At 34.4% G+C, this 64038-nt stretch overlaps 9 protein-coding genes and 1 non-coding gene across 10 annotated transcripts; 3 read left to right on the forward strand and 7 right to left on the reverse strand.

Annotated features, from left to right (window-relative positions):
• Nucleotides 1-3464: 3464 nt before the first annotated feature.
• LOC18035587 (pentatricopeptide repeat-containing protein At2g15980) lies at nucleotides 3465-6200 on the forward strand. The gene is made up of 3 exons (XM_006423091.2): nucleotides 3465-5060; nucleotides 5185-5251; nucleotides 5790-6200. Exon 1 carries the CDS (start codon nucleotides 3509-3511, stop codon nucleotides 4991-4993), a length of 1485 nt encoding a protein of 494 aa, XP_006423154.1. The 5' UTR covers nucleotides 3465-3508; the 3' UTR covers nucleotides 4994-5060; nucleotides 5185-5251; nucleotides 5790-6200.
• Nucleotides 6201-6223: 23 nt separating this feature from the next.
• Nucleotides 6224-8541, reverse strand: LOC18035588 (CASP-like protein 5C1). The gene is made up of 3 exons (XM_006423093.2): nucleotides 7948-8541; nucleotides 6916-7048; nucleotides 6224-6831 (listed from the first exon to the last, which is right to left on the reverse strand). Exons 1-3 carry the CDS (start codon nucleotides 8085-8087, stop codon nucleotides 6637-6639), a joined length of 468 nt encoding a protein of 155 aa, XP_006423156.1. The 5' UTR covers nucleotides 8088-8541; the 3' UTR covers nucleotides 6224-6636.
• Nucleotides 8542-10088: 1547 nt separating this feature from the next.
• LOC18035574 (mitochondrial import receptor subunit TOM6 homolog) lies at nucleotides 10089-12073 on the reverse strand. The gene is made up of 2 exons (XM_006423094.2): nucleotides 11748-12073; nucleotides 10089-10394 (listed from the first exon to the last, which is right to left on the reverse strand). The coding sequence occupies exon 1, from the start codon at nucleotides 11930-11932 to the stop codon at nucleotides 11768-11770; it is 165 nt and encodes a 54-aa protein (XP_006423157.1). The 5' UTR covers nucleotides 11933-12073; the 3' UTR covers nucleotides 10089-10394; nucleotides 11748-11767.
• A 5201-nt stretch (nucleotides 12074-17274) lies between these two features.
• Nucleotides 17275-19861, forward strand: LOC18034626 (RING-H2 finger protein ATL65). The gene has a single exon (XM_006423096.2). The coding sequence runs from the start codon at nucleotides 17976-17978 to the stop codon at nucleotides 19227-19229; it is 1254 nt and encodes a 417-aa protein (XP_006423159.1). The 5' UTR covers nucleotides 17275-17975; the 3' UTR covers nucleotides 19230-19861.
• A 2830-nt stretch (nucleotides 19862-22691) lies between these two features.
• On the forward strand, nucleotides 22692-27604 carry LOC18035469 (long chain acyl-CoA synthetase 2). Its single transcript, XM_006423098.2, has 19 exons — nucleotides 22692-22986; nucleotides 23303-23366; nucleotides 23531-23620; nucleotides 23701-23757; nucleotides 23924-23972; nucleotides 24098-24174; nucleotides 24265-24304; nucleotides 24394-24488; nucleotides 24612-24776; nucleotides 24978-25088; nucleotides 25180-25267; nucleotides 25369-25435; nucleotides 25508-25583; nucleotides 25659-25776; nucleotides 26138-26383; nucleotides 26513-26652; nucleotides 26814-26999; nucleotides 27089-27208; nucleotides 27290-27604. Exons 1-19 carry the CDS (start codon nucleotides 22838-22840, stop codon nucleotides 27335-27337), a joined length of 1986 nt encoding a protein of 661 aa, XP_006423161.1. The 5' UTR covers nucleotides 22692-22837; the 3' UTR covers nucleotides 27338-27604.
• On the reverse strand, nucleotides 23108-23181 carry TRNAI-AAU. The gene has a single exon. It is a non-coding gene; the product is annotated as a tRNA-Ile (tRNA).
• A 187-nt stretch (nucleotides 27605-27791) lies between the features above and the next one.
• On the reverse strand, nucleotides 27792-30006 carry LOC18035610 (cold-regulated 413 plasma membrane protein 1). The gene is made up of 4 exons (XM_006423100.2): nucleotides 29689-30006; nucleotides 28791-28898; nucleotides 28637-28707; nucleotides 27792-28294 (listed from the first exon to the last, which is right to left on the reverse strand). The coding sequence occupies exons 1-4, from the start codon at nucleotides 29874-29876 to the stop codon at nucleotides 28041-28043; spliced, it is 621 nt and encodes a 206-aa protein (XP_006423163.1). The 5' UTR covers nucleotides 29877-30006; the 3' UTR covers nucleotides 27792-28040.
• Nucleotides 30007-32085: 2079 nt separating this feature from the next.
• Nucleotides 32086-33684, reverse strand: LOC18034674 (allene oxide synthase 3). The gene has a single exon (XM_006423101.2). The coding sequence runs from the start codon at nucleotides 33665-33667 to the stop codon at nucleotides 32222-32224; it is 1446 nt and encodes a 481-aa protein (XP_006423164.1). The 5' UTR covers nucleotides 33668-33684; the 3' UTR covers nucleotides 32086-32221.
• Nucleotides 33685-44589: 10905 nt separating this feature from the next.
• Nucleotides 44590-45588, reverse strand: LOC18034341 (calmodulin-like protein 1). Its single transcript, XM_006423102.2, has 2 exons — nucleotides 45575-45588; nucleotides 44590-45439 (listed from the first exon to the last, which is right to left on the reverse strand). The coding sequence occupies exon 2, from the start codon at nucleotides 45358-45360 to the stop codon at nucleotides 44797-44799; it is 564 nt and encodes a 187-aa protein (XP_006423165.1). The 5' UTR covers nucleotides 45361-45439; nucleotides 45575-45588; the 3' UTR covers nucleotides 44590-44796.
• A 2988-nt stretch (nucleotides 45589-48576) lies between these two features.
• Nucleotides 48577-55279, reverse strand: LOC18034342 (proteasome assembly chaperone 2). Its single transcript, XM_006423103.2, has 7 exons — nucleotides 55143-55279; nucleotides 54872-55037; nucleotides 54688-54746; nucleotides 54210-54328; nucleotides 53225-53462; nucleotides 52498-52621; nucleotides 48577-48969 (listed from the first exon to the last, which is right to left on the reverse strand). Exons 1-7 carry the CDS (start codon nucleotides 55200-55202, stop codon nucleotides 48890-48892), a joined length of 846 nt encoding a protein of 281 aa, XP_006423166.1. The 5' UTR covers nucleotides 55203-55279; the 3' UTR covers nucleotides 48577-48889.
• Between the last annotated feature and the right edge of the window lie 8759 nt (nucleotides 55280-64038).

Genomic DNA, 64038 nt, shown 5'->3' on the forward strand with positions numbered 1-64038 from the left:
TCCACGATGACATGGCTCTAAATATTTACCAAACACCTTATAATTGTAGATTAAATTAAAAACTACGGCGATTAGACATCAATTTCATTTAATTAACTAATTAAGCAGTAATCAAAACTACCTAGGACATAAAGAACAAAATCGATGGCCGTAATTGACACACAATCTGTTTATTATATCCAATCTTCTTGTAATGGATAGAGAATAACTTCTGCTGATGTATATCAACATATCATTTTCTTGAGCGAACATATACCTATTAATTATATATATACGTTGGAATTTTTTTGTGATAGTTGACCTTTCAAGTACATGCAAATGCAATCCTTATCACACAAATTAAGACTATCCATTTGTATGATCGTATCTTCAACTTGAGTTCTTGAATTCTATATTTGGCATCTTTGCTTCCATGCCCTTGTGACATAACATTGGGGGAATTGATTCCTTTTAATTGAAATTAATAAGTAATTAATACTACTAGAAATGGGACTAAAAGTGTTTCTTGGCAACGAAATCACAATCTGTATAAGCATAAATAATGATCTCACTTATTCGAGGTCTGCAAAGTAATTGGTGTCACTTTTTAATTTATTATCTATTTATGTAATTATTTTTTTACAATAACTGCACGGTAGTTAAACGTGTGAGGGACTGAGTGGAGAATATATGCTTTGCTTTTTCCAGTCAACAGTAGCAAAGAGACAAGTTTACAATTTTACAAGATTCTCAAACAATTCTTGTGAGCAATAGTGGCAATGTAGTTTCATTTTCTTTTGGTACAAAGAAACATCTGGAATATTCCAATTTTATTAGATATTGCAACTGATGAGTTTTGTGGCAAGTGCTCACATCCAGTCGTCTGTAGCCACCAATTTTTGTACTTGCAATACTGGGATATCATTCTTTTAATTTCTTCTCTCAGTAACATCTCTTTATTTTTTTTTTCTTTTTTTTTTCCCTCTCTTGGGTATAATTTGTTTTCTTTTTCCTACGGTCCTTGTCTTGAAGAACTTTCTCTCTTTTCTCTGGCTGATCTGGCTGTACTTGAAAGCTGTTGATCATGAGTCTTCAATCTGAATCAATTGGATGTGTGATCCTTGCACATAACGTAATTTACATAAAATGTTACAAATCTAAAAGAAATGAATTGTGCGGTAAACAATTTAAACACAAAATGAATTATATCATTAAACCTTATTCCTTAATAATTAAAGAGGTGACAACCCACCACCAAGTCCTTAACAAACATGTCAAGGTCTAAAATAACCCTTTTACTTTATATAAGTCAAAATAATTATAACTATACTTCTATTAAATTATAATTTTCCTAAAGTAATAATATTATTTAATTTCAATATTATGGCTATATATATATATGATAAAATTATTTATTTAGTTGTAATTTAGTAATATAATTTACTAAATACATGCATTATGTTTTTGTAACTCACAACCAATTTATATAATTTATTAAATTCCAAGTTGTATTATTATATAGGATGGGGTCTTTGAACCCACCAAATTACTCGATTAACTTATTTACTAAATAAACCCACCCTTAAATTTTGAAATTTTAAATTTTACTCAGTATACCCACTTAAATACCTAATATACCCTTATTAAACCCAATTTTTATAATAATAGTGATTTTACTCATTAAATTCATTTATAAACCCATTAAATTTTTCTAAAAAAATTGGTTGAATATAAGTCAACAAGCTTCTTTTGAAAAAATAAAAAAAGAAGCAAAAGGAAAAGAAACGAATTTATTGCTTTTAACATTTTAGAATACATTCATGAAATAGTTGTTTGAAGGAATTTGAAGTAGATTTATAAAGAACACCAAAAGAAAAATTCCAAGGACAAGAAACTGCTTTCTTGGAGTGAAAAGAAAATTCTTCGACGAAGGACACCAAATATTTGTCTGTCTGTTTCTATTGACGAAGTCTCACATACATGTGGAGTTTACTTGCAGGTTTGAATGCATCTCTCTATCAATTTAGATTGGAAAAGGGAAAAAAACAAAAATCAAATGTAAATAAAAAAAATTCATACGTGTTCATGATTCAAATTATTGTTAATATTGTTTTGTTATTCCATAAAATTAATATATATCAAATCAATAACAACCAACTTTATTACTCTGAATCGAATTACACGTGCCTATTTAACAAAAACATATGGCTTGACAGAAGAATCACACATTTTGATTGATTAGGGTTTAATAAAAATATGATTAGAGTTCTATTAAACTATGTTGAATATAAAGATGAGTTTAAAGAGTAAAAATTCTAGTTTTTTCCTTTTTTATTATAATCTAATGTCAATAACTGTAATTTAATTTAGGAGTATTTTAATCATAAAAAATTATTTTTAAAAGTTAATTTACTGAGTAGTTTGGTGGATTCAAATAATCTCACCCATTATATTATTCACTCGATATTATCTTTTGAGCTGATCAAGTAAACTTTTTATAATGTTTTAAATAGTAAAAATTGGACAAGAAATAACATGTAATTAAATTTAAAGAATTCTTGTGAAAAAATCGGTTGAATATAAGTCAACAAGCTTCTTCTGAAAGAATAAAAAAAGAAGCAAAAGGAAAAGAAACGAATTTATTACTTTTAACATTTTAGAATACATTCATGAAATAGTTGTTTGAAGGTATTTCAAGTTGATTTATAAAGGACACCAAAAGCAAAGCTCCAAGGACAAGAAACTGCTTTCTTGGAGTGAAAAGAAAAATCTTTGACGAAGGACACCAAATATTTGTCTGTCTGTTACTATTGACGAAGTCTCACATGCATGTGGAGTTTAAGGTTTTGAATGTATCTCTCTATCAATTTCAAATGGAAAAGGGGAAAAAAATAAAAATCAAAAGTAAATAAAAAAAAATTCATACCCATTTAAATTATTGTCAATATTGTTTTGTTATTCCGTAAAATCAATATCCATCAAATCAATAACAACCAATTTTGTTATTTTGAATCGAATCACATGTGCTCATTTAGTAAAAATATATGACTTGACAAAAGAATCACACGTATTGATTGATTAGGGTTTAATGAAAATCTGATTAGGGTTCTATAAAATTATGTTGAATATAAAGATGAGTTCAAAGAGTAAAATTTTTAATTTTTTTAATATATTTTAATGTCCATAACTATAATTTAATTTAAGGATATTCTAATCATAAAAAGTTATTTTTAAAAATTAATTTACTGAGTAGTTTGGTATATTCAAATAATTTCACCCATTATATAATTTACTCATATTATCTTTTGAGCTGATAAGTAAACTTCTTATAATGTTTTAAATAGCGAATATTGGACAAGAAATATCATGTAATTAAATTTAAAAAATTATAAGCGGAGCACTATGTCCCAATTCCCCATGGAGTTGGAAAAAAAAACTACGTAAACTTGTGTTTTCTATAAAAAAAAAATAATAATAATAAATAAATAAACTTTTGTGTTTCAAAGGACAGAAACAGAATCCAAGTAAAATGGCGGTCCAAATCCTTAAACACATCATCTTCTCAGTTTCAAAGCCCAAGCCAAAACCCCAGCTACTGTCCCAATTCTCCACCTCATCATCAACTCCACCGTCTGATCAATCCCACAACCTAATCGCCACCGTCGTTTCACTCCTCACTCACCACCGCTCCAAATCACGATGGAACCACCTCCTCTCCCTCTGCCGCTCCGGTTTAACCCCCACCCAGTTTTCCCAAATTGCCCTCGGCCTTAAAAATAATCCCCATCTTGCCCTCCACTTCTTCTCCTTCACACAACACAAGTCTCTCTGCAAACACAGCCTCAGCTCTTATGCTACAATCATTCACATCCTCTCTCGGGCCAGGCTTATCGGCCCGGCACGAGATGTCATCCGGGTCGCCCTCAGATCACCAGAAAATGATCCAAAATTGAAACTTTTTGAGGTTCTTGTGAAAACTTACAGGGAGTGTGGCTCAGCTCCGTTTGTGTTTGATTTGTTGATAAAGTGTTGCTTAGAAGTGAAAAATATTGAAAAGATTGAAACTTGTGTTGATATTGTTAGAATGTTAATGTCCCGTGGGCTTAGTGTTAAAGTCAGCACATGTAATGCTTTGATATGGGAGGTTTCTAGGGGTAAAGGTGTAATTTCGGGGTATGAGATTTATAGGGAGGTGTTTGGGTTAGATAGTGATGCGACTGCAGGAATTGGTAAAGATGTGAAAAGGGTTGTTAGAGTTAGGCCTAACGTGCACACATTCAATGCTTTGATGGTGGGTTTTTATAGAGAAGGTGCTTTTGAGAAAGTGGAGGACGTATGGGTTGAAATGGCGAGATTGGGATGTGAACCTGATTGTTATAGTTATAGTGTTTTGATGGCTGTGTTTTGTGAGGAAAGGAGGATGAGAGAAGCTGAGAAGCTATGGGAAGAAATGAGGGATAAGAATGTAGAGCATGATGTTGTCGCTTACAACACTATTATTGGTGGATTTTGTGAGATTGGAGAAATGCCAAGGGCGGAGGAGTTTTTTAGGGAGATGGGGTTGAGTGGGGTTGAGAGTAGTAGTGTGACTTTTGAGCATCTTGTTAATGGATATTGTAGAGCTGGGGATGTTGATTCAGCAATTTTGGTGTATAACGATATGTGTAGGAAGGGTTTTGAGCCGGAGGGTTCTACGATTGAGGTGTTGATTGGAGAGCTTTGTGATAAGAGAAGAGTATTCGAAGCACTGGATATATTGAAGGCTCGAGTTGTAAAGTTTGGTTTGTTTCCGACAGAGAAAAGTTATATGTTCTTGATTAAGGGGTTGTGTGAGGAGGGGAAGATGGAAGAAGCATTGAAGGTTCAGGCAGAGATGGTAGGGAAAGGATTTGAGCCAAGTTTGGAGATTTATAGTTCTTTTATAGATGGTTATATGAAAGAAGGAAATGTGGAAATGGCAACAATGCTGAGGAAGGAGATGTTTGAAAATCAAGTGAGGCAGGCAGATGGTTAGTTTGGAGTTTTTGGATGAGTATTAGCCAACCCTATAAGTCATGACATCATCCAATCACCATTATAAGGTTGAATGGCTTCAACTATGTGGTGCTTCCGACTTGATATTATGAATAGCTTACTTATTTTGTGCTTTTGCTGCAACTTCAATGTGTAATATTTTCTGGCTGTTGTCTCATTGTGAACTTGTAGGTGCTTGTTTGGTATAGGGGAATTCTTTTCTGTTGTTCTGGGTGAAGCAAATCTTGACATGTTCAAGGTATGGCACTCAATAATGACTTCTTTAACAGATTGCTTCTTGTGATTATAGAAACACAAATGTTCTGGAGGTAGACTTGACTGCTGAATTATCGATGTTAATTTGGTATTAAAAGGAAAAGATATGAGTCCTACATAGTTCATATCATTCTGAATTTAGTTTTGTTCTTCAGAAGAACCTGTGACTTTTCATTTGAAGCTAGAAGCAAAAGCTGTATCAGTCATTGGTTAAAGGGACGTATCAAGTTAGCTATCTCTGGATTACTTACATAATTTTAAGTATATGATGAGAATCATGCACTTAAAGATCTTTTTGGTGTTTTATGGTCTTAAATCACCCTAGAGTTGGATGCATTTCTCTATCTGGGTCATGAATATAGTACTCTTTAGTTTAGCATTGAAAAAGAATTCATATTTTGCTGTCCAAATTAGAAAAGGTTGATTACGTTTCTTGTAAATTGATCTGATTTTTTCGAATGGAAAAGAGGAGTAAAAGCAATAGTCCCATTTTTTATTCGCACTAAATATTTTCTTTACAGATTCGTGTCAGATGTTGCTCTTAGGCAGGCACAATTTGCTCAATGGCCATCCACATGATCAATTTTCTGAATGCATTGTGATGGAGGAAATCAAATGCTTCTGCTATTAGGCTGTGAAGTAGAAAAGAAGCAACTGGGAGATAGGAGCACCTGCCGAGAAGCAGACGGTGAATCTTTCCTACTTGGTCACATTGACCATCATATTTGATGTAACATTTTATATCCTTAAATAGGTTAATTCTTATGTGAAATTCAATGTTAAGGGCAAAATCGCCTTGTGTAAATAAAATCAAAATCAGTTAAGTTACTAAACTGATGATGTAATTTGACCTCAATTCATCTATTTTCTGCCGTGCTTGTTCAGGGCAACCATTCAATCTTATTGCAACTATATTAAGATCACAAGAGAAATTCATAGCTGGGGATAGAAAAAGTTAGAGCAACCGGGGCAGGAGTTTCTTGAATATTTCTAAAAAAATCCAATGTTGTTTTATATTCTGGATCTGCTTTCTCTGGGCAGTTAGGCCACAAATGGAATGATTTTTCATCATATTTTTGCACTCTTGAGCAATCAATAGATGGAAAGATTAAAAGTAATTCAAATCTCAGAACTTCATACTTGATTGTTTCTCCCACGCTGCCCATGGATTCAGTGTAATAGATTATTTATCATGCCTGCATCTACATTTTTGAAGGGAATAAGGCGAATATAATCTGTCTGCTATTAGTACTGCCTGTGTACAACTGCCCAGATCATTTACAATTTTGAAAAATGGAGTGCTACTACTATACGAATTTCTGATGTAGGAAAATCGTAAACAAAGATTGTGATGGATCGAGTTGAGAATCACAAGGAAGGGAGTAGCCAAAGATTGAAAAGCGAGGAAGCCATTGAAAGAAACCAGGTCAAGAAAGCCATTGCTGCTGATATTTGATATCGACTACAAAACTTAGGAGGGCAGTAAGGATTTTCTGCGCGGAGCAAAAGATCGACAACACTCGCCGTTGAACATGCTGCTGCTAGTGTAAGAATAGACAAGACCTGTCGTGAAACATTACGAATTCATCAAATTTTACTTGTTATGGACGTAGTATGGAGTTGTGAACGAATCAAAATGGGGCATACCCAATCTCCAACGACAATTATAAGTAGAACTCCAGGTTGGCGAATGGGGCATTTGACTAGAACAGAGTATCCATCCACAATTGCCATCGTGAAACTCCAGGGAATGACCAAACCCATTATTGTTACCAAGTAGCTGAAAGTTTAATACCAATCCAATGAAAATCAGAACATTTCAGTCTAGTTTGAAACAGAAGAAATCCAATCTAATATCAATATGACTCTCATCACATTACAGGCAGATAAAAAAAAGTACCCAGTTGCTTTTTGCAACTTAAGAGAGTAAATAATGGAGTTCTTGAAATGAGCTGACATTTCAGAGCAACAAGGTATATTGAGCAGATGCTGCATGAGAAACTTAATTCAGCTAATGAACATTAAAATGCAGGGGATTTATGGATATATAAAATGATTCTGATGGTAGTCAACTCAATATGGAGAGAATCGCTGCACCATAAACCAAATTTCAATACTTTAATGTCACTCCTTGCTGACTAAGCCGGCGCATCAGACTTTTTAAGGGCTTTCAGAGCCGGCGCTGACCGGCTCAAATTTCTGTAGGCTGCCATGGGTAAAGTACTCTGGTGAGTGATGACTAAATAAATTCATATGGGAAGATGCAAATTTCTCAAATCTCTAAAACATTACTTAGAGATGCAACAATCATATTGCAGGTAGCAGTCTGATAAAGGACAACTGAAATGTCAAAACCAATTCAACAATAAAGGTTGACTGATTCTTCTTATTCCAAAGAGGAAAAAAGAAAAAAAAAATTAATTAGCAGCATAAAAACATAAGCAATTCCCCTGTAAAGCTTCCAAAAATATAATCGATCATCAACCAAATGTTAGCAAACATAATCTTTAGATAAACTGATTCACTAACTAATTCATCAAGATCAACCACATGAATCTGTCGCTTCATTTTACAGAATTAGAATGCCAAAAATGAAACTGAAACAAAATGATCATCCAAGAAAATCAGAAACATTCAGACATGAAATGAAAGAATATAAAAGAGAATGAAAAGATTTACCAAAAAGAAGTGTAGCTGTAAAACTCAACACCTAAAGACATGAAGAGAAGAGAAGCAGAAGAGAAAATGGTCTGTCCCAATCTCAAAGACAAACTAGCACTGGTTCCGACAGAGCCAGGCACTTGATTATCCGTTGCCATGTTGCATCAAGATATCTTCTCTCTTTCTTTCTGAAGCTCATGATCGTCTTACTTCTTCTTCAATTCCCCACCATAGCCACCGCCTCCCCCAACAAAACTTATCATCTATATATCAACCCAGAAGCTATAAAATACTATCAAATATGATCCTTCAGTATCCAAGATTTTCGTGAAAAACATTCTTGGCCATTTTCTTTTTTTTTTTTCCACCTTTTGCAAAAGAAAGAGAGAAGAAAGTTGGTGTGATGCAAAACCGGCTAGTCTTGAGGTGAGAGTTTGAACTTGTTAAAAACTAGTTTATTGCTCGATTGAATAATAATGAGAATAATAATGATGATAAAAGGTTTCTTTAATTATGACACTAGTGTTAAATTCTTTGTTTATGTGGGTGACATGGTCTTATTGCCTTTGATTGATGTGGCTATATTGGATTAAGGAGATTTTGGAACGTTGCTTTTATTTTTGGTATTTTTCAATTATATATATATCAAATAATTTTTTTTTATTTGTCAGGCAGCAACCACCAAAAATATCTGCTTGTTAATTGACAACCAACTGGAGTCGGTATATTATTTTCTCAAAAAAAAAATCATTTTTCCAATACTATTCGGCTGAAATTTCTCATGTAGATCATGAAAAACAACACTGGAGATATTAATAAATTTAAAAGAAGAATTAAAAAATTAACAACCCCTTTATTCGAAATCTTATATGGTTGTTAACAAAATGGGAGAAAAGGGTAGCTTTTATGAATGTCAAGCACTCCTGTTTTGGCTTAATAATAAATAATAACAATAAACAAACCTCAATACTCATCAAAATAATATGCAAATGGCCAGAAGAAGAAGGTGAGCCAGTGCTTCAAAGGAGGGTCATCGATTTCCCACGTGTCTTCCTATAATGGAATTCCCTTATTAGCGGGAGTGTGGTATCTACTTTTACCAGGGGATGAATCTTTATTAGCCTTTTTGAACTGTAGTATTCCCTGATTACCAATACAAATCACAGGCAAAATAAAAGTGAGTTGCTCAAAAACTAATAAATTCATACCCTTTTTTTGTTGGTTACCGAGCATAGTTCAGAAATAAGTGTTCGTAAAATCTACCTCATTTGTCATTAATGGAGAATTGAACCCAAGTGAAAAAGCCCATTTAATCTTGAGTTTATCATTCTCTATGATCAATCTGTAACTTTGGATAAATTTTGATGTTGGAGCACAGCGTGGAGAAAAATAAATTAGCAACATGCATGTTTTCAAACGCACTAAAAGCAGTTGAATATTTTTATGAGTGACTTTTAAAGTCTAGTTTGTGTCGGCAAAGACTCATTGGTAGCCAGCCACCCACTTGGTGTCTCTCGAGACTTTTTCTTCATAACAATCTTGTAAATCAAAATTTCTAATCTCCAACAAAGCATGTGGATTTTCTGGCAAGAGCATGGAAGGTTCAAGTCCTCTTCAAGGCATAATATTGAGAATGCTCATCATCGAACAAACAGAATGGTAACGCAGCACGAAGACTAAAACACAGCAACCCAAGTGAAATAATTTCGTAATTTTCTGTTCATACCTAGTCCTGGATGGCCGGATTGCTCGCAATTGATTTGCTACAGAAATTTCCACAGCTATCACAATCAAAATTTATGTAGCTGATAAAGACGAAAGAAAGAGCGACCCTACAAGCCACAGCAAAAAAGTCTAAGCAGAAGCTTGTGAATCAAATGCATGTGACGTGCTTTATAAGCAGGCGACCGAAGCATTTGCAATAATCAAAGCCCACCTAATTGTTTATACATGTATAGCTCATAGGTTTGGACCAATTTCTAATTTCATCACTGACTGTAGAAACTGTGCTAGAAAGAATATGGATGCTAAAATCTTGGCCAAATCACCATTCATCGAGGATTTTCATTCAAAAGAAAAAATTCAATTGAGTGAGAAAGAAAATTTGAATATCCAAACCTCAGTCTCTGGAATGGATGAAGAAAATGTTAATGGTTTACTTAGGGAAGGTCTCTAGCATGTGAAAAAACGCGATAGAACAATGTATAACGACAATGGAGAAATTAATTAGTAGATACTACTACCAAAAGTAAATTCAACAAGAATAATCATAGACCAGTTATTGCATTTTACGAAAGTACCCACCCACGCTTCAAACTCAATAACAAGTTACAGGTATGTTACCCCTGCCAAATCCAGGGCATACATTAAAAACAATTATGACACTTCTAAACAGCGCGCCACTTTCTCTTCATCTTCATCTTACAGCTGCCGCACCACCAAACACAGAGAAAAAGACGGTTCAGCTGCTTAGAGAAACCAAAATTATTTGGCCAAGTTAAATAAAAACTACAAAACTTAACAAGTAATCAAGTATATTAAAAGAAGAACTGATGAAATAATGAGACAATTAAACCATTTTATTCAAGCAATGACTTCTCTCCTGCCCCCTAACCCGCCAACCAATTAAAAACTACCATGATCCTTCATGTTGACAAACTAACAAACTAAAATATTTCAATGATAGGGCACAACATTCCACAAAAGCAAATTTCTGAATATATGCACAGCTCATTGTTGAACCACCAGCACCATATTGTGCAAATCTGTTACCTGATCACAGGATCCAGATCACAAGACATCCAAAAAAAAAGGTTCTTTAGAAAGAAATAACAGAGTAAGGAAGGCTTGAATCATGAAGATCAGATTAAATCGGTGATATTAGCGGGGTATAAGTTACAAATTTGTACAGTTTAGGTTAGGTGGGATAACAGTCACCAAGTTGTATTGCTTCTATTTTGTTCTCTGTTCCCAATTCAAATAAAAATATACAACTTCGAGGTAAAGAATGTAAACGATTTGGGAAATCACAGAGCAACAAAGCATAAAGATTCTCCTTATGCTGACCAAAGATCAAATAATCAGACCATAAAATATTAGATCTTCAACAATTTTAACTACCAACCAAGACAAGGCCAGAAGCCAATCATGGTTTGTTTCTAACAATACAGACGAGGGAGACATTTATGACACGCTTATCCAGCAAACTATTTCCCTTGTAAAGAAGTAATGGCAAATGCAACAGACTTGTTGATCAGGAGTGTATGGAGAAGAAAATAGGCAATCTAAGTATCTCGATGCCCCCGTTGGTATAGTCAGCGACATTATATAACATATATCTTTAGCTGTGCATAAATCACATTAATTGTTTTGCGCCATATATTTGACATTGGGAATAATCATCCCAACAACGAATTTAGTGTTCCACTGCTTAACCACTCCTTGCAATCCTCCTCTTCATCAAGCTCAGTAATAATACTAATTCAAAGGGGCAGCAAAGTAACCATTGACCAGCAATCTCCTATACCTTGTCGACATTTCTGAATTCCTGCTACTTACTAACTAATTGAAATAATGCGTCTCATAGATTAAAAACATCTTAGTTGTATTTGGACTATTCACAAAAACAACCTAAATAAAACAAAAAATCATCACACAACCTAAATTAAATACTCATGCAAACCACAAAAAGAATCAAAACAAAGAAGAAACCGACGAATGCCCACTTCACAACAAAATCAATAATCGAACTTTACCACATCGATCAATCCCTAATCACATCAAACTCGTAACTATTTAAAACAATTGATAAACAATACCTAGAGAGAGAAAGAGAGAGTTAGAATTCGAGCTTGAGCTCTTCTTTTTCTCTGGAGAAATAGTGAAGAAGGTAGGGGGTGACGCGAATCACAACGACCCAGGTCCCGAACATGGCCACGTGGCTCCGCAGCTGCTTCAAGGCCGCCGCCTTGTCTGGCTTCTTCATGAACATTCCCGGAAACATCCTTGCTTCGGCTTAAACCCTAGCTTTGTGTTACTCTGTTGATCAGACGCTTCAATATGTTTTGTTGCTGTATCGAGCGAAGATTTATTATCGGGGGTTCGGGGTTTTGGGTTCTAGTTTTAGGGCGTCAAGGGAGCTACTTTGGCACGTGCGAGTGGCTTTCGACCGTCCGTTTCACACGTGTGTGATCTATTCTTGTGAAATAACGCATTGCTCCCGCGACTTTCACTAATATTTGTTATTTCTTTCTTCTCAAGCCATGAAGCTCTCAAAATTAGGGTTGGCAAAAAAGTTCGGGTCGGCCCAAGCCCGCCTGGGTCCAGTTCAGGCCCGCAGGCTTATGCCCGGCCCTCACCCATAAGGGCCTGGACAAGGGCTCAAGAAAAAAAGCTCGGACAAAGCCCAAGCCCACTACTTTTTTAAAAAATAATTTTATAAATTAGAATAATATAATTAAAATTAAAAAGTACTTTAAAAATAAAAAAGAAAACTTAAATTCTTAACTTATAAATTAATTATGATTCAAAAAAATTAAAATTATGATACTAAATTCTCTCTTTTGTGTCAATTAATTAAGAGAGCGTTTGAATTAAAAAATCTAGTATTAAAGAAAATTAAAGTTATGAGTTTTTATTTGCTTTATTTTATTTTAATTTGAAATATTGATTTTCTTTAATTTATCTATGATTGTAATAACTTGTTGATCATTAATTTATTTCAAATTTATAATAATTTAAAAAATTTTAAATAAATAACTAAAGCCCAAGCCCGGCCCAGGCCCGCAATGGGCCCGGCCCGACCCGACCCAGGCCCATACACTTAACTAACAGAGGGCTTGGACATGGGCTTGAAAAAGCCCGGTCTAAGCCCGCTGTTTGCCATCCCTACTCAAAATGTGAGTAAAGTTTGTTTTCTTGTTTTTTTTTTTCTTTCAGAATGATTAGGGGAGCCCAAATTACAATTTTAACTGAACTCAAGTGGCAATTAGAATATGCTATTTAGGGTCTTATAGATGGTATAACTTACATCAACTCAAAATAAATTTCTTTTTTCTTACGACTCAAATGTTGTTTGTTAAACAATTAGAGATTGAAGAAAATTACTTTAAGGTCAATTGCAAGTTACGTATAATGTAACTTAATAATTTTGTACAACTAAAACAAAAACTTGATTAAGACCTTGAGGGACTAATGCCAGCTCTATACTTGTTCGGTTATTGCTTTTAGTTTATCATAACAAGCCATAGATTTAAAATTGAAAAAAAAAATGAAACTTTTGTCCACGACCTCAAGTTCCCTTAAACCGGCCTTGCTTAGCCAAATAAAATTAGTTTTGAGTTAACGTGATTAATTCTTAGAACAATGTGCTTAATATTCACAAACAATTCAAGTTTGGTGTAGAGTAGGGTTGATTTTTGGGTATTAAGGGTCTTAGGAGATTTTTATTTATTTATTTACATTTAGCAATTTCAATACTAAGGTGGTTTTTTCTTTTTTGTCTTAAATCTGAATAGACTTGAATTAGTTTGAATTTTGAATAGAGCTGAATGTATGAATCTAAATGATATGTTTATTTTTTTATTTGAATCGCTAAAAATTAAATATTAAGTCATTTTTTTAACTTAAAAAAATTGAAAACTAATATTTTTATATTTATGCCCTTACAAATTATAAATGTTAAATAAATAATAAACATCTCAAAGAATATAAATAAGATAATAAATTATCATAACATAAATTATATTCAATTGAATACAACTTTTTAATATTATATATTATATATGTTGATCAATTTTATTATAGTTTATGATGCTTTTATATGAAAAATATTAATAAAAAACTATGAAGATAAATAACGCTGATTTAAAGTAAATAAAAAGATAAAAATATTAATAGTTTACCACTATATATTATCACAAGTTATATATAGATAGGTAATAATGCTAATTATTAAATTTTATTTAGGTAATAATGAAAATTAATTAATTAGATAGAGATATTTTGGAGAATATCTTTTAATGATATCATTTAGACTTTTTAGGTTAAGCAAAAAGCAAAAAAATATAAATTAGCTCAAAAACTTAATGATTAAAAATCTTTATTAAGTTGAAAAAATTAATAATGAAACTACTGTACAATATTATTAATTATACCTTTTTAAAGTTATCAAATATAGAATTTATATAAAAATCTTAATTGTAGGATACTTATTAATTAGAGAAAGACCTAAAAAATAAGTTTTTATACTAGCGATGGCAGAAATCCCCATGGGGACAGGGGCCTTCGGGAATTTTTCTTATTTGGGGAGGGTATGAGGATAATTTTATATTCAATTTCTTATTCGGGGAAGGGATAAAGATAATTTTTTACCTAATTTCTTTTTCGGGGAAGAGACGTGGATGAGCTTGAATCCCCATCCCCTCCCCAATCCTCATTTTCCCAATTTGATTTTTAATTCTAACTTTATTCTTTAGAAATAGTAATGAATAAATAATAAATCTAAATTAAAAAATATTAAATATTAATATAAATAAAAAATTTCAAAATATTTATACAAATATACTATAAAATTTTAGGGCCCAACTAATAAATTGGAGTCCTAAATTTCTATTTGATTAGGTCTTATTCAAAAGGGCCTTGGCCCAAATTTTTTTATTTTTAACTTTTATCTAATAAAACAACAACTAAAGCAAAATGTAAAGCTATAACATCCAAACTTTACCAAGATATATTGTCAAACTTTATTTTTATTTAAGTTTTTTATTTTAATATATTAAATCAATTTTACAAACTAAAAATGTATTGGTTATTAAGAATTTTTCAAGGATCGGGGATTCCTTTTTATTATTTGAAGAGAGGATGAAAATTTTTTTAAGCAATTCTGATGGGGACGGGAACATATATAAAATATCGAGAATGAGAATGAGGATATCCCCTCCCCTCCCCTCCCCTCCCCATTGCATCACTATTTTATACTGTATACAACTTAAAAAATTTATTAATTCAATTATTATTAGGAAAACAAAACCCAAAAAAAAACAAATTGAAATATGGGTCCCAACCAACCGTTTAATTCGCGGCCTAAAGTCGCCTTGGCCCTGGTGCAGAGTTGTGTTCAAATTAACAAACATGAAATGAACGCGACTGATGAGAAGAACTGAAGAAGATTTAATGATTATTTACAGGAGTCAATATCAAGAGTTGATTTTACATTCATTTCTCGTATTGTCTCTATATATATGATAGCAAAAGATTGAAAAGAAGCAAATAATATTTTTGTCTTTTAATTAATATTATCACCCTTATTGTATTAAAAAAAAATTTGCTTAATTAAATAGCAGTCAACAGTCAAATATAGAGCTGACAAAATATCATAATACTTATTAACATTTTATAAATAAGGAGAGTATATCTGTTAATGCATGTGAGTTAAGTTAAAAGTGGGGGTACAGCACATAACTTGAGGAAAAAAATTTATCTATTTTTAGAGTACTATTCTTTTCTCATTTATTTTTTCCTGTGTATATTTTTTTTAACTATAATTTACATACATGTATAAATAATCAATGAATGGTTAAAAAATAATGCTTCTGAATTAATAAAAACCTTCTCCAGTTTGAGATATTAAAAAGAGAGAAGATGGCTTTATTTTTCAAGTAGTGCCAAAAGCAAAAATATTTAATAAGATTTGTCAATACAATTAGTTGAATAAAAGGACAAATAAATATTATTCTTATCAAGAATTCAAGATAAGATTATGTAGTTGCAAATATCACAAAAGAAAAGACATCATCATTTCTTCAACTATTGCAACTATAAAAGCCAAAAGATTTAATGAGATTATTCTATCTCATTAATCCTTGTGAGAGATCTACACCACAAAATTTGGACTGGTGGTTCATTTCAAAGAACTTTCTCCTTTCTTTTTTAGTGCTCCATACTTTTTATCTGATAGTCCCCACTAGCTTTAATAATCTACATACAATTTTCCACTCTTTAGATTTCACACACCGATTTTCTCACTAAAAGGAGAGTGATAATCACAATATTTACATTTTTTTTCTTTTATTTATTTTCTTTTATTAATATAGTATTTTTAGTTGATTGCGTTGTGGTTAAATTGAAATGAAATCTCGACCATACACAATCATTCGTCGACATGATATTTTCTTATCTTATACACAAGCTCTAGGCAAAACGTTAACCAAAGATAAATTCATGTATCTTAAAATTCTATTAACACAATGGGATACAATTTATTTTGGATCATCTTGAATTGTGTAGTGTTATTGCGCGCCGTTGTGATTTTAAAGTCAAATTCAAAGCTGCTATGAAAAACGAAGTTATAATTATGAATTAAAAATTGATAAGTGTGTACTCAGTATATAGCTTTTATTGCGTTGTGGTTAAATTGAAATGAAATCTCGACCATACACAATCATTCGTCGACATGATATTTTCTTATCTTATACACAAGCTCCAGGCAAAACGTTAACCAAAGATAAATTCATGTATCTTAAAATTCTATTAGCACAATGGGATACAATTTATTTTGGATCATCTTGAATTGTGCAGTGTTATTGCGCCGTTGTGATTTTAAAGTCAAATTCAAAGCTGCTATGAAAAACGAAGTTATAATTATGAATTAAAAATTGATAAGTGTGTACTCAGTATATAGCTTTTATATTTCGATGAAAAGATTATATTCCGAAGTCATGTTAGATAATTTTTATATATATTTTGATAAACTACATAATGATTCCTAATATTAGCTTAAAAACCATAATAATATTTAATGTTAACTTTCAAACCACAGTTGTAAATATTTACCGAATATTAGAGTAACTCAACTTTAGTGGCATAGATAGATAGGGGTTGGTAAAACGCCTGCACTGTATCAATTGATTCAGTCCGATTCAAATTGAGAATTCAATTCTACTTCGGTTCAAAATTTAAAGAGTTGTCATGGTTTCGGTTATGCCTTTTTAAGACAATCAACCAAGAATAAAAAAAAAAAAGAGTAAAAGAACCTGACAACTGAATCAGTTTCTCAAAAAAAACAAATTACTAGACCAAAATTGCCTTACGCTAAGAATTGTACAACAATTATTACAAATAACGAAGCCTATGTACTTATAAAGTCCTATTAACTCGTGTTATATAAACTTACAGTGTGGTGGTGTCTATATTAGAGACATGACTTATATTTGTAATTCTAATGATCCAATACACACACTTTCATACTTCCATGATTAGGTGAATGAGCAAATTTACATGATTAAAAAATTGAAATAATAACACCCAGATCCAGAGGATTTTAGGTTTCAACAAATAAGCGCATAATATTCCATTTGTATGAAACAGGTCCATAATCCTTAGTGAAATGACCAAACGGACAAATTACTTAACAGAAGTGGCGGAAGATCCACTTAATACAAACGGACAAATTATGTTGCCATTTGTGAAAATGAAAGCTCTCGGGGACCTATGAGTTATTTCCCAAGAAAGCAAAATGTTCAAGAGCCAATGAAGAAACTGGCAAACAGCCTGCCCCTTACAATCAGTCATCAGAAAAAGCAGAGTGGAAGTCAACAAAAAGAGTTTTTATATTATGCATGATGTGCCTTTTAGTTTTGTGGAAATTGCGCTGTGGGCCACCACATCAAAGCCACGTATTCTCTTTGCTTTACTCTCTATATAATAAATAAAAATAAATAAAAATAAATAAAATAACAGAAGCAAGACGACTTCCTAGTCAATAACCAATAAATCACAGCCACGTGGATAACAAAGATAAACACGAAGCACCAATTATGACGTGCCGAGAAATAATAAGCGCAGCAGTAAATGCTTCTATTGTCGTTCACACGCACCTGATATCTCCCCATGTGCCTTAAATTCAGCAGAAACGACGTGTCACTCGCCCGACTCTCCGTCAACAAAAGCTCTAAAATACACAAACAAAAACAGTCAAACCTTAACATTAAACCCCCTGCGCGAAAACCTCACTGGAGGCACCCAACCTTCCCCTCACCACCATCATCATGATCAGCTTACCCCCCGCATATCCTCCAATCAGCCCGACCACAGCTTACGACATCACGTCGTCGTCGTCGTCGTCGTCGTCGTCGTCGTCAACATCACCACCGTCGAATAATAATAACAATAATAATAATACCAAACCTCCAGTTGACTTCAGCCCGCCGTTGATCGCCATGGTAGTTGTGGTTGCCACCGCGTTTCTAGTCGTCACATACTCCCGCCTTATCTCCCGCCATCTCCTCCCCCCACTCATCCGCATTTTCCGCCGTTGGAAACGCTGGCGCCGCCGTCGTCGCCGCCGCTACTACCTCCCTTCCTCCAACGGCGATCCCCTCGACTCCCCGCCCTTCTACCCTTCCCCCTTCAACCATCCAATCGACTCCTTCCGCGTGTACTCCCCTTACGGCCTCGACGACTCCGTTATCAAAACCATCCCTCTCTCCCTCTTCACAGCCAAGAACAAAACGACGTCCAAGGCGTTACGCGAAGCGAGAGACTGCGCCGTTTGTTTGTTGGAGTTCGAAGAGAACGACTACGTCCGGACGCTCCCCGGCTGCTCCCATTCGTTTCACGTGGACTGCATTGATATTTGGCTGAGGTCTCACGCCAACTGTCCCTTGTGCCGAGCTGGAATTTTCCTGACGGAGTCTCCGTTTGTTCCCATAATGGCGGCGAGAATCCGGCCGAGTCTCGACGACAGCTCGTTGCTGCAGCACGTGACCGTGTCCCTCGAGTCTCTTTCCGAAATCCAAATGCCGACGACGACGGCCGCTTCCACGAACGGTTCTGAAATCACGCCGTGCGTTGATGACGTGGCGGTGGCGATTAACAACAATAACTTCAACTCGGAGGAGAGGTTCAACGGCCGTGATTTTTTGTTGAAGCGGTCGTATTCGTTTGGATTCGAGCGGAGTCTCGCGTCGGAGAGAATGGTGACGGAGGCGGTAACGGCGTCGCCGTGGAGGTACAGGAGGGGGAGTTTCTGGAGCAAACGGCCGTCTCCGTTTGGCTCGTTGACGAAGTCTAGAGTCTTCTCGTTCAGACACTACAGAGGAATGAAATCGCCTTTTTTGAGACGGAGAGGGTTTTTCCCGTTATCAGAGTCGAGCGTGAGATTCTCCGGCTCGTCCCGCCGGAGCAAATCAATGACAAGCCCTATGTTTCCTAGATCGTCGGCGTTGGCGTTCTCGTCGAGCCGGCTGCGGTGTGGGGATCCCGAGGCGTTATTATCTCCGGACAGGTTCAACAGAAGGTGAAAAAGTTCGAAGGTTTTTGGGGGAAAATATGACACGTGGATGGACGAGATTGAGAAGGGGTGAAGAGTAGACGGTGGGAGATGGATCGGTGACGGGGAGGAGATGATGGGGGGGTCAGGTGATCATAAATGGGGAGGGGAGGGATCGAGAGAAAATGGAGTAAATGAGTTAATGAGATAGTCTGGCAATTTGCGGAGAACATTTAATGGGAGGTGGAGAGGGCATTTAATGTAAAAATTGACGAGCGGGTGAATGTTTTAATGAGCCATTTGTCGAAACACTGAGATTTTTTTTTTTTCTTAATAAGAGTTTGGGGCTTATTATTTATAAATATGCGCAAACTGTGCGGCCTTCGTGGCTTTGGGTGTTTAATGGGTCACTTTTTGCTCTAATTTCCGGAGCTCCACCGACGCACTAGTTATGAGCAAAGGGCAACTGATGATTATTTGGTGCTTTCAAGATGTGAAAAAGAACTTCTTCGGTCAACTCTTTTTTTTTTGGATGTGGAAGAGCATTGGTTTTGATGATATTGGCCAAATCGTGTATAACTTGATTTGGGGTGACACTTGTAGTAAAATTTGGGCAGGAAACAGTGGCCAATTTTGTGTTACTAGTCCGAAATTGTGATGTGCATGGTGTGAATAATCTGTTTTTCCTGTGGTAAATTCTGGTCTGGTTATTATGTTTTTATTCAAATATTTTCAATAACAGATGGGCAAATAATTCGACTTAATCCGAAATTTTTGGGGTTAGGATCAAGTTTGGATTGGCTTCAAAACCCGATTAAATGGCTTTCTTATCAATCCGATCAGATTGTGTTCGGATAGGATCAGACCCGATTCGATCCAACAACTCAATTGGATCAACAAATAAAATTAAAGAAACAAAATCTAAAATGGTAAAAACAAGAATCCTAATTGCTAATTTGTTATCTCCGCACAAATCCTAAAACTGTAACACACGGCACTCAACCTTCCGCACCTCACTTCGGCCCAAAACCAGTCCGATTTGAATTCTCAACTTCACCACCATCAGAACAACTTCACAGGCAACTCCATCGCGAGCGTGACTACGCCAGTCCAGCTTGATCTCGCCTCGGCCAGCTCGACTGGCACCTGGCGCCAAGCCACCGTTTGCATTTGAGCCCAGTCGCGGTTCACCTTCTCCAGCCCAGCCAAGCTGCGATATTTTCAAGTATTCATGCTGTTTTATTATTATTATTAGTATTATTATTTTGGTATGTATCTTAATTATGATATCTTCAAATATTCAAATGACTGAGTATTTTGCATTGTATGATAAAATTTGATCACTTAAAAATTAAAATATATGTGAGTAGGTTTCATTCGAAATTCCACTGGATTTGCAAAAATACAAAGCATGATTTTCTTCTTCTAATTTCTGAGTTATATCTCTGTTAATGTTAACTTTAAGTGGTATTATTAATGTTAATCCGATCCGATTCGATCTCAATTCAAAATTATCATCCAACTCGATCCAATGAGTTTGGATCGGATCACATATTCAAATAAAATTCGAATGACTTTTCTCAAACCAGATCAACTCGAAATTTGATCGATTAGCCCACCCTTATATTTGAACAATGGTGAAAAAGCGGGCATTAGGTTTACTTATTTGAGTTGCTAAGTAAGATATTGATTTAATTACTTTTAATATAAATTGGCGAAAATGTGAACTCAACAAGGGTAGAGAAAAATGCCGCAAACCAATGTCCGAGTACCCCCCAACTTTCACGTTTGAAAAATAAAATAAAATTAAAGAATAGGTGCATCAAAAGGACACCGCATGGTGCCATTTATGTTATCCTTATGTTCGACTTTTGGTTGATATCAGTAGTTCAGTACTCACTCAAAATGTACTTTAAAAAAAAAAGAAAAAATTCGACTACTTTGAATAGAAGAGTTGATGTGAAAATTTGATCGCGGTGGAAAATATGAGAGGTCTACTTATACAAATAAGAAATTTAGTATCCATATAAAATTGGCGCGACAATTAATTGTAGTTTTTCTTTTTATGTTATAGAAGAATTTTAAAATGCATTAGATGCAATACAATCAACTGATGTATGTATAACATGTTAAATTGAATTTAATATAATCATTACTTACATGATATTTTTTTAAAATAAATACACAAATATCATAATATCATTTACTAATTATATGGCTAACAAGACATCTCTTATTTACTCTTAAAATTTTTCCATGTCATAATCATTGTATATGGTCTTTGTAATTTAATATGGGGACTTCAAAAGCAAAGCGAATTGAAGTACATCCGTCATCTAAGGGAAACGTAGTTTCTCCTAAGCGTTCACGACACTATCAATATGACAATGATGAGACAAACATGCCATTTATTTTGCTGTACCAATTTTCTTGATCTCAAAAGACTGGAGGGGCAACAGGCAAATGAGGCAACGTTTTTCCAGAGTTGTCCAACTAATTAGTAATAAGTGGAGTATGGTTTGATATACGAAGCAGCCCCGCCACATGTCAATTCTAAGCCAATTAACGCCTCTCTTTTTAGGTTAGTTAGCAACACTCACGTAATAAAAAATTGTCACCACCCAAACTCACCTACATTACGTACGAATAATCGTCATTAATAATGCCACCCGATCATTCTCCTCGAAGATTTGTCGCACAATGCAGCGGGATGCGACTGAAATTTCGTTTTGGTTGTTGAGAATTCATCGTGCTTAACTACGAGAAAAATTATTAATCATGTACCTAAGATTTTCTTTTTCACTTTTAAATCTTCCATTTTTTTCTTTTAAATTTTTGATCTCTTTGTTTCCACGTGATGAAAGTAAATCTAAGCACTCTATATATTTGAGTTTCTCCATCCTATGCCTAAATCCCCCACTATATCCGTGTTACGTTGATTAATAGTGGGCCGAGTGGCTCTCCCTTGATGCCACCGTTGATGTCGCGATTCATAATGTTACATTAGTTTAAATATCAACCGATTATCCGAAATTTTTTGTAAGTATTGAGGTGCTTTTGTGGCACCTTAAAGTCTTAGTTAGTTTCAAATATTGATTATAGTAAGTAATGATTTAGTAGACGACGTTACACGCGTTGTAATAATGTTATTATATATTTAATTGATACGTAATTATCATATTATTTATAGATAGTTAAAGAATTCTAACACATTTCTGAAAAATTGTACATCCAAGTAAACATATTATGAATTGATTAAGGGAAAAGAAAGGGAAGAAATGAAGTTTTAATAATTTTCCGAGCAGAGCAAATATGAGAAGAAACCTGAATTGTAGGGCACATTCACCAACTTGGCACCTAACCTCATAAATAAAAAGGCCAATGTATCAAATTTCTAACACTACCGAAAACTGAGGCTCATAAAAGCCGCTCCAAAATTTATCAGATGTGCCAGCTTATTGATATTATATATATATATAAACTAAAATATAATCTTTTGAATTTATTGCTACCGCTAGCTCAACCAACCAAACCCACCTCCCATCTTCTCTTGCTCTCTCATTTTTGTGTTAAATTCAACAAATTACTCTAAAAGCTTATTAGCTGCATAATTTCTCGCATATTTTGTTGGTGGCAACAATGTCTGAGACCTATACTGTCAAAGTTGAAGAAGCAAGGCCTGCTGCCGATGGCAAGCCGTCGGCCGGCCCGGTTTATCGGTGCATTTATGCGAAAGATGGGTTACTAGAGTCACCGGTCGGTTTGGAGTCTCCATGGCAGTTTTTTTGGTATGACTCTTCACCCTTTTCATGCATGTTCTTGTTGAAATGAACTTTTAAAGTTCAGCTTTTTAAAGTAACATTATGAAATGAAAAACGGAAAAACGGAATGGAAAAAAAATATATATATTGGCCCATGCAGGTCTCGAACCTGCGACCTTCGCGTTATTAGCACGACGCTCTAACCAACTGAGCTAATAGGCCAATTGATTGCTGGGACTGTCGATAATATTAATGGCATTTAATAGTGACTGAAAAAACATTCCAATTTCAAATGGTTCGTTTAATGTATATGGCTAAAAGCTCCTGTGTGATATGCTTGCAGTGATTCTGCCAAAAGGATTCCAAATAACCAAATGCTGGGTCGACGCAAAGTCAGTGACGGAAAGGTACAAATTTTGGTGCCTGATATGTGCAATTTTTGCATGCATGTAGCTAGCTCATAGAATGAGTGAGTGTAAAGATTACATGAACCTGTGGATGCTGATTGGATTCATTTTTGTTGAGAAGTATCTTAAATGCTAGAATCAATATATGTACGTTGATTTGTCAGGTTGGTCCTTATGTGTGGCTCACATACCAAGAGGTCTATGATGCTGCGATTCGTTTCGGTTCCGCCATGAGGAGCCGTGGTGTCAATCCTGTAAGTGACAAATGTTTTTATACTATATTGATAATAGAAAGATATGTTTGATTTACTCAATATAAATGTTATGTTTCCAGGGAGATCGTTGCGGTATTTATGGATCTAATTGCCCTGAATGGATTATAGCTATGGAGGTATAATCTTTATTTCATACAGAAGTGACACTGGCAGTCTGGCACATCATATAAAGAGCTCTAAGTTACAAGTTTATTAGATTATGAGAGGAAACTAAAGATTTGGTCAATAAAGTTTCTATTGATTCAATTATGTGGTGCTATTTGTTTGGTTTTCTTGGTGCAGGCTTGTAATAGCCAGGCCATAACGTATGTACCACTATATGACACCCTAGGTATGTTATCTTCAAATTTACAGTAAACCTTGGCATGCTAGTTTAAATCATTTTTTTCCCCCGGCAGATAGAGTTTAGTGAAATACACTCAATCATCTTGTAACCTGACATGGTTTTCATCTCAGGTGCTAATGCGGTGGAGTTCATCATCAATCATGCTGAAGTTTCAATAGCTTTTGTTCAGGAGAACAAAATCCCTTCTGTAGGCATTCATTGTGTTAATTCAGTGTATTGTAATGTGACAGTCACTTACGACCACGATAAACTCTGATTTTCTCTCTGTTTCATGCAGATTCTATCTTGCCTTCCAAGGTGTTGTTTGTACTTAAAAAGTGAGTATAAGTTGCTAACTATTTGAAGTACTTGAAATTTAAGTGGCCGTATTTGGATTAGGATTCAAACTACTGTTTCTTTTCTTCAGCTATTGTCAGCTTTGCAAATGTTTCTAGCTCACAGAAGAAGGAAGCTGAAGAACTTGGGGTCTCTTGCTTTTCTTGGGAGGAATTTCTACAGTTGGTATGATTTTAATGCAGTTGATCCCTTACAAAAATCAGTTTGAATCATCTGTAAAGTCATGTTTGATCGGCTGTTCATTTTGATCTACTCATCATTGTGACTTGGTTGTCCACCTTTCTCCAGGGAACTCTGGATTGTGAACTTCCACCGAAAAAGAAGACCAACATTTCCACAATAATGTATACAAGTGGAACAACAGGAGAACCTAAAGGTGTCGTTCTCACTAATCAGGCTATTGTAGCAGAAGTACTGAGTGTCGACCAAATGTTTGTGGTTACGGGCAAAGTGGTGAGAGACCAAACACTAGTTCTGTCTCTAAATCTGAATGCCTGAATGTGATTATGATTTTCCTATTTTTCTCCTACATTTTTCTTGTCAGAATTAGGTTCTATTTTTCTTTCCATTGAAGTCAAAACTATGTCCGTTCTTAGTTACATGGCATGGCAAAGGAATGCTATAATGTTGAACTTATGGTCTTCTCTATTACAGTGTTCAGAAGAGGATACATACTTCTCATTCCTTCCTTTGGCCCATATATATGATCAGATCATTGAAACTCATTGCATCCACAAGGGTTGTTCAATAGGATTTTGGCAAGGCGTAAGAACAAACTCTATTTCACAATGTGATTTCTTCAGTTTTCTAGATTGAGGCCATCTCCACTATATTTCTTGTTGATTATTGCTTGCAGGATGTTCGGTATTTGATGGAGGACATCCAGGAACTGAAACCAACAATGTTTTCTGGGGTCCCTAGAGTGTATGACCGTATATACACTGGTACAATATGCCAATGTACACATAAATTAACTATCAATTAACATATTATGCTTAACTGTTGACTTTTTTATTCTAAACATCGGTTTTAATTTGCCTTGAAGGAATATCCAATAAAATATCATCTGGAGGCGCACTGTCAAAGAAATTGTTTGAATTTGCTTATAACTAGTATGTTTTAACAACAAACCTCTGTCATTTTATTTTGTTTCTACTCCACAACTAACAAGAAGCTACCAACAGCAAGTTGGGAAATATGAAGAAGGGCATGCCACAAAACAAAGCAGCACCTCTCTTAGACAGTCTCGTATTCAGTAAGGTCAGTCATTTGATCTTCCTCAGCTTGATTTGAATGTTTCTGTTTTACATTCTAAATAACTATTAATTTTGCTAGATAAGGGAAGCTTTTGGAGGAAGACTCCAAGCCATGTTATCTGGCGCAGCACCTTTGCCTATTCATGTGGAGGAGTTCCTACGGGTCACTAGTGGTGCTCCTTTGACACAAGGATATGGTATGGTAGAATGATTGTTTGTCTTAGTACTCAGTCGAAGTTGTCTAGTATATTTCAGCATTATCATTAAGCTTTTTACCGGAAACTTTGTGTATAGTTAAGAGTAAATTCCTTGACGTCAGAATCACTCGTTGTTAGCACATTGATATGAAAATATATAGAAAATATTAAATGTGAAAATTGGCACACTACCTTTATCTTAGTCTTCTTATAAAATCCTCAAAAATATTCCAAAACTCATTGTAATGGCCATTAACAGTCTGCTTACTTTAAAAATTAAGCTGTTTAGAATGACTAATCACTTCTTAATGTTTTCCAGTGTCATATTCTATGCCTACTTCTGATACTTTGACAATGATAGGTCTTACGGAAAGTTGTAGTGGGTGTTTTACATCCCTAGCCGATGTATTTAATATGATTGGAACTGTTGGTGTCCCTATGACAACTGTTGAAGCAAGGCTTGAGTCCGTGCCAGAGATGGGATACGATGCCCTTTCCAGTGTGCCTCGTGGAGAGATTTGTCTGAGAGGAAATACCTTGTTCTCAGGTTATTACAAGCGGCCAGATCTAACTGAAGAAGTCATTGTTGATGGGTGGTTCCATACCGGTAAAAACCCTTGGCAATACACATTTAAGAAGCTTATGTGAAGGGATGATAAATTATGAATTTCCTATTCTATTCCTCCATGTCTGCTTGTAACTAAATCTTCAAATTATAATTTTGAGAGGTTCACAGGTGACATTGGAGAATGGCAACCGAATGGAGCTATGAAAATAATTGACAGAAAAAAGAATATATTTAAGCTTTCTCAAGGAGAATATGTTGCGGTTGAGAGCATTGAGAACATATACTTACAATGCCCCTTGACAACATTGGTACATTTCTGTATCTTTGATGCATATTTGAAGCTAATGCAGACTAGAATGTTACTATGTGCCTGAAATTGAAAATGAACATTTTGTTCGTAAGTTGATCCTAAACCGAGCATTTAGGCTTCAATGGTTGAAAATTTCTGAAACTTTCAATTGATACACAGATATGGGTCTATGGGAACAGTTTCGAATCATTTCTTGTAGCTGTTGTGGTCCCTGATAGAAAGGCACTTGAGGATTGGGCGGTAAACCATCTTCATGAGGCTGTTGATTTTAAATCATTGTGTGAGAACCCTAAGGCAAGGAAATACGTTCTAGATGAGCTCAACAGCACTGCCCAGAAACACAAAGTACGTATGTGAAACATTTTCTTGATTTTCCTTCTTCCTACTTGCTTGATGAATAGTATCATCATCTGACCTGAACAACAATTCTACAGCTTAGAGGTTTTGAGATGTTAAAAGCCGTTCATCTCGAACCAACTCCCTTCGACATTGAGAAGGATCTGATTACTCCGACATTTAAACTGAAGAGGCCACAGCTGCTTAAATACTACAAGGTTTGCTTTATGCTCTTCGATTTCACATGTTGGTGAAATTATGTTGCAACTCTAGCTTTAATCTACGCATTTAACCTGCAGGACAAGATTGATCAATTGTACAGTGAAGCAAAGGGGTCAAAGCCGTGAGAGCAATTTCCGAAGATAGAAAACCCAATATTCGGATATACAGATCCGCAGATGCTTCTAGAAAATTCCTTCCGACTCATGTTCAACCTTTACAAGAGAACCATGGTAAAGAAAAACTGCAATGTTGACCATTGTTATTGTTTGTACATGAATAAGATTGTTTGAAGATTTCTGATTCAAGGAATCATGTTATTTCTGATTCAGGGAATCATGTTACTCCCTCTTGAATGTTTTCAATTATATAGAGTTATTTCCTCTTCCCTTGAATCCTTATTTTCACACATTTGACTATTTGGCTGTTTTTATGATTTCATTAAGAGAACTTTATGCAGAGCGTGGGAGCAAAATAATCCTTAAAAACTTAAGCCGCACCAGGGCCTGTTCATGGTCTTGTTGCAGCCAAATGTTGCTACAAATAGTTTTCGAACAAAAGATAAGTTCCAACGACAGCTAATGATAATACAACAATCTTTGCAGTTCTTTCAATAAATAATTTATTTGTTCAACATAAAGATAATACACGCTTCACACTCCAAACATAGTTTTCCTTCATATTTTCCCACAAGAAATCAATGAAAAGGAATTTACAGAGCACGATTAATTAATGATGTAAAAGAGGATAATTCATATCATCTGCAAACTTCGAAACAATCCTTATAAATTTTGTAAAATTCAAACAGTCGAGAAGCTGAAGATAAGGTGCCTATAGGATGTAAAGCACCAGGGCCCAGGCAGGATAGACCACCAGAATGATTATGCCAACTGAGTTTGAAACGCCATGGGCCTTTGTGAAGGAATTTCTAAAGCCACCAGATGCTCGGATGTGTTCTTGCAGCAAATAACAAGCGATGGCAAGACATATTACCACACCAATCCAGCTGCTTCTTACGTAGCTTGCAAATAAACTGGGAGCAACCACTATTAGAAGAATCAAAGCAGCAGGCATTTCCAGCCAATCTGCAGTTGTAGTCAAGGAACAACCAAATTTAGTTAGATTAGAATCTCATTACATAGTTGTATAATTACAAGCATGGAAAGCAGAAGCTGGAGGTCAGTATAACATTAATCTAGTGCATGCAAGAGCCACTAAGCAAGTGTGGCTTAACTACTTAAGCATGATATAAGATGTACAAGAGTTCAAGCCGTCACAAAAACCACTTGTGTACATTCAATCAAATGATGATGTCAACTGTCAAGGGCTCAACGCAAGGCTCTCCATTGGCAAAGGTTGCACATCCCTTCACAAGTGTAAAAGTTCAAATGCAATAGAGTAAAGGAAAAACTATATCAACATTTTACCTGGGAAATGTCTTGGGAAGAAAAGGCGCAAGATAATAGCAATGAAAGCAATCCATTTTCCAACATCTCCCCTGTACAATAAAACAACATATAAGCATGAAAAGAGTAATTATGAAGTCAGAGAAGAGGTACAGCCTAAAGAGTAGAAGATCACCTGAATACGTTGAAAATCAGTGAAGGAAGACTAAAGAAGATATAAGGGATCAACAATCCTGTAAGAATGTTAGTTCTCCAATTTGTTCGGTCCAAGATCAACAAATAACTGCAGAAAGCAATACATTTAGTCAGTACACCGAGTCGATCACAACTTATGTTCTCAAAGACATTGGCAACTTCAAATTCTGATTTGTAAATTAAGTTGGTTTCAGAGCATTGAAGACCTACTGGACTAATGCATAGTCTACAATTACGACTATGAGAATCATAATGGGTAAAAGTTTTTCTTAGCAGAGGATGATGAAGATGAACACAAGCTCATATTATGGCGATGCAAAAAATAGTAAAATTGAATATGCTCATTGATTTCACATTTGATAACACTGCAAGTGATGACAATGAATATCAAGTTATCTAGAGCATAACTATAGCTCAAAACATGTTAACATGATGCGTAATTTGGAATGTAGAAAAAATTAATTTCATACAATTTATGTTATTAAGCATATCGGATTTCCGACACATAACACAGCAGTGGCAAAATCCACAGAACTAATCAGAGCACTCAAATGCTAAATAAGAGGAAAGGTGTAGCATCAGAATTTTAACAGTAACATATCCACACACATCTCGAAAAACAATCAAATGATGCATATTAAAAAAAAAAAAAAACCTTTGTCATCATGCACAAAAGATCTAACCCAAAAAAAAAAAAAAGGCCAAACAATTAAGCAGAAAAGAATAACAGCTCAAATATGAATTACCAGGCACATAAATCATCCCAAAACCAACACAGTCACAATACTGACAGAGCTAAATCTTAAAAATTTTTAAATTTAAAAAATGTAGACAGATATGTTGCTAGCTAAAGAGATATTGAGAGATAGCGACATTACATAGCAGCAAAAGAAGCAACCCATTCGAGAAAAGTGGTTCCAAATCCTAAACCACGGAGCTTGATGGCATCCACTGAATGATCAGCCAGCTTCTTTGCAGCCACAACAAGCTCTTTCATGTCCGAGCTTATCAAATCACTTGTCACCCCACCAGCTCTCGTGGCCAAATAACTCTTCTTACCCATCATCGCTTTCAATCTTCCGATCAAAACCCACAACTCAAGAAACAGCAAGAAGCAAGCGAAGATTACTATAGAGAAACTGTCCGATGGAGACAAACAACTTTCGACTGTCGGTTTGTGCTGTGATTGTAATCTAATCTAAATATCAACATCTAATTGGTAGGTTCCGGAATTTATTGCCACGTGGACGCGGGAGTTTCCAATTTGAGTTCATAACGTGGCCTATGTTTTATTTATTTATTTATTTAATTTTGTGTTCAATTGAAGCAAGGTATCCATAACCAATAAAGTAAATTAACTTTTACAATAATAAGGTCGGCTTAAACGGGAAAATTGAAAGTGACGGGGATTTAGCCACGTCTAGTTTTCTCTCTCGTTTCTTAGACACCTGCCATTGCCATCACTGTTTCGGACATCATCTGTTTGCCAACTTGCATTGCTGTCGCATAATTAGGCTATGTGCCTATGCATCATTAGGCAGATGAATTGTTCCAATAACTGATTGTGGGCTGTCATCTGATCATTCACCAATGCGAGTTTCCATTACACGTAGTAATTTCTGATTTATTCGCAATTTGCAAGTATTAAGAGGAGGAATCTGATGACTTGCTGCTTTCATTACTTCTCAAAACCGCAAATGTCCACTTTGAACTCTCGAGGCGAGTTTGTTTTTAATGCGAATAATTTTTTAAGTATTGTCATAATATTTTTTTATATATTACAATTTTGATATTTATAATTAGAAATTCATCAGAACATGTCCTGAGTAATTTTATTATAACACAATTTGAATATTAATTTTCATTGGAAGGAGATTTACTCTCACTATTAATATTGGAGGGAAATTAATCATACCCAATATAGAGAGCCAACTATTAATATTGGAAGGAAATTGATCATACCCCAATATAAAGAGTGAACTAACTTCTATTATATAAAGAGGCAAGTCTCGGTACTAATCCTGCGCTGACTTGAACCCATGTCCTCAACAACCTTGAGGGCATGGGCACGCCCATAGGCTACAGGCCCATTGGCAGTATTGTCATAATATTTGAGATGAAAAAAAATTAATTAGCCAACAATCTCGTTGACCAAAATTAGAGATATTTCTTCAGGCGAGGTCGAGGTGAAGGGAACTTTATTTATTGTCTAGTAAGCGGATTACGGAGATAATCCTCAGGGTTGCTGTAATCCCAGGGCTTAGAATCATTAGAGCTTTCTCGGAGAACTATCAAGTCATCCGAATAGGCTACGGCAAAACGTCTGGGATGAACAAATCTGATTATACGAATAAGTTGGCTATAATTAGGGGCTTTGGGATAGTGAATAAAGGGTGCAAGCTGGGGATATTTTGGAAATTTCGTACTTGGGTCTTTCGATTGTATTGTAACATCAAGATCAAGTTGATGGAGAGGGAAAGGGAATCAGTATCAGGGTAATGGTATGTGGGCTGATGTTAGCCCATAGGGAAATCCAGCCCAAAGCCTCACTTCTAAGGCCCGTCAAGAACTCTTAGCAAGACCTTAATAGTAGTTTAAAAATTGGGTTAATTTTGAACTGCCTCAACAGAATGATTATCTTCCCTCTATTCCAAAAGTGCAAAAAATATTAATTCATACTATATGATGTTAATTTTAATAACTGACTAGCGTTCATAGTAACAATATAGGCTAATAAGTAATAACGGTGTTATGGGTATCTTTTACATAGTGATTAAGGTTGACATCTCTGATAAAACTGGGGAAAAGATTAAAATATTAAAAAAAATAAAATGTGATCATCTTAAATACTGAAAATTAAGAATGAGCTGATGGGCAAAAATAAGTATTTTTATTTCTAATTTTGGCATTTGAATTAATGAAATTACAAGCCATGGCATCAAAAGAAAAAATATTTCCATCTGTTCCCTACAGATCGGGGCATCCAGAACAGTTTTGTGCTAAGAATTAACAAGCAAAGGCATCTAATTCAGAATTCTGTTTCTTCACATTATCAAAACCGGAATAGAAAATCAATAAACTATATAAGCTTTAATGTTGTATAAATCACATTTGTTAGTTTTAATTTAAGACACAGTATAGCCGATCCATTAATATAATCCAATATTTTATTACATTCACGAAATGTTCCAAATAGAAACTGGGAGTTTATTGCTGAGAAGTTTTTTGTCTTCTTAACGTAAGTTAAGATTTATTAATTTGGGAGGTATTTTAAGAATAGTCAATAATCCGAAATTGACCCAAAAGCTATGAAATCCTTTCCAAATTAAGACAAGAGGTACAACAAATTTCACATGTGCAATGATACAAAGAATTGTATACATTAATTTGAACAAATTAAGCAATGATTAATTAAATGCTTGTAGCCTTGGTCAAGGATTTAATTGTTGCAGATGATCCCGTCAACAGCTTCCCAGCCTCAACAGTAAACGTGTCATACCTAAGAAAGAACTCCACCAGAAAAACCCTAGACAGCAGCACCACCAGATTCTTGGCGGGACACTGCTTATTCTCGGCCGTTGGATCCTCCGTCTCCCGCCCATTTGACCAATAAACATACTTCAACAACTTCTCACCCTCCCCCACAAATCTATGGCCCACAAACTCCTCAGGATTCTCAAAAACCCTAGGATCCTTTGTAGCAAACGGCTGATACCCAAAGATCATATTACCTTTCTTGATCTCATAAGCTGCGTCATGGCTGTGGATCACCATATCAACTTTAGCCTTTCCGTACTGGAACGGCACCGGAGGCTCAATCCTCAAAGCTTCATAAACAACTGATTTGGTTAAAACCATCCTCTCTAAGGCAGCAAAAGTGACTCCACCTTCAGCTTTAACAACGGTCCTGATTTCATCAGCAAGCTGGCGGTGTAACTTTTCTCCAGTTAATCCAACCCATTTTATCAATGCAGGAAACCCAGTCTTGAGTCCACCATATGAATTAAAATTAGATAAAAATACTAAGTTATGGCAAGCTTCATCTCTTTGAATTCCAAACCTTTCTGCTTCATCAAGAATTGGACCCGAAAACTTGTTGAACGCGTCGTATAGTTTCTGATAATCAGATTTTGCAACAAAGAACGGTAATGGAAATGTGTGCAACAACAAATCTTCTAAAGGGTTTAGAAACTTTGGCAGCCTTAGTGTCGTAATTGGTGCAAGTTGGGGAAACAACCATTTATTAGCAAAACTTGGACCTTTTGATGCTATTTTTGTATCATTAGGGCTTTTATCGCAAAATAAGCGAAAAAAGAAGTTGAAAGCTAATGTATCATTAAGGGTGTTGTAATTTGCTTCTCCTTTTTCAGCCATTTGATCTTCAAGCTCGATAAAGAGCTCGGATACACAAGTTTTAAAGAGGGGTATGAACTTGTCGTGCTTGCTCGCGAGTGTAGATAAGATGAAAGATTTCAAAGACGAATGTTTGGGCTCAGAAGGATCAAGATAGGCACAAACACGGTGGCCTCCGGTGAAGGACACTGAAGGGAAGAAAGTGCCAACAAAAACGTTGCGTTTTTCGACTTTGGATGTGTCGAAGAGGACGGGGAAGGAGACGGCGTCGAGGACAGCGATGACGTTAGGGTTAGAGGCAATAAAAGGACCAGGAGGCATGTTGGTTTTGAAGATTGTGGATTTGTGTTTGTTGATTCGGTCTTGGAAGAACTTGTCTTGGCCTTGAAAGTAGAAGTAATCTAGACGATCTTTAATGGGGCCAAAGAAGGGCAAGCCATAGTCACCTGGGATTGGTTTCAGTGGAAGATTTGAGGGTGGTGATGAAGTAGAAGAGGAAGCCATTGTTTGGACACTTCAGTTTTTCGTATACGAAGGAGATGGCATGTAAAACGTTGATATAATTCAATTTTTATACATAAGTTTGGCGAATAAGTGATGAGATATTAATTTGTTCTTTTGATTAGGTTGAGTGTCCAAGTTTACTTTTGAAATTGTCAAAGGCATTTATATATGAAATGACTTTTCTTACTATAAAACTTGCAGCATTTTTTTAGAAACTGACACTATACATTCGTTGTACAGTAAACTGAATATCAAGTGGGATGTATAATAAATTGGATTTTTTAAAAATATATTTACATGTATTTTTTAGGAGAAAATTTATAATACATTAGAGGTATCATGTCAGACATATAATAAGTAAATGATACAATGACATACGTACATTTATTTTGAAAAATCATCATGTAAGTGATGGTTATATTAAATCTAATTACGTATGTTGTGTATGCATTAATTGATTTTAATATATTAGATGTATTCTAAAATTTTTTATTTTTTTAGGTCAATAATAGTTTAGATATATATACGTATATATGTATATACATACATACATACATATATACACACAATTTAGAAATTTATGTACCAAGATTAGCTAACTTGAAAATCTATTCTTATTCCACATTTTTGTAGGGGAAAAAAAAAAGGGGAGTTTGACAGAGATTCGAGCCGGTGTCCTCACCAACCCACCATTGGGCTTGATTACTAGAAACATATTTAACTTGATATCACGTGGCATGCATATTTATCATTTGAGTACGACCAAGTTTGGTTGCTTCATTGGCAGGAAACTAAGTACATAGACTAAAGTAGTCTAAGAGATTTAACGTATCAAAATTGAGTAGCCATTTGTAAACTACATGAACACGCACGTTTGTCGCCTTTCAGGACTGAGGATAACGAAATGTTTTGGAACTGAATAATATACAATGTGAATCTCTTCTAATACTAAAGGTTTCCTTCTTTGGTACTTTCTGATCAGCCCATCTATTTAAGCTTGTTCACCTGAAAATAGATTGTCAAACAAGAAAGTATCATATTTACGCAATTTAGATATATGTTATTGGGGTATTTTGGGTGCAATTAATTTGTACGACACGACAATCATTAATTAAGTTAATTTGTTAATCATATGTCACTAGTGACAACAAACAATAGTATTATCGACGAAATATTTTTGGGGGTTTCATTTACTCTTAGTAACAGGTACTTTTTACAAAAGGAAAAAAATTGCCGTCGGATAAATATTACAAATATCATTAATTTTCTTCAAGGACAATTTACACTCGGTGATAAAGAATTAAAGATCAGACAGGCCAAAAAGTAGATGAGTAATGATAAAAAGTATTCTTTTATGCTAAAATTCAAAGTAAGATAAGCCCGAACAATGTCTTGTTTTTGCTAGCTCAAAGGATTAGACAAGAACAGATAAATTTCCAGCAAAAAAAAACAAATTAAAATAAAAATACGATTAAAAAACTAGAAAAGTTAAGAAGAACCGCGAGTGAATAAACCGGCACATTAACAACGGGGGTCCCTCAAACATAAACCTAAGGTATCTTATTATTCTCTAGGCATGCCATTGAAGCCACTGGGACCGCTCGAGCTTTTACTCACCTAAAATTGATTTCATTTGAAAAAAAAAAAAAAAATTAGTGAAGAAGACAATCACATGATCATGGCGCTCGCTCTTAATCTCCAATCACTTTTTAATCTGACTGAGATTTGTTCGATCCAGCCGTTTACCTTTTCACATCTCCATTATTCTCACTTCACGGTAGTGTGAAGGTAATTATCTCACTTCTCCCTTGTTCGATATCTTAATTTTGCAATTAATTTCTTTGCTTTTTTCAAATTAATTTACGGTTAGATTCAAGTTAGTTTTGGCTTAAGTTATGGTTTCCATAAAGTTAGATTTAGATTAGGTTATGGTTTCGGTTACAGTTAGGAATCTCTTCACCTTACTCAACAGTTAATGATTATGATAGATTTACATTTTAAAATAATTATATTAAATTTTATAGTGTTCAAATTAAATTCTCTGCTAAAATGTGAACAAACAGTCATTTAACTGTGTCATTTGGTGACCATTTGATTTTGATTTTTATTTTTTTAATAATTTATTTTTAGATTTTTTCTGGAGCCCCATACCCGCCCCAAATTAATTGGGTCCTTGCAGGTTCGGGGCCCGCAGGTATTGCTGCCAATAATACACAAGAAACAACTAAATGTTAGTGACAACATTGATAATTATTAAAAAAGATGGGAAATTTACAGTAATAACCATTAAAGTTTTGATTTTTTTCATCTTAACCTCCCAAAAATATTTCTATCAACATTAGCCATAAAACAACTTTTGAGACCAAAATACCCCTCCCTCATCTCTCCCCCAACACTCCCTTTCACTCATCTCTCCCAAACCGATCAAACTCCCATCATCGGCGGCGACATCAACCCTCGTCGGCGGCGGCTCCATCTCTCACCGGCATCCGATCTACGATCTACAACCTTCAACAAAACCTAGGTTAGTCATTTTTATTATTTTCATTAATTTAAAATGAGATTTTAGAATAATAATAGTTATAGCTTGAGAATAATGGTGGTGGTGGTGATGTTTGTGGTGGTTGGTGGTGTTTGGGAGTATTGTTTTTCGATTTTGGAGTGTTGTGGCTTAGTTTTGGGGGTGGGGAGGGAGGGGGGTAGGGCGCGTGCGCGCGCCCATCGCTGGGCAGCAGCGCGCGCCCATGCTCGCCCTGCCGTCGCACCAAATCTGGTGCGATAGGCGCGCGCCTGTCGCACCAAAAATTAGAGTGTCCTTGTTTTTAACGAGTCAATTTTTTTTTTCTGTAAATGTAATGTAATAATTTTATAAATATTACAGATACATGGCGAAAATCAGAATCACCGGATATCGAAGTAGGCAAGATGTATTTTCGTTATGCCGATCACTTTCCTGGTCGAATTTCGAGCATGTGTAAGTTATCTTCGGTCGTAAAAGCCATCGAGGAAAAATTAACAAAGCGGCAATTGAGTATGTTAAAAAAGGATATATTTGGACATTTCTTGGAGTGTCGAAGTTTTCCATTTAGTGGGGTAATTTTGCACAATCTTTTACTGAGGCAAGTTGCCCATGAAGAAGATAGCCGTGAGGATCAGTTATGGTTTCAAATTGGTGAGCATTTGATTCGCTTGTCAATTGTCGAATGGTGCTTGGTTACTGGACTTTCATTTGCTGTTGATACCAATAAAAAAAATGATGAAATGGAGCAGAGGCTACGGAATACGTATTTTGGTGGTGTGTATCGTAAGATTAATGTGAACCAATTCGATGCAGTATTTAAGGAGTTGAAATTCGAGGAAATGGACGATATGGACGCATTAAAGATTGCGCTGTTTTATTTTGCAGACAGAGTACTAAATGCAAGAAAAAATCACTGTCAAATCAATTTCGATTGGCTTGACCAAGTTGATGATATACAGTATTTCCGAAAGCGTCCATGGGGTCTATTGTCGTCGGAAATGATTTATGAGAGTCTTGACAATGCACTGTTCGAGAAAGACGAGAAATTTAAGAAGACTCGGTTGAAAAATCCAGATCATAACATTGAAAAATACAATCTTTATGGCTTTACGTCTGGGGTTCAGGTGCGTTTTTTTTTTTATTAATAAGTTTTATAGTATTAAATATTTGATATGTTTTATTTGATTTTTCACTTTGGTTGTTGTAGGCTTGAATTTACGAAGCAATCGGAGGGTTGCCATCAACATGGGTCGTCAAAACGAAGAATAAGATTCCCCGCATTCTGCAATGGAAGCCCATGGCGTCTTCGAAAATCAACTTTGCGGAGGTTTATTCGTTCTTCAACGACGAATCTCGTCTTGTAAGTAATATGTATTTTTTTTTTAACTTTACTAAATTTAAGTTATGTATACTTACTTAAAATTTTCAATTGAATTTATGGTAGGGGGACGTTTTACAAACTCTTGAGCCAAATTCAAAGGAGAGTACCAGAAAATATTGGCTCTCTGTGAAGGATTACTTGCCAAGCATTCCAGAGTGGGTTCATAAGGTCGGTATACTCTAAGTACTAAAAATTTTTTAATCGAAATTTTTGATTTTTCATTTACTAATTTTAAATGATACTTTATACAGCACCAACCCTCAATCAACGCGATACCGTCGGTTACAAGGCAATCAGACAAGCATGACGATCATGACGACATACCAAACCCAATACCAGAGCAGCGTCATGATACTTCTGAGGATGAGGTGGCTGTTGATGACCACCAGCAGCAAACAGACAACTCTGATGACGCATGGGATTCTGAGGTTATAAATAATATACGATATTTTCCCTTTATAAATTATTAATTTTTTATTGTTATTCTAAAGTTTTATTTTTTCTTTTGTAATAGTCGAGGACAAAGCAGTTTAATGATTACATACAACGACGGCTGGATAAGATTGATCGTAACGTGTATGAAATAAAGTCAGAATTAAAAGATTTTAAAGAAACCGTTGTTGGCTTCATCGATGACGTCCATCAACCAATACCTCATTATGACAAGTGTGTACATTGTCAATTCTCTTTACCACCCAAGGAATATTTTGCTCGTTCAAACATCTAGTTGCTCGAATACGCCATTTACATGATTCTGAACAACAGTGAGCCTCGAAACGTGTCATAGTAGACCGTGCAATCTTGAAATCAAACTTATCTCTAAAGGCAACCTTGCGTAGTTGTAATATAAACTCATTCTTCTCAACAAATAGCTTACCTACACTGATATCATCTGAATCACAACTGCTAACAAAACTTGGAGCAACCATGTTCGAAGGCAAAGTTGGAGCAAGACTTGTAAGGGGGTCAATTCGCCTTCTCGATCGAACCATAGAAGGACTAGGTCTATTGCCTCTGTTATTCACAAGAGTATTGTCTTCACACTCATCGTCGTGCTGAAACGACGGAACATTCGAAGGACCGGCTCCTCCATTATCACCATCATTATTGAAATGAGTGCCCCTCGTATTATTAGAAGGTTCTGCACAAACATTATCCCCCTCTGTCTCATGATGAAAATCATCATTATCCCGAAAATCATTGTTGTGATACGGAGAATACCGTTGCTCCAACGACGTCGTTATTGGAAATACCGTTGCTCCAACATCCTCTAACGTAACACCGTTATCATCAATGTTGTCATAATTGTCGTGGATTGGAGAGTAATATTGCTGCAGCGATATTGTCCTTGGCAACACCTCTTCATCATTATCGGGGCTAGACATATTTGCTCTAAACGAAGTTTCTGTTTCGACATGTGGCTCAATACCTTTACTCGGAACTCGAGGTGATGTGGTCACAAATATAGGAATGCATCCAAAATTGGCTACGTCGGATGCCATATGCAACACAACCCTCACCATTTCATCATCAAATATATCCATGGGCAGTGCATATATACGATATAATGTGTTACTAGATCTCAAAGTTGTCTTCATTGTGATACTATATTCATTGGGGTTTATTTGTAACACCTCGTATACTCTTGCCAATAACTGATCAAACAGACAATTTTTCCCAACCAAACAAGCTCGATTTTTACCATTCACATACTCCATACGGCCATCCTCTAATGTCTCCCACCAACCATCGTAACACAATTCAAGTACAATTGAATCCATTAAGCCTGAAATTATAAAAAAAAAAATTATTTAGATCCGGATCAAATTAATACAGTTTTAATGAATCTCCAAGCAAGGTGCGACAGGCAGCCTGTCGCCAGATTCACCCACGACTCAGTTCAGCAAGTTCAGAAAATAACTCATACCACTAAGTGATGCCGATTAGTGTTGGATTCGGATAGATTATGATCGGATTTCACTTTTACCGTTGTCTTTTGCCGTCGCCGTTGGTTGATGATTCAAGAGTGGAAAGCTGCGTTTGGTTTGACGATATGGGAGAAAGATTGTTGCTTTTGGTCTGTAAAGAAGGGTAATTTGGGGAGAAAGTCTTGTGTTTGGCTAATGTTGATAGAAAAAAGTTGAGAGGGTTAGTTGTGAAAATAACAAAATATTTATGGTTATTTTCGTAAATTTCCCAAAAGATCCAGAAAAACAATGAAAAATACTAAAAGCGAATAATAAATCACTCACATTTCGGAAAAGGGGATCGAGCAGCGTCTTGGCATTGGGAGTCGCAATAACTTTAAGAAAGTGGCTTAATGGTCTTCAAATGACAGTGATTATCAAGGCTTTTAAGTAATCAATAAAGCATAGATTTATATATAGTGTCATTAGTAAGTAATCAATAAAGCATAGATTTATATATAGTGTCATTAGGTTTTTTTTTTTATTATTATTACATGAGACTATTGCTCAAGAGTACAACTCATATTATATGAGATTACAACTTATATTTATAAATCAGACTATTATTGAGATTAATTTACATCAATTCTTATGAAGTACTGCCTATATTTTTACCCTCTCTAATATTTGAGGGATGTCTACTCCACTCACATTTCGAAAGAAAAAAGACTACCTTAACTCAAATTGAGGAATGAAATTAAACCCTCACAATGTATTGTGAGAGCTCGAACCCATGACCTCACAATTGTGAGGTTTGAATTCTAACCACTAGGTTTTGACTATATAGTGTCATTAGTTGCGTTGCCATTTTCCATCTAAATTAACTAAGTTCCTCTTGCTTTGGAGCTAATGTAATTGGTGGCGTGCAAAGAATTATATTAGTGGTTTCCATCTTATAAAGCACTTGAGTGAAGTCTTCAACTTCAAGTTATAATAATTATATCATCAGAGTATTGTTGTCTTTTCACTCAAAGTATGTGCATGTTTATAATTAATTTGCTTGTCTGCTTTGAATTACTATTTAATTTTTGTATTAACATTAAAAAAATGAAAAATGTTGGTTGTCCCAGGTCAAACCCCGAAAGTAACAAAAACGACGCCGTTTTGGTTTTTTTATTTTTCCTCTTCTTCATGAAACGTTGTCGTTTCAGCCAAGTAAAAGCAAAACCAACTAAAGCAGAAAAACCGTAGAGAAACAACTACTTTATGAACTGAGAAAAATGCAGAATCTTTAAGCTCTTCCTCTTCGATTCACCACACCCGAGTGAAATGAAGAATCTTTAAGCTCTTATATTCCTCGAAGGTGATAGGCTTTAGGTGTTTCATACATGGCTAGGATTGTAGTCTCAAATTGACGACTTACTTGAAGTGGCCTATAACTAATTTAGAATTCCCATATTAAGAATGAGCGATGAGAGTTTGTGTCTTTTCTTTTCTACACGAATCGGGTGAGGTACTTTGTTATGATCTCTTACTTGCTGCTTGTCATTTTGGGTGTGCTAAATCTAGAAGAGAAAGAAAGCTTTTCTGATAGTATTTGCTGAGCTTTAGATCCTTTCTTATCAACCAATCTACATTCATTACACGAAGCTTTAGCTGTAAAATACCCCTATTTGAAGGAGTCCGCTGTCACGCACTTACAGATCTATACGTAACTAAAAATAACTAATCGCAACTTCAGAGTCAAGGGAGGGCTCTTTGTTTCATATCTTTCACTTCTTCTTTCGTAGATGTACTTTCTGGCTGATCTAAGAAAGACAAAAAAGAGCAGTTTAGACAAAAAAGATCTCGATTTAGATCTTAAACAAAACGAACAAAACGAAGAGGAGAGGAAGAGGATTGGGTTATGTCGTTCCCTGGTGAAACGAAGAGGCGAAAATGAAGAGGAGAGGAAGACGAAAACGAAGAGGAGAGGAACGTTTGCTTTTGCTAGGGTGAAACGGTAGCGTTTCATGAAGAAGAGGAAAAAAAAAAATTGAAACGACATCGTTTTGTTTTAGCTTTCGGGGTTTGACCCGGGGTAAATAGCATAACTCTAACAAAATTTGATTTTAAAATTTGCAGCGCCACATCTGCAAGGCTGCAACCTCAAGCCTGTAATATCCACCTGCTCCATAACAGTGTTGGGCCTGCTACCAGGTCAAGTCGTCTTACAAACCAATATCATATTTTGATTTTCGATAAAATGCATAAAGATTGGCCTTGCCGAGCCATAAATATTGCTGGAGAAATTTAACAGTTTTATGATTATTAAATTGCATAAACGCTGGTCTTCATGAGCCATAAAGATGTCAAAAGAAGCATTGAAATTTTTTGGAATTCCTTTTTTTTTTTTTGGTTTGATGTCAGCAATTTTAAAATCTGGGATAACGTTCAGTCAATCTGGAATGTTATGAACTATGTAACCGGAGTCATATGTTGCCCATTCCGAAGTGGTTTGAGCGGGGGACTTAGCGGGAATGATGAACGTTGATGATTACTCTGTTTTATGGAGTTTTACTCTATAGTTTGCCATAGTTTGAACCTTTTTTTCCGTATTCTTTTTCCCTATTGATTCTCATCATTTTTCTGTATCCAGGTTGCGAAGGAAGCTTCTGACATGGGATTGGCGGATGATGATTTTAGTACAATTGTTTCAGCTGTTGGTGAAGGCAGATCCATTTACAGCAACATGAAGGCTTTTGTCAGGTTGGTTGGTTCTTCCTTTCCCTTTTTCCCGAGTAGTCCCCTCAAATTATTAATTGTTTTTGTTTTGCAACAGTATGGACATTTTTATTGATTTGTGGCTGTTATGTTCTTTGAAAAATAATATCGAACATAATGAAAATAACTAGATTATTAAAATAATAAAAAATTACTTTCTCTGGAAAGTAATGGGGACATCATGTATATATCCATAGTTGCTGGACGTACAGTACTCCAATATCTGAACTTATCAACCTGAACTTGTTTCGTGTTATAATTAATGATCCCAACTCCCAATCCAAGCATATTTTAAAAGTTAAGTATATATTAAAGAAATGAAATTTAATTTGGATTCTATGTTAATTAGTTTTCCTTTTTATTTTCAATCTGTTACGTAGTGGCCTTATGTTTTTTGCGTGCATGCATGGTTAGTACTTGTTTGGTGGTTCTCTGTTGGATTCTTTTTATAAATCTTTTTCATAGGAGTAGGGTTCGTTATGTGCCCCCAATTAGGTGTAACTTTTCTTTTTCTCATTAATAAAACTTCCCTCGTACCGCTGAGATTCAACATCGTTATAGTGTTAGGAAAAAAAAAAGAAAAAAGAAACCAGATCAGACTGTCATCGTGATAGAAGCGAAGATGAAAATATAGTTGATGATTTGAAAGACGTGGAAGAAAAAAGCAGCACTGTTGAGTGTAGTCTTGACAATTAATCTTTGTATTGATTAATAAAGATAGAGACAATCATTGATCATTTTGACTTATTGTTTTGTCTACATAATCATTTGATTCTTCTTGATATCAAGCTTTCATAGTTAAAGAACAAGGCAGAGATAAAAGGAAAGGAGATATTGGTTGTATATATATAAAAGAAATAGATTATATGACAAATGCTACGTTACATGAAATGTAACATACACACTCCACAACAATCACACAAATTGTGTGGGTCCATAATTTGTGTGGTTGTTATAGAGTGTGTATGTTACATGAAATGTAACATAAGAGCTCTCAGACTTTATATATATATATATATATATATATATATAGAGTCCTTTTTTAATCTGTACTTTTAAAATAGAATTGTAAAAAATAAAGGCGTGCAAATATTATTTTCTGATGCGACCGCCTACATTTTTCAAAATACAAATTTAAAATTTTACAATATTATAAACTAATTTTTCAGTTGTCTATAATATTATAAAAATCTTTTATAACGTTGTAGAACCTCGAATTCATATTTTGAAGAATAAGAATGCCTGCAGATTTGAAGATAGATCAGCGGCCCTTTCAAAATACCCTTTTTTTTATTACGTCCGTTAATAACCTTCAAATCTATGAATGGGTGAGATTTATTATATTAATACTAATAATTTTTTCAACTCCCATTCTTCAAGGTCTCTTATCTCTTGCCTCAGCCTTTAAATTCTCTTTCCATTTCACTTCTTCTCACTTATTTTTTCAAGTCTCTTATATTCAATTTTTTACTTTCAACTTACCCAAAAAAAAAAAAAATTAAGCATGTTAACTTCTTCCTAGTTACTACTTTTGCTACTATGTTCCCTCCTTCAAATCTTGAACATGGGTTTATAAACGAGGTCGATATTGGGTTTCTTAAAATATTATCATAACCATAGTTATCATCGTCGGATACGAACTCTTCCTTTTCTTCCTTTTCTTCATTATCTTTTTTGTTATTGTGGTGAAAGAATGGACTCGAAGGACCAGAGTTGTCTAACAAGACCGCAATATTTGGATTGAAAGAGTTGAGTCTTTGTACCTCTAATTTGTACACAATGGAACCATGAATATGAATATGTGGGTGATAACGGAGAAGAGTTAATGAATTATAAAGAAGACTGAGATGAAGGAAGTAGCTGCTTGAGACTCAAGAGAGGAGAAGAGAAGAGCCATATGAAGAGTCAATGGGGTTGGGGTCCACGGAGAAAGAGAAAAAAAAAAATATTAACGACCATAAATTTAAACCATTGATTAACTCAGAATGGGATTGTCATAAAGAAACATTAGTTATACTAGCTAGGTCGTTTTGGCACGATTTATTTATAATTTTGTTAATGGATAATTAGCCATCATGACATGCTAGCTTAGGCCAAATTTACATACATAATCTTTTTTTGAAAGAGAAATATTCATTAAATTAGGATGAAAGTATAACTTCTTTAATGAATTGTTAAAGGTTTACATTCAGTTGTATAATTTAAATTCATCCTTGGTCCGGTTCAAATTGACTAATCAATGACAGGATTATAATATTTCACCGTTATTGGGTTATGTATTATCACGATCTGTTTATTCTATAAGCACCTTGTCACAACCAAGCTAGCTTGGACCAAGTTAACGCGTTCGTAATTAACCAGAAGATAATGAAACATAAAGAATCTAAAATTGGTGTTAATTAAAAATTAATACGATGTAATTATAGTGTATATATAGTTGACCTTGATCTTGATGCTTGTGGCCTTGGGGATCTTGATAAATTCACACATGCATACTACATTAGCATTAAAACACAACTCCTAGGGGATGCAACAGCAACACATACAGAAGCATTAATTAAGCCACTTTCACATTGCGAGTCATCATGGTCATGAATTCATCCATGTCAATCAAACCATCCCCATCAGCATCCACCCCTCGGATCATTTTCCGACAAGAATCCAAGCTGTATTTCTCCCCCATCTTCCTCAACACCTCCATCAACTCCTCAGCACTTATCTTTTTATCACCATTCAAATCAAACAGTTGAAACGCACCTTGAATATCATTCTTCTTTACTCTATTGTCCCCCATGTCATGCATCATTTCAATGAACTCCTTAAAGTCAATATACCCATCTTTGTCAGTATCAATGAAACGAAAGGACTTAGCCATCTCAGCTTTTGAAATTCCCTTACCGAGAACATTCAAAGCTGAGTTGTACTCGTCCTGAGAGATCTTGCCATCTTTGTTGGTGTCAAATTTGTCGAACACCTGCCTCATCTCTTGTACGTTTGACCTCGAGGCTCTTGGCACGCTAGGATTTTGCCTTTCCTTGGGCATGCTCTCTTTGGGGGTTGATTTAACTGAGGGCTTTCTTGAAAGGCCATTATAGAAATTGAGGAAACTCACTTTCGACATCTCAAAGGATGATAATATCTTGCAACGCAAGCAAAGATGATCAAATGCCGGGATGACTTCTGATACTGAAGTTACAGGCCTATATATGCGGAAATTGCTGAGTCTAATCGGATAGGAAGTGGCAATATTGGTTTTGGTATTTAATTCCACGCTTACTAAAGAATGTAAATGTCCATGAAAAACTTGTGCTAAGCTTTAATAACAGTGGACTAACCAGATGCAAAGCAACAGCATAAAGAAGACGTCCTTCGTCGACAAGTTGAAATGCATCTTTTTGATTCCCCATTCAACCTGTAAATTACTGATCAAAATCTGTAAAGAGACGGATGCTTTCTCTTTCAAGTGGCGGTGGAAACAGAATTAAATTGTGACGCCCACGTGAAGAAACAATAGAGGTAGATGTTGACCTTTGCAGCGCACTACCATCTTGGACCCATATTGGCAGCTGTCTTCAGAGCGAAGTTTTAACTTCTCAAAATTTTGAAATAATTAAACAAATATTACCGTATTAATTTTCATTAGTGGACTTTGTGAAATGCAAAACTAATTTATCATAAACTAGTCTTGAATTTAGTATAAGCGGCATTTGTTTTTTTTCGTCGAAATATGAATAAACCTGAATTAATTTAAATTTTGAACATAAATAAATGTCTGAATATGAATAATATGTTTATTTATTTATTTTTTGAATTGCTAAAAATAAATATTAAGTTTATTTTTTTAACTTAAAAAATCATAAAACTAATATATTTACATTTTTCCCTTATAAATTATAAATGTTAAACAAATAATAAATATCTCAAAAAACTTAAATAAGATAATATATTATCATAATATAAATCATGTTCAATTGAATAATTTATTGTAAATAAGTATATGTTAATAAATTTTATTGTAGTTCATGATGTTTTTATATAAAAAATATTCATAAAAATTGTGAAGATAAATAATGCTAATTTGAAGAAAATAAAAAGATAAAAGTAATAATAGTCTACCATTATATAATCACAAGTTATAGAGATAGGTAATGATACTAATTAGTAAATTTTATTTAGGTAAAGACGAAAATTAATTAATTAGATAGGGATATTTTAGAAAATATATCATAAGACTTTTTAGATTAAATAAAAAGTAAAAAGCTTTAAAAAATTGGATCAATAACTTAGTAATTTAATGACTTAAAATTTTCATTAAGTTGAAAAAACAAACGGACTTAATGACTTAACTGACTGAAATTAAGTCATTAAGTAAAAAAAAAAAAGAACTACACCAAGATTAAAGGCCTGTCTGCGATTGAAGTTGGCAGTTGTAGCTTAAAAGATACAGTACTACAACGTTTGGTAAACACTAAATGTTGTAGCTTGGAAGATATGTTGATATGATTTTTTACTTATATGATGAAAAATATTTTATATCTTTAATAATTTTGTCAAAATTATATTTACTATATATTATTAACTTTTGTTTCATAGTTTACAATTTTTTTTTTTTTTTACAACTAAACTACAAAACTTCAATCCCAAATAGGACATAAAAAGATTCTCTGTATTTCTAAATAGCAACTAAAAAGAGTACAAATGAATTATAAGTACCTTCTCATTTTTCTATTTTAAAATTTCAATTTTAAAATTAATAATGGTCAAAAATGTAAAACGGTTAATTGATAAGGACTAATTTGAAAGAAATAGTAAACTTGTGGGGACGAATTGCATAATTCTTCAAAAAAGAATATCTACTAATAATAATAATAATAATAATAAAACGTTTATATAAAACCAGGCATACTCTGCAAAACAAATACTGTGTTCTTTGTCTCCTTTCGCTGGTTCTTGTTTTGGCTTTTGTATTTTTATAACGGGTTTAGTTACTTGGAGTATCTTTAATGTAAGTTACACGCATTTGACGATCCTGGGAGCTGCTCTATATTGGAGCATCTCCAACGTAACCGCTGCCTATTATTATTATTATTGAGTTTTTTTTTTTTAGTACAAGCTGCCTGCTCTGGTTGGTTGCTTAATCTTTTCATTTAAGAGTGTGTGTGTAGCTAACATTTTAGCTTGTTTATAAAAAAGGGGACTCTACTATTAAACTAACCATCAAAACTAAAGTTGAAGGTGTTGTTTGGAATTGAAATTTAGTAGGTACAACTTAAAAGTTACAGGATTAGAGTGTTTAGTAAACATTAACTGCTATATTTTGAAAGTTATAATAATATAATTTTTCACTTGAATGATGAAAATTTTATTATATTTTTATTAAAATTATTATTTAAAAATCACATTTACTATATACTATTAACTTTTATTTTATAGTTATAGTTTTTTTACAAGTTAAAAGTTACAACACCTCAATCCAAACAGAACCGAAACTGTCAATTTTTTTTGCCTATTGACACTGAAGGGGACAAGGTAAATTGGGAATTGGATAATTTGTTTAATCTTGTGTATTAAATGTTTATTTTTAAATTTGAAAACGAGTCTATAGTAGTACGTTTTCAAAATAATAATTTAAAAAGAATAACTTCATAAAAAAATTATTTTCTTATGAATTATATTTTTGTTAAACATTTTTTTTCTCATTTGAAAAAAAAAGAAAAAGGAATTGTTTGATGAACAGTCTCAGACACCCTTTTACCTTTTTCTGTAGTGCAAAAAGAAAATAAGAAATTAGAATTAGGGAGAAAATTATGGTGCAACGGTGGTATCGTGCCACCGTTACACCCAGCTATTGGATCTCAGTAGATCTATCCATCCAAGTGAATCCAACGGTTGAATGCAACGGTGACATGGTACCACCGTTGCACCGTAGCCATACCCTAGAATTAGAAACTTTTCTAATATTGTGTGTTCCGTTCTCCATTTTACAACCTTGGTGGTGGATGAAATCTCATTTTTCCACCGATTCCCTTGCACGTAAAACAACATACTTCACTTGGACAAACAATCATGTGCTTTAAGGTAATTTAATTTAATATCCTCAAAAATTGAAATTTTCACATTGATGTCCCTAGGAGTTGGGAGGAATTTCAGGTTCAAAATTTACCTTATATTATGCTTAATTAGTTGGAATATTTAATTTTGTATCCCCAATTTATGTATAACCACTAGAAATTCACCTTATAAATTGGAAATGATAAAACTTAATAATTAACTATAACTTGAGCCAATCAAAAAGAGACATATCATTTGCTTACTTGTATAAACTAAATATCCCAACTAAGTAAACTAAGCATAGTATCTTTTGCCACATTCTTTCTTTTTCTGCATTAGGTAATAACAAGAGTCAGTAATGAGGAAGGAAGGATGATTTCTATAAAATCAAACAAAATTTTCATCTATGTTTTAACCCAATTCTGAAACAAGTTGCACAACAATAATTACTAATCCATTTCTCTCTTTCCCTCTCACAATTCAACGGACAAATTTTCCTTTCCACTTGGCTAAACTATTGTAAAGGCTTTCAGATCACAGACCAGGAGAACACTGAAAGACCTGTGATATCAAGCTTACCAACTTGAAGTTGAACAATCCTAGAACATAGACATATCAGGAGGTGGTCCATACACGGTCATCCATGAAAATGGGACAGTCCATTTCTCAGCATCATCACCTGAAATAAAAGAACCCGTCAGTGCATATGAGTATCCATTGTTTGACCTCATAAAAGCTGTCTACTGTCTTAAAAAATACCAGCTACAAAAGCCAAAAGTAAATATGAAAAGATAAACTAGTACAATCAAGTACTAGAATGGCATGTGTACTGGAAAACAACTTCTAACGGGGACATATATATTTCATTTGATCACCATAAGCACTTTCAATAGATCATGTTGAGTTCTTATCCTTCTTTTTTTGTGAAGAGTTCTGATTAATAGTGAATACAGGGGTTTCAGAGACATGTCTTAAAATGTAATCATCGAATTTAATAATAATTGGAATATTTATGCAGAAATCTGCTCAGTTAAGTGGGACAATATTAATATATGAGATGACACTGAAAATTTAAGTGGTTTAACACTTGTCTCTGTTTACGGCAGAAAAAGGTTGAATCACTTCAGTTTTGAAAGAACGATAACAGTACAGATATGGCATATTCTTTACTCGTTCATTGTGTGTCGTTTGATTAGCAAAGTCAATATATATATAGCGTTTTACTAATAATATGGAGTTCAACTTGCATTCTCAGTAATGCTTATCTCATAGAATTTGGACGAAACTTTACACTTTGACTCAATCCCTACTATCCCTATCTCAATCCCTTTAAATAAGAACAGTCTGCTTCTAGAATCCGTTGCCTCGAGCCACCCTAGTGTGCTTTGAATCATAGAACTAAGTGCAGCTGCTCACTTTTGATGCCAAACTGATTACTTGTGATTGGGCCACATTTACTCATAATCTTACCTACAATTCACCTAACAACTTTACTATTCGAGGTCAAATCACATTATTCGTGGTCTGGCCAAAAATTCCTTATTTTCCTCCTAGTAATAATTAGACACCATGGCCTAATCGAGAATTCATTCCTTGTAGCCTCTGGTCTGTGATCCCTGGTCAGGCATCTTGGACTAACCAAGAATTCCTCCCATGTTAGACCCTAAAATATGTGGTCCCTAGTATATGGTCTTGGTCAATCACCTTCGACTAAACAAGAACTCCTTGGACTTTTCTTGATCCTAGTTTGACCAAGAATTTCTTCTATATAGACTCCAATATATAGTCCATGAACCTTGCTTAGTCATTTTGGATTGACAAACAATATTTCCTCTGTGAACTCTAGCATGTGATCTCTAGACTGTAGTATGTGGTCCAACCCCTCATATTTAGAATTTTTATTTATGTAATTTTAGTTGAAGTGAGTTATCTTAAGAGTTAGGCGGCAAGTGTCGTAGCAAGGTAGAAATTACATGAATAAAAAATTCAAAAATATGAGGGGGCTGGACCACCTACCACCTACCACCTACTTGAAACCATGTACCAGGGTCCATAAAAAAGGAATTCTTAGTTGAGTGCTACTAAGTGTCAAGAGGCCTGAGAGAAAGCTGAGAGAAACGGCAGCATATTTTGCTTCTCTCTCTCTCTCTCGGTTTTAACAATTAAAAAATTAAAAAGATAATTAAAAAAAAGAGGGAATTCAAAAAGCAGCACATGCTCTCCTCAGTCATGGTCTCCTCTGTCACCAAACATAGTCCCCATCCTCACCGAACATACCCACCAGCTCTGCTCTTTTCCATCACCAAAACTCTATACAAGGCCCACATTTTCATTCACACACAAATTCTCCCAAACAGAAGCACCACCCGTTTTAGATATGGAAGCAGAACCTGAAGCTGCTCTCGAAGCCGAAGTCGAATCCACCATCGAGGTTGTTGAGTCCGCTGAGACCATCTGCTGAGCAGAGCTTCGATTTCAAAGAAAAAGTAGAGGATGGTGATTATGTTTGGTAGCCGGGTTAGGATAAGCTGAGAACATCTGCTGCTTTTTGGATTTCCTATTATCTTTTATTCTCTTTTTAATTTTTTAATTGTTAAAAAGAAGAGAGAGTGAGAGAAGCAAAACAACAGCAGGTGCTGCTGTTTCTCTCAGCTTTCTCTCAGGCTTCTCGACACTTAGCATTTTCGTTCTTTGTTTTGTTCTAGATGACTGAGTAGGGACCACAAACTAAGTACCACATACTAGGGGTCCATAGAAAAGGAATTCCAGCTCAAACCAAGTCCATGAAAAGTCCAATGAGTTCTGGCTTAATCAGAGACCAAAGACTAGGAACCACATACCAAAGTACAGAGGAGGATTTCCTAGTCAAACCAAGATCAGAAAAGTTAAAGGAGTTCTTGGTCAATCCAAGGTGAATTACTAGGCCCATGTATCAAGGTCCACAAAAGAGGAATTTCTTTTAGTCCAAGGTGATAAACCAAAGACAACCTATCAGAGGCCACAAAGGAGGAATTCTTAATTAGGTCATGGAATTGATCAGGACGTCATTAGAGAAGCAAAATAAAGAGTTCTTGGTTAGACCATGAATAATGTGGTCTGACCATGAATAATAAAGTCATGAGATAAATTGTTGGTCCGATAGTGAGTACTAAGTAACGGCGGCAGTTCTGCACTTGCTAGAAGCCCATCTTGAAGAATGGGCTATTTGTACTCCTTTCGAAGAGCAACGGTGACAAGTGAGCAATTGTAATTGGTGAGCCCAAACATTCAAAACACATTAAAATGGACCGTGACATAAAATTCTAGAAGCAAATTTTGTTAGAATTTGACTAGAGAAAGGATAGAGATGGAAATACAAGAGATTGAGATAGCATTTAGAGTTTCATCCAAATCTTACAAGATAAGAATGATTAAGGAGAGATCAGCTTGAACTTAATGCTATTTGTAAAATGCTATATATAGTGTCTCTACTAATCAAATGATGCACAAAAAATAAACAAGCAAAGAGCACAAAACTGTCCTATGATAATGAAGTAATCCAACTTTTCTCTCATGGACATAGGCTAAGTGCTTAATCACATAAGTTCTTAGTTTCATCACATTTGTTATATTTTCCCAAATATTTCAAACCTAGTTGACAAGATTTCTACGTCAATGTTTATCATAAAATTATTTCCATAGCAAACAAAAGCTTATCAATGCACAGAAGACATTTCTTCTTAAACCAGAGTTAAGATTTCTTTTACTGAAAACATCCATGGTATCACAAGAGGTCATTATATCAAACATCCTAAGCATGTAAAAACCTCATCGTTTGAATTCTTACCGTTAAAAAATGTTTCTTAACAAATGAATTATATGGAAACTTAGTTTTTGTAGCCCATAGGATCAGTGGACAAGTGACCAAACAATAGGGACATAAGCCTCCGATATAGTTGAAGAAATATTGAACACTTATGAATCATCAGATGAATAATATATACCACACATTCTAATTAAGACGCATGTGAAAAGGACATGTTATGATTATGACAAAAACAAAATAATAGTGGAAGTTTCAGATTCTTGAATGAGCAAGAAACAAAATAGCAGTAGGCTGATAATTTGTACTCCACCTACCTCGAAGTTATTCACTTTGAGGATGGTGGAAGATGGGGTGTATATGTTATATATAATTCAATATCCAACTTGAAAATCCAAAACTCACCACGGACGTTGTCAGGATTCAGCCTCAAAAACTTGCATGCTGCATCAGCCAGATTGAAAGCATCAGCCATATTGTCCCCTTCTGAGCAGTAACATAATAAGCATGTAACCTTCAAGCCTCTGGCCTGATTCAATAACCAAAAAACCTCCTAAGTCAAATTTACCGTAGTTAACATAAATCAGATCACAGTCTTTCAGAGAAAAGATGGCTCTTATAATCCTTTTCTGCATGTCTTTACAGTTGATGTGGTGGACGCTTGCTTAGTTTCTAAGCTGATGTTAAACTAGTTCTGCACATTCTTGAATTTTTTTTCTCTTTATTTTTTACTTTACATCAGCTTTATCCAGTATATTCCCTCTTGAACAAGCATGGCACCCCTTGCACTCTTTTATTTGTATTTTCCTTTTCCATTCAAAAAGAGAGCAACAGAAAGAGGCATTGATAGCTCCATTCATAACTGTCTAATGCTAATTTGATGCAAGGGGATCTCCATAAGAAATATGTAATAGGAATCTGCATAAGATATACAAGTCGTATCTCTCCAAACTGTATATATGCATACATTTACATAATGGTTGGGAAAGACAAACCAAAAAACAGATGAAGTCAAACAGAAACAATGAAACATCAAATCGTAGCTTAAAATGCAAAAATAAATTAAGCTTTACAGCAACAGACAGAAGCCATTGAAATATGTAATATGCTCATTATGAGTCCAAATTTATACCTTAAAGCATGAAAATAGGGCAGCAAAAGGCAAACTTGGGTAGTAATCTTCTTCTTCCAGATCATCCTCAAAAGCAAAATTATTCTCGTCCCCAACATCTCCTTCAGCTAAAGAGCTAAGATATTTCCAGCCCCTCTGAGCTGGGTGGTATTCCTGAAGTCTTTTCCATCCAAGTTGCTCACAGTAATCATCTGTCCCATTGACACTGGTGCTAGATAGGTAATATATCTGTGGCCCACTGAAATGACCCAAAAAAGATACATAAGACATCTTGAAAATGCAAGGCTCACTGCAAACAGTGTATCCATCTTATCCCTCAGGAGCTCCATAGAAGACAATTATTTCAATACAACTTAAACAATTTATGAACTAGCAATAATAGTAAATGGAAAATAAATTTATTGCTTTGAAATTTTCAATGACATTATGTCTCATGCTTCTTCATCAGTTACTAGCGAAAATTTTTATGAAAATTTCCATTTAGAATGGTCTACTCTATCAGTGAAGTTTTAACTAAGCATTTCACTCTTCAAACTCCTAAACAAAAAAAAAGGCTGAAAACACACTAAAGTATAGTGGCTGTGAACAAAAAATACTCAACAGAAAAGCTATTAACGAAAAACGAGAAAACAAAATGGATAACAAAATGAGCCACAGAGAGAGAGGGTCAAAATGAGATTGGGAGACAGGTCAAACATAGGAAGATTCTGTTCTGAATTTGGCAGAAAATAATTAACTGTTTAGCATACTTCAAAATCTCCTTCCATGTTTCTCTATACCCTATGTTTTTTTACTTAAGACAAGAGACTGGTCCTACAGCCAGTAAAGACGTCTAAAACCCCACTCCTAGTAATTGCAGCTTGAAAACTGAATTATTAATTAACTAGGTGCCTTGGAATGCTTACTTTACTCAAAATTCATGCTTATCAAGAGAAGAATCTGGGGGGGAGGGGAAAAAAGAAGTTTCTGTACAATATTTCTGTACCTTGACATATCAATTCTTTGCAACCTCCCAAAGTCTAAGGCAGACAGCACAACCACATGTTTGTTTCCGCTAGCAGCAGCAAAGTCCGCCAAGTTCTTAGCATATTCAACCATCATCCCCTGTTTAAATGACCATGAAAAGATCAGAAATTTGCATGCAATCTGTAAAATGCATTAGAAATCCGCTAAGAAAACCTGTACCATTAGAAATTGCATTACCAGGCTACGCACGAGATATTTGGTATCAATAAGATTGCAACATACACATTTCAGAAAATCATATAGTCGACGCTAAATGATTTTCACAAGCTAAGTGACATAGCTATCCATAACATATCTATATCACTTACCCAACCCATCATCATTCTTCACACAACTACTTCTACTAGCACTACTTCTTCCACCAACCTTACAACAAAAGCATTGCTATCAATCAAACATTACTCACACACTAAGCTTAATGATATAACAAGCAATACCTTAACAACTGGGGATCTTTGCTGGATAAGAGTCAGCCCACTAGAAGATGACTCATAAGCTGCAAACAAGGACACAATATACACACTCAATTCACTCACTAAATGCTTTCAAAAATACACAAGGCTGCATTACTGATATTTACTTACACGTTCACAAATCTCAAAATTGAATAAAATTTTATACCTTGAAGAGGAAGAGCGAGGTCGCCACGTGGACTCGGCCGGTAAGCATCGTTACCGACGCAAGGAAGCACGAATTGATCGTCCAAGTATCCAACTGTTTCAGCTCCGGTCGACGACACGAGTAGGTCCACCGCCAGCTGGCCCACATTTCCGATCGATAACGCAGGCTACGATTCAAATTTCATATAAATTTAAAAAAAAAAATCAATACAATTGATGAATTAAAAATAAATAAATAGACATTGAAGTGAAAATTAACAAACTGAACAAACCAGTATTAGGTTTGAGCAGCTCTCGCTGAGGTGTTTGCCTTCTTCGAGAACGAATTCCATTTTAAAGAGAGAGGGTAAAAGCTCCAGTAGCTTGACCGCTTGAGAATCTCAGGAAACAAGCTTTCATTCATTTCAATACACAGGATTTCTCTACAAGAAAGTGTAAAACGACGTAGTTTGAGATTTTAATCCTATTTTGGGCTTATTGGGCTTTACAACTGACCCGAGTACTATTAACAATCCGCTATGTCAAAGTACACCCACATTAATTCAAAGAGTTGGCTCAACTCACCTTGACATTAATTAATATATTAAGGAAACCATTTCAATCTTCAACTGTCAAAACAACTAGATCAGGAAAATTTTCACTGAATTGTCCATCAATTTGTGTTTCTTTTTTTTTTTTCCTTGACTTAAACTTATGACTCTTGGTCTGAACTTCGAACATTTATTGGTAAGTTGACATTATGTTTGACTTATCCCGAAGCAAGCCAAGAAAAGCAATAGTGGGTAGCCAAAACAACTTTTGTTTGACTTGGATAATTACTTTATGGACAAAACTACGTTACAGACTCTGTATGTAACAGCTCAATGAAAATTAGTCTTGTATCAGCTAAGTTCCAACAACTTTTCCTCTCTCCTGCAACGCGTGGATGCTCCTCATTTGCTGCGTTACATACAGAATCTGTAACGTAGCAAGGTCCTTACTTTATAGGTGTTTTTGTATGACAAGATTTTTGAATGATAAGCTAGGTTTTATATTTAAATATTGTAAAGGATTAACAATAAATTCTCGATATATAATTCAATAAACCATTTTCTTAAAAAGTTCTTCGATACATACGATATGTTTATGATTTTGGAATATAAAGCTTGTATCCTAAATGATATAGTACATGAAGTTGTATTCATTCATTGGCGATGTGAAATCATTAATGACGATATAAAAAGTCAACTATTACCAAACACATGTCAGTCATTAATTGGTGACACATCATTTGAGATACAAATTTTATATAGCTTTGTAAGTAGACTTACTCTTAAATTGAATTTTGCCACATATATATTTATTTTTCTTTTCTATGATTGATTTTTGAATATATATGCATGCATACACACAATATTTCACATTTTTTTTTCTTGGGCCTAGGCATACAAAATATTCCATTGAATGATAACCTAAGATACATCTGTCTATTTCGAAACGCGATTTGTGAATTTTAATATGGACACATAATAAAGACAAATATTGATAATAAAAAGAACGTATAACACAAGATTTTTCGTAACATAGCTATTCTTCTTGAATATACATTTCTATGATTGTATGATATATCTGGTTTCTTCACCTGGCCATAAACATTTGAAAGCAATGAAGATGATCGAAGGGCTTCTAGTTTTGATGACTCTTGGCAAATGGCAATCACAATTATTGATTTAATTTTAATCATAATGGATTAGGTACACAAACTTGACGCGTGCATGGATAGGTTGCAAAACCCTTAAGCTAAGTCAAATAAATGGGCAACAACCTGCAGACATTTTGGTGTGATTATCCCCATCTGCATGCTGATTAATAGTCCATGATTTGAAACAGTTATAATCCAAAACTTAATCTAAGATTATGTCATGAATTAATCAAAAGTAGATATTTGTTTTCCTCTTTCACAGGGAACATATAAAATAGGCCGGTTGGTAGTGCTAGCTAGGAGAGACTGCTAGTTGTCTGCTAGCATCTGTTGGATAGTCCATGTTTTGGAATATGCACGTCTCAAAATTACGCTTAGGAAAGCCAAGTGTACAGCACTATCAACGCTAATAGTGACTTTAAGGGGCACCCACTTCCCCCTGTTCATTGGCTGTTTGTCTAGATTCAGGTGTTCAGTTTCAGTTGCACCATAGAAGCAAGCCATGTGTACATCACTATCTCTTCTGCAAAAATTCCAGATTTTTCTCTTTCGTGCGAATTAATCTCTGGTCTTTTTAATTGATCTTCACATTCAATAATGGAAGATTGATATGTACATTTTTGGGCCCATGTCCTCATTTTGATTTAAAAAAAATATATATCAGAAAGAGTTTTCGCAAATGGGTGGAAAGGAAAGTATTTGGAGGAGTGTAAGCATCAACATGTGTATTGCCAAGGGATGAAATAATTGAAATCCTTGTCATGATTAGAGTTTAGAATGGGACCAAGTGACTTCATTGAATACACACACACTTGTCATTGATGTTATTGGAAAATCAATGTCCTTATCTAGGACGTCAGAAAAAGAATTATGGAAATTAAGAAAATATTTTATATATCTTTAGTTTATTATTATTCTTATATTAGTATAGATGTGAGAGGTCTTGTGCTGAGGGAAAAAAGAGGAGGCCGATAATAAAAATGGACAAAAACATGTATTTGATTTTTTTTAAAAAGAAAGTAATTATTATTATGATAGATTGAATCCAAACAAATATTAGGGAAACCCTCTTTTTAAAAAAAAAAAAATTGTCTGCAAATTTATAAAAAGATTCAGTGACTGTATAATACAAAGATTTACATTTGCTTTTCGGCCATCAGTTTCTACTTCCTAAAGCAAAATCATTCAGTACTATCATCAGTACTGTATCAGCATCATTTTACAATCATTAAAGCCTTGTACTGTAATATCTTCCATTCCTTTTGAGCTATCAGTTTCTAAAGCAGCATGAATGATGATGAGTGACACAGTTTGATTCACCATTATTGCTCTTTGAACATATAAATGCAAACAAAATTCATTTCCTGTTCCCTGGTTCAGGCCACTGTTTAACGAAAAGAACTAAACATCTTTAATAATGGTTCAAAATTCATTTCCTTGTAGCTTCGTCTCGGTGAAGGTCATTGTTTAATGAAAACAACTAAAAATCTTTAATAATGGCGTAAATCGGTGGTTACACTGTCGATTCCTTATCTCTCATGTGAATTTCAGATTGAGTCACACCGCCACCCGTTTGTTAGCTAACCTTGTTCGTTAGTGTGTGTTAACTTAGATAAGCAAAATTAGCGTAATCCATGTATACTTTAATCTCTTGTTAGGGCTTAAGGGAGCTTGTTTGATATGCATAGACAAAAGTAAAGAGTAAAATATTATGATTTCACTTAAGAAATTGCACTCATCACTGCAATTTCTTATTATTGACATGTCATACTGCTCCCTATTACCAATTCTTGCTTATGCAATCAGCTTATCTGAAAGATTTGGCAAAGCAAAGGTTCAACGAGAAACTGCCATATTCACATTATCTTATTAATTATTAATAATCTTAAGGACTACCACATTTACAATTAGTATGAATAGAGCTGCTCCCCAATGACCAATTCTTCATGCTTATGTAATCATGTTAATTAATTAACAAAAGATGTACTCACAAAAGATAAAATGCATGCCCTTGAAATATTTGGCCAGAGGATCTTGTTCAACAGTTAGGAGGTTTGTTTGGTTTAATCAGACAAATGCTGATCTAAATTAAAGTCTCAATAAAAGTATAACCTTTTGAAAAATAGCTAGTTTACGTATATTAAAATTGTTAAGAGGATCATCAACAAACACCTACATGCCCAGTTGCCCTAATGTTTTTTAATTACATTAGTTATCAATTCTTCTTGCTTATGCAATCTTGCCAGTTGCCATGTTCACAGAAGCTTGATTGCTTTTGAAGTAATATTGAGAGAACGTGTTGGATGATTAGCAGACAGCAGCAAGCTGGACTTCCCTCAGCTTTCACTTTTCGTTACTAACGCAATCAAAGATCGATTCTGTTGCCATTAAAGTATACGATCAAAATATTAAAATTAAAAATTAAAAAAACTTATAAGCTTTTGTAAACTATATATGTAAGATCATCTTAACCTTTGACTTTGAAGGGCTTTTTTAATAGTACTTTTAATAGAAAGATGGAAAAAAAAAATTGCCCTTTAAACAAGTTCAAGAGCTAAAGGAAGTTGGTGGAACTATTTGGCAACTACAATTTCATACGCTAGCAAAGATTTTATGAACGGCCAAGTGTCTATTTATATGTGATGATAAATTTTTTTTCATTTCTTTTGTGTGTGATGACACCATGCTCGTGAGTCGTGATAAACGACAATGAGACCTTAATACAGTCCCACATTAGGTATGATTTTGATGACAAATAGGCTCTTTATTTGACACGTACGTAGTTTCGTTTTGTTTTGCAGTTTTACAAACCCCTACCTCAAGAAACAAAATACTTTTTTTTTTTCGATTAATAGGGACTCTTAACAGAGCTAAGAAATAATAAAGTGAGGGTAGACTACCTCATAATTGTCATGCAAAATAAATTAGAGCACTCCAGTAGGCGGATAGTTAAAAACACGATTGCCTAAAGGAATAGAACAAGCTAAAGTGGCCAAATAATTAGTGGCAAAATTTGCCTCCCTATAGACGTGAGTAAACTCCACACGCCAGTTTCGTCTAAGGAGTTCCTGAATAGCACGAATTATGGGAGCAAGCTCATTGGAACTTCAAGTCACCCTGTTGTTCATCACAAGTTGAGTAACGCACCGACTATCAACCATTCAACCTCAGCACACAATGCTTTCTAATCATGAGAAAAGAAAGTAGTGTGTTTTGCTAATCACGAAAAGAGATCAAAAAAATTAAAATACCAAAAAACATAAAAATTTATGATGTAATATCAAAATTATATAACCTGTGATTATAAGTTCTTGAACATTATTAATTCACATGTATCTCTAATTTTCGAAAACAAAGAATTAATAATATCTTTGCAAATTAATGATTTGATTTGACGAAGTGTGAAGAAATTGACTTGGATTTATATTATTATCCATTAATGATTTTTTTTTTCTGTCTCCAAGGTTAATTTCTCTAATGATATTACAATTAAGGGTTTATTGAGAGTATATAAATTCATAGAATTATGTTAACTAATATAAATCATAACTTATAATTTTCCTCATTCTCAAGGGATAATTTCTTAATTAGTTTCATCAATAAGGACTCGACCTTCTCTTAATTTCCATCATTATACATACAGAAATATAGGAAAAAAATAAATAAATGAATAATGTTTGACCAATTATACCACTTTGTCAACGGCGTCGATGGCCTTAATTAGAAATGTAATAAATGCAGTGCAAACGATAGGATAATGAATTAATGTATCGTGACTAGCCATAGCAATCAATATATAATCCGTCAAAAAGAAAATCAAGTTGCCATTTAATGTTAAAAATGTCAATGAAGTTGAAATTAGGGTTAGGGTTTTGCAAGTGCATGAACGCCAATATTTTAAGCTCAGTCAAATTAAATATCTATCTATCGGCCCTTAAATGCATTATGCCTAAATTTAGGCTGTTATTGCAGTGAAGTAAATATATTGTCAGTGCAAAATATCAAAGAAAGCTGCTATATATACAAAGAAGTTAGTATTTGAATTAAAAATATATATATGCAACTTAATATAATTTATTTTTTCTTACCTACCGACAATAATTTTCATTTGTAAAGATATTGTTCAACAGTTATGACGCCATGTGTATGTTTTGCTTATATCAGCTCGTTATTGGGTACCGGAATCCACATTAGCATGTAATCTCTTAAGATAATTAACGTTAACTAATTGAATAAAAAAGATACCACGATCTTGATTAATTTACAAACAAAAATTATTATAATAATTAGTGTTTTTGAATCTTTTTATCAATTGATTTTCAACGAAGTCCAAGTACATAAATTGTAACACCCGTCAGTTTGAAGAAACTTAATGAAGGATTTGAAATCAGTAACATACAAAGCAATTACTTGAATCCGTCGCTATGCTTATTAGCTCATATTTTAATGATATTTATGTTTTCTTTTTAATGTACTCAAATTTATGATTGATCTTTTATTATTATTATTAATTATTATTCGTAATGAGGTTCATTCTCGAGGGTCCAGACTTACTTATCCGACATTTAACAATCAATTTTTTTACATTAATACTGAAAGAATGCTGTTGAAAAAGGAAAACATAATTATTAATTGTTTATGGATAAACACTTCGCTCCAGAGAGCAACTAGGCAACTACTAGAGAAAAATTCAAATTAATTAAATTGACAATATAAACGGACAAGAAAGATGGATATCTACGTGGCAGGTCTTGTTGCCTGCCAGCTGTAAGTCTACTTTGGTCCTTCTGGCACACGCACGCCATCATGCTAACGTATGCCTTCGTGATTTTTGTCAAAATTTAAAATCCGAGCTCTTTTTTTTTTTTTTTTTTCTAAACCACGAGGTGGTCTTGAGTGGGTTCTAATTGTGGGAGGTACTTTTAAACTCGTACAACAACTTATACTAATTCTTGCTCGTACCGGGTTAGCCCGTAAGGGATAAAGTGCTAGCCAAAATTGTGATTCCATACGAGAGCGGGGTTTGAACTCATGACCTCTCTTAAAGAGTGAGAGTGCCGAACTACTCACACCAACAAACTTTGGTTTCCGAGCTCAATTCTGATATCCACTAAAAACTCATCTTTAGTGAGTTTATAACTTCATTGAAGTTATCACTCACGTCTTCAGTAAGACTTTTTTTTTTTTGTGTGTATAGATATAATGTTGGGATAAAATTAATTTTATTTTTATAAATATATTTTAACTTAATAGAAGTGTAGTTATAAAATTAAATTATTGTTTTGATTTAATTATCCTTATAACAAGTAATATAGAGGTAAAATATAGGTTACATAATCATTGTTTAATTGAACATGTCGAATCCAATATATAAATATTGATAATAGAGATAAATATAATTTTGAAGACCTAGCGAATACTTTTTGCAATATACAGATAATTATTACTAGATGGAGGCAAGTTCCTTAAGGCATAATCTAAAAAAATTCTAATTTTTTAATGACTAAATGGAATCATTTCTATATAAAGGATCACTAAATAAAAATTTTACTATAATTGATAATCATCTTGTTTTTTTTTTTTTTTTGGCTTAGTGATTATGGAGTGTGATTCAATTAAACAGTTTTTATAAACTCTATTTTTTTTTTCCAAGTGGAAATTCTAGTAATAAGCATAATGCCTTCGATTAAACCGAATAAATAAAATAAACAAATATGCCCCTTAACACGTATGTGGTTTTCATTTGTATAAAATCAATCCCATAAATAAACGACGTAGTTTAAATTAGAAATTAATTTCATGTCAAGCACGAATGTTTCAGAGGCATGCATATGATACATGAATCTAAGTTGTGGGATTACGAAGCCAAAGCGACAAACATAGCTGCCGTTTGGGACATCAAAGGGAGGTAGGGAAACTGAAAAAAATGAAACCGTCACGTGGCGGTTAACTTTTTCAAAGCAAATTAACTCGCTGTTTGAACAACAAATTAATATACGGGATCGATCGTAGGTGGCAGCAATTTAAGAATCATTGACAATATATATGTGAAACAAATTAATGACAAAAAGCGGTTTACAGAAGCCACGTAAAATTATACGATGAGAAGATTTTGGTAAGAAAAATAAAACAGCGTGTGGTTTACCAAACTTGTGACTTGCGTTATATTTATGTACAAGTAACGACTTTTTCAATGTGAATTCAATTCATAAAGAGAGATATAAAATTAATTGTTTTTTTACATGAATATAGTATTAATCTATGAGAGCCAAGATGCTGCGTTTGAACACCAATGTGCTCACTTTGTTTCGTTATTGGCTAATCAATCTATTTTGTTTCATCTGGTTCTATTGGATTCATTAGGTCACTAATTATTACAAGTGAGCTTGCCAGAATATTTATTTTTTTTATCATTAATTATTGCGTCCTTAAGTAACCCGGCTAATAGTTTAAACTTTTTAATCAAACAATTTCTTTACAAGATTGGAAGCGTCCGAGAAAGATTGCATTCACTTATTTAAGCTTAAAGAGTGTTTTATTTCCGGAAGAAGCACTTTTAAGATTTTAATCAAAACGTTAATTAAAAGCCTTAATTGTTATTGAATAACAACATTACTTTACTTCCTTCATAAAACGACTAAACTACACTCTAATTCTATGATCTTTCTCCAAGATAATGGGGGCAAAATCTTTTAGAGAATCGATCTTAAAGTTAAATGTTAACCATCATAATCAAGGCTTTCTCGTTAATGGCACCACTGGAAAGCAAATTGCTTGCTACTGAGTGTCCTAATTACCTTTCAACTAAGTGCAGTTTTCACCTGATCACTTCTTGTTTGCCACTATTTAAATTTAGCTGGGCCAACTGCTGATAATTATGCGAAGCATATAAAATGCTAACCTTTTGGATTCGGCCAATCGATGAAGGGACAAGTGTTCATTTAGATTAAGTTTCTGGGTAACCTTAAAGGCAACAACCCACTATAATTTCTGGAAATTTTAGGGATTTATCTTGCACAATGATCATTCAGCTGGGAGGGATATTCGAACCTTAAAGGGTATAAGGTTTAGCTTGTATTATTTTTTTTCATGGGTGATTAAATGATTACTTCAGGTAGCTAATATTAATGTCACATTCAACGTTGTAGTATTGTTAAAAAAAATTGATATATATATATATTATCACCACAAATTAAAATAACTGTTTTTTTTTTAATTAATATCAATTGATAACCTAATTTTCTCTCCATTCATATGTGTGTGTATATTCGAAATCATCAAATTTTGTTATCTTATTCTAAAAAGTTTGACCAATTAAATAAATTAGTACCTGATAATTAAACGTTTCAATTTAAGTACCTAAATGAAATTATATATGTAAATACTAGAATCCAATTACACTTGCACAACCTTTGGATGTTTATGGTTTGGCACTGAAAGAGGAAAGAGCTAGCAGAAGCATTTGACATTTCCAAAGTCAGCAATTT

This window comes from Citrus clementina, unplaced genomic scaffold (genome assembly GCF_000493195.1).
Source record: "Citrus clementina cultivar Clemenules unplaced genomic scaffold, Citrus_clementina_v1.0 scaffold_8, whole genome shotgun sequence".
Lineage (NCBI taxonomy): Eukaryota > Viridiplantae > Streptophyta > Magnoliopsida > Sapindales > Rutaceae > Citrus > Citrus x clementina.

Bases quoted from the DNA above. Each gene is read 5' to 3' on its own strand.
- LOC18035587 (XM_006423091.2), top strand. From the start codon at position 3,509: ATGGCGGTCCAAATCCTTAAACACATCATCTTCTCAGTTTCAAAGCCC.
- LOC18035588 (XM_006423093.2), bottom strand. From the start codon at position 8,087: ATGGCAACGGATAATCAAGTGCCTGGCTCTGTCGGAACCAGTGCTAGT. The intron at 7,049-7,947 runs GTAAATCTTTTC...TTAAACTTTCAG, and splicing joins TACAGCTACACTTCTTTTTG to CTACTTGGTAACAATAATGG. The intron at 6,832-6,915 runs GTATGCCCCATT...GTTTCACGACAG, and splicing joins TAATTGTCGTTGGAGATTGG to GTCTTGTCTATTCTTACACT.
- LOC18035574 (XM_006423094.2), bottom strand. From the start codon at position 11,932: ATGTTTCCGGGAATGTTCATGAAGAAGCCAGACAAGGCGGCGGCCTTG.
- LOC18034626 (XM_006423096.2), top strand. From the start codon at position 17,976: ATGATCAGCTTACCCCCCGCATATCCTCCAATCAGCCCGACCACAGCT.
- LOC18035469 (XM_006423098.2), top strand. From the start codon at position 22,838: ATGTCTGAGACCTATACTGTCAAAGTTGAAGAAGCAAGGCCTGCTGCC. The intron at 25,268-25,368 runs GTACAATATGCC...TTTGCCTTGAAG, and splicing joins GTATGACCGTATATACACTG to GAATATCCAATAAAATATCA. The intron at 27,209-27,289 runs GTTTGCTTTATG...TTTAACCTGCAG, and splicing joins AGCTGCTTAAATACTACAAG to GACAAGATTGATCAATTGTA.
- LOC18035610 (XM_006423100.2), bottom strand. From the start codon at position 29,876: ATGATGGGTAAGAAGAGTTATTTGGCCACGAGAGCTGGTGGGGTGACA. The intron at 28,899-29,688 runs GTAATGTCGCTA...TGCTTTCTGCAG, and splicing joins GTTGCTTCTTTTGCTGCTAT to TTATTTGTTGATCTTGGACC. The intron at 28,295-28,636 runs GTAAAATGTTGA...CTACAACTGCAG, and splicing joins CTTCCCAAGACATTTCCCAG to ATTGGCTGGAAATGCCTGCT.
- LOC18034674 (XM_006423101.2), bottom strand. From the start codon at position 33,667: ATGGCTTCCTCTTCTACTTCATCACCACCCTCAAATCTTCCACTGAAA.
- LOC18034341 (XM_006423102.2), bottom strand. From the start codon at position 45,360: ATGTCGAAAGTGAGTTTCCTCAATTTCTATAATGGCCTTTCAAGAAAG.
- LOC18034342 (XM_006423103.2), bottom strand. From the start codon at position 55,202: ATGGAATTCGTTCTCGAAGAAGGCAAACACCTCAGCGAGAGCTGCTCA. The intron at 54,747-54,871 runs GTATAAAATTTT...CCTTGTTTGCAG, and splicing joins CCTCGCTCTTCCTCTTCAAG to CTTATGAGTCATCTTCTAGT. The intron at 48,970-52,497 runs GTGAGTTTTGGA...CTTTTATTTCAG, and splicing joins GAATCCTGACAACGTCCGTG to GTGATGATGCTGAGAAATGG.